This window comes from Barbus barbus, assembly GCF_936440315.1.
Source record: "Barbus barbus genome assembly, chromosome: 49".
Lineage (NCBI taxonomy): Eukaryota > Metazoa > Chordata > Actinopteri > Cypriniformes > Cyprinidae > Barbus > Barbus barbus.
The window spans coordinates 4,228,580-4,289,527 of record NC_136727.1 but is presented as its reverse complement, the minus strand read 5'-3'; the positions used below and the strand labels follow the sequence as shown (position 1 = coordinate 4,289,527).

The 60,948-nt window shown below is 38.3% G+C and overlaps 3 protein-coding genes across 5 annotated transcripts in view; all 3 read right to left on the bottom strand.

The window, feature by feature from the left end:
- Positions 1-568: 568 nt before the first annotated feature.
- Positions 569-8,775, bottom strand: strip1 (striatin interacting protein 1). Of its 2 annotated transcripts, none has more exons than XM_079413752.1 (21): positions 8,637-8,772; positions 7,229-7,298; positions 7,061-7,135; positions 6,788-6,922; positions 6,594-6,714; positions 6,443-6,511; positions 5,688-5,794; positions 5,469-5,596; positions 5,199-5,381; positions 4,904-5,124; positions 4,759-4,824; positions 4,620-4,683; positions 4,444-4,515; positions 4,287-4,361; positions 4,104-4,201; positions 2,480-2,606; positions 2,164-2,264; positions 1,976-2,042; positions 1,792-1,896; positions 1,506-1,710; positions 569-1,394 (listed from the first exon to the last, which is right to left on the bottom strand). In XM_079413752.1, the coding sequence occupies exons 1-21, from the start codon at positions 8,739-8,741 to the stop codon at positions 1,147-1,149; spliced, it is 2,442 nt and encodes an 813-aa protein (XP_079269878.1). In that variant the 5' UTR covers positions 8,742-8,772; the 3' UTR covers positions 569-1,146. The 2 variants fall into 2 exon arrangements, with proteins under 2 accessions (XP_079269878.1, XP_079269879.1); XM_079413753.1 differs by having other exon boundaries at positions 653-1,394; positions 6,443-6,505; positions 8,637-8,775.
- A 2,994-nt stretch (positions 8,776-11,769) lies between these two features.
- cacna2d2b (calcium channel, voltage-dependent, alpha 2/delta subunit 2b) lies at positions 11,770-43,574 on the bottom strand. 2 transcript variants are annotated; one of them, XM_079413750.1, is made up of 38 exons: positions 43,291-43,574; positions 39,055-39,136; positions 34,089-34,205; positions 33,952-34,011; positions 33,346-33,390; positions 32,900-33,023; positions 32,693-32,824; positions 32,508-32,565; positions 32,219-32,269; positions 32,045-32,144; positions 31,150-31,311; positions 27,575-27,685; positions 27,307-27,385; positions 27,105-27,154; positions 26,614-26,703; positions 26,424-26,489; positions 26,272-26,346; positions 25,954-26,028; positions 24,734-24,805; positions 24,446-24,517; positions 21,972-22,033; positions 21,807-21,883; positions 21,652-21,712; positions 21,454-21,551; positions 20,395-20,485; positions 20,251-20,313; positions 20,067-20,170; positions 18,767-18,865; positions 18,551-18,642; positions 18,385-18,432; positions 18,225-18,296; positions 17,919-18,071; positions 17,736-17,788; positions 17,516-17,571; positions 16,423-16,549; positions 16,229-16,338; positions 16,016-16,098; positions 11,770-14,033 (listed from the first exon to the last, which is right to left on the bottom strand). In XM_079413750.1, the coding sequence occupies exons 1-38, from the start codon at positions 43,383-43,385 to the stop codon at positions 13,932-13,934; spliced, it is 3,267 nt and encodes a 1,088-aa protein (XP_079269876.1). In that variant the 5' UTR covers positions 43,386-43,574; the 3' UTR covers positions 11,770-13,931. The 2 variants fall into 2 exon arrangements, with proteins under 2 accessions (XP_079269876.1, XP_079269877.1); XM_079413751.1 differs by having other exon boundaries at positions 13,699-14,033; positions 16,423-16,546.
- Positions 43,575-58,554: 14,980 nt separating this feature from the next.
- LOC306867882 (uncharacterized protein) overlaps positions 58,555-60,948 on the bottom strand; it is a 6,939-nt gene continuing 4,545 nt past the window's right edge. The window contains exons 5-7 of the mRNA XM_079413817.1: positions 59,507-59,842; positions 59,249-59,361; positions 58,555-59,031 (exon numbers count right to left, since the gene is read on the bottom strand). Of these exons, the coding sequence (XP_079269943.1) occupies positions 59,011-59,031; positions 59,249-59,361; positions 59,507-59,842 (470 nt within the window). The 3' untranslated portion in view covers positions 58,555-59,010. The remainder of the gene's footprint in view (positions 59,032-59,248; positions 59,362-59,506; positions 59,843-60,948) is intronic.

Below are 60,948 nucleotides of genomic sequence, written 5' to 3'. Positions count from 1 at the left end.
ATGCCTTAAACGGCATTTGGCGCGCTTTTGAAAATACCGCCGGCTCACGAGTCTTCTGAGGCAAGTCATTTCTATATTGTTTTCATCAATTATAGCTATTTGTGCGTCTGCTGAAATCATTCATAGCTATAGAAGTTGTTTGTCATACAAACTCATACAATAAATGTGTAAAAGGACAGATTTTATTTACCTGTCCTCCCAACAATGTCGAAAGGGTCAAAACCATGTCACCTCCAATGCTAATAAACTATTTAAAATGAGCAAATCATTTTTTTTTGTTTTGTCAAAATGATCGAATTGTTTTTTTTTAGTACTGATGTTAGAAAATTGTGTAGTTGAACTAAAATATGTAATAGTTTTCACTACAAAAACACTGGAGTTGTCCATTAAGCTACATAGGACAGTTGATTTGCAGAATGCATGGAATTTTTTTTTTTTTTTTTTTTTGTCAGGCTGGCTTATTGATGTTTTTGTCGCGGTGAACAATATTTTTGACAGGAATACATTTAGCACAGCAGGTAACAATGTGAGGAACTAATGTTAAATTCAATAAGATGTTAAGACCTGACCAAATAAGTTTTTTAGTGTTAATGCTTATTTGTGATACTTTTACAGTCGATCAGGATGTGGGAATCAATCACAAGCAGTACTGCAGCAATGCTATTCCTGTATTTCAATTTAGACATTTACCTTTGCAAAAAAATTTAGTAATAACCTGGAAAGTTCTAACCTCATTTTGACATTAAAAATAAATGATCAAAATAATCAGGGTCAGTAAAGATGATGATTGTATTGCATTTAGTACTTACATATAAAGCCATACAATGAAAAACACTCCAGGATAATTACAGTCTTTCACAATAACATCAGGTTTAATATTCAGTTGTATGTAATATTCAAAAGCAGCAGAAATAATAAACATAAAAATGACCTTTTAGCACCTCTGACTAACAAAGTTCCCTTTTCTAAGAGTGAAAATTGCAGGTTTACTACAGATGCGCCATTATATTACACAAACAGACACGCAGGAAATGCTCCCTGTTGCTGGACTCTAGCAAGCGTAGTGTTGTTGACAGAGTTTTACTCTGGTAAAAGTTATTTTCACAACCGCTGTGGTGAAGAGGTGCCGAAACATGTGACAAGTGTTCATTGCAGGAGTTCTTCCCAGGAAATGGGTTTGGAAAAGACCTCACGCTCCAGCCAGAGGTCGTAGTTCATTTGGAAGTCTTCTGGAAGGTCGATCCGCTGTCCCAGCACGCTTTGCAGGCAGTTGTCCACCGGGAGGAATTCAGGGTTGCTCTGGTTCTTATCATAGCGGCGGCTGTTGAACCGTTCGATGTTGGCACGTAGGGCACATTCTTCCGCCTGGAAATCCCACGGGCGAGCGTCCAGGTCTGTTGTCAGAGACAGGACTCATTTAGTTCTGACACTACAAAACGTTTGATGCATCAAATCATTTATTGAAGACAGCTTAACATTCAAGGCCAGACTCTTCTCCTACTCACCGTTTCCGTAAGCCCAGTCGTCGTTGAGGCGATGGCGCACTTTCTGGTAAATCGCCGACATGGTTTTCATGTTGCTCTTCCTCCACTGTCGTCCCAGATACTTTGTCTGGACTTTAAGCAGTTTGAGCACATAAAGCTGCATCATGGCCTGCTTGACCTTCAGCGCCCTCTTCAGGATTGGAGCTGATTTGAACACCACCAACATCTAGAAAACAGCACAATTTGAACAGATGAGCACTGAAAACTCTAAAATATAACACGCTTGGATTTGTGTGTGGTGTCTCACCATGGTCCTGGAGTGCTTCCATTTGGTGAGTTTATTAAGGATGCGCAACAAATTAATACAGGAGAACAAGTTCCTCCAGCAGAACTGATTATTATCACCAGCTTCCTGTAATCAAAAGCATCAAACAGCTCAAAGACTCACTCAGATGAGCATTAGAAAACATTTGGATGTATATTTTTCTCACCAGACTCTCAGCGGTGAGCTCTGGAAGCTCATGAATGACACAGTGAGGGAAATCCAGAACTGAGATGCTGCCAAAGAGATATGACAGATGTCATTACCCATAATGCAAAAAGAAGTCCGATCTTGATGTTCCAGGTCATTTTGAGCCATGAAAATGTTTTACTACTAGAGATTGAACTGAAGGTTCACCTGTTTTTAGCAGTGATGTAGGACATGATGTTCTGGTTGAAGAACTTCAGGATCAGCGGGATACAGTTGGCAAACACCAGATGCTGTGCCATGTACTCAAACTGCGGCAGAAAACTTGCATTTTACTATTGTCACTAGTCAAAAAAAAAATATGCTCACTAATTAAAAGACTTTTAAATGCCTCAAATCACATTTTGTATAATATAACGGTAATACAACTGGTTTGTGTGAGAGTTATATGTAGGGTATGGTTAGGGTATATATCTGGACAGGTTCCAAATATCATAAACAGCTTCAAAGATGTGCGTTTATATACCTGATACACGTGGTTGAGTTTGAAGTGTTTCAGCAGCAGAAGCAGTATGGCTGAAATGGCTTTGACAATTATTTCTTTATGGCGATTCACATCTACGCCCAACTTCATACTTTGAAGAACCGTAGTGCTAGAGAGAGATAACAGACAGACTGTCAAACTATGCATACTTAATGTGCAAATTGAAGCAAATTTAAATAAAGAAAAAGTCCATTGTCTACTGTCAATAGCTTAAAGATTTATGAAGAATTGCTCACACAGAAGTCACTTTCAAACCAAGCAGTTTTCTCTCGTTTATAGTGGCAAATTCACCTGACCAACTAAAAAATGAGGACAATTTGTTTGGGGAACTTTTCTTATTGCATGGATTCCTATTGTAATGACTGGATTTCAACTGTGAAATTTTGCAAAGCAACAGCTGGTTCAAAAGTTTTTGAACAGTAAGATTTGTAATGTTTTTTTTTTTAAAGAAGTCTCTTCTGTTCTCCAAGCCTGCATTTATTTGATCCAAAGTACAGCAAAAACCATAACATTTGGAAACATTTTTACTATTTAAAATAAATAGTTTCCTATTTGAACATTTTAAAACGTAATTTATTCCAGTGATTTCAAAGCTAACTTTTCAGCATCATTGCTCCAGTCTTTAGTGTCACATGATCCTTCAGAAATCAGTCTAATGAAATAAATTAATACTTTTATTTAGCAAGGATGGTTTAAATTGATCAAAAGTGATGATAAAGACATTTATAATGTTACAAAAGATCTCGATTTCAGATAAATGCTGTTCTTCTGAACTTTCTATTCAAAGAAACCTGAAAAAAATACTACTGTTTTCAACAAAATAAATGTTTTTTAAGCAGCAAATCAGAAGGATCATGTGACTAGAGCAATGATGCTAAAAATTCAGCTTGGAAATCACAGAAATAAATTACGACATTTTAAAATATTTAAATAGTAAAAATATTTCAAATTTTTTACTATTTTTTTTGCTGTACTTTGGATCAAATAAATGCAGGCTTGGAGAGCAGAAGAGACTTATTAATCTTACTGTTCAAAAACTTTTGACCGGTAGTGTATAAAAAGTGATAATATTCAATTTAAACAGTTTAGTGACATTTTAGTTTCCACTCTGACAAAACTCTCGCACGGATCTATTAAAAGTTTGGCTCTTTAATTTTCGTTGAGCAATGCTAAACGTGACTACACCTTTAGTAAAGATACATATTTATAAAAAAAAAGGTAGAAGAACACAGATAGTTATCTAATAAATACTTAACTAAACATTATGAAAAATAAAAACTAATAAAATGACAAAATTACTAAAAATTATAAGAATATCTCAGTGACACTAAAAAAGCCCTGATTTTAGGTACACATTTGACCAATCACAATCATATATTCTAGAGAGAATGTTTAATATTTATAACCCAGGAGATATTTTTACAGCATCTGATGACATGAGCTCACTGTTGCCATGGTAACCCAGTTGTCTGGTGAGGGGAGTTTATGTTTGGAAATGATTCACCAATTCAGCTTCAAACAAGTTGTTAAGAGAATCACTTTGATTCAGTGACTCCATCAGATCATTAGCTTGCAAGTTCCATTCAAGAATCAATTAGTGTCTTACGGCATTTCCTCGGGCAGCACGTCTGCCAGGATGTTGATGGAGTCTGTTTTGGCTTTGGATGTGGGAGCAGCAGCCAAGAGGATCTTCAGAAGAGCAATCTGAACACACAAACACTCATAAAGCCTGTCTGTATGAGAACGGCTTAAATGCAGTGGGACTAGTGTGCAAGTGACAGTTTCTCACCATGTACTGTGGTAAACTGGGTAAAATACCCTGGTATAAGAGCTCTGTGGCACACAGCTCCAGTTCTTCCTCACCCTAAACACACAAACAGAGAGAGAGTGTGTTAAGCTCATTATCAGATGTCACATTGCAGCTCTATCAGTGTACAGTAACTCACGCCGGACAGCGGGGTCTTCTGATACTCCTCTTCTTTAGCGATCTGGACCTCAGCGATGGACACATACTTGTGCTGAAATGAACACAAACTAAATGATATATATGGATCATGTAGTAAATATGCATGAGCAAGGTGGGGTTATGTTAATGAGCCATGGCTTATGCGGTGCTAATTACCTGTTTGAGAGTTCTGATGCTTTCATGTATGGGTCTGGGCAAACCAACCACTGTATCCGTGTCACTGCAACACAAATGCAAACATGCATCACTGCGGCTCACAGGAAATAAACGATCAAGCTTCATAAAACACGCTCACCTTCCCAGTGTGTAACCGATGAATTTACTCCTGCTGGACTCCAGGAAGTTTTCAATATCCTTTTCCCTTTTAAAACAAAAACAGAACTTGTTTTTGAGAGAGCCATCAAATCAACCATATCAAATGGATGAAATCAAGTTCCTACCTGACTTTCGGAGCCCATGGCAGACCCTTGGGAAAACAGACCCTCTCAGAAGGAGGATGTGGAATGGGAGGCGGCATGACCTCATCGCGCTCCATCGGGAAAGGCTCTGCCTCCAGAGAGTTGTCATTGTCGTCGTTTTCCTCTTCGTCCTCGCGGGCGTCATCAGCTTTATATGGGTCCTTCTCGTTAAACGCATCCAGATTGTCCTGCTTTATAAGAGCCTGAAGAAAAAGACGAATTTAAGGATTGTTTATTTTTTGCTGAAATCCACTTATGTGCGTCAAAGTTCTGTTACTTTATGTTCTCTCCGGGCACGTCTCTGTTGCTGGTCAATGAGGTCGGAGGCGGACGCCGGCGGAGACGCGGCTCTCATGCTCCGCACCACACGGATGCTGTCTTCCGGCAGCGGCGGGAGACACAGTGCCGTCCGTTTACCGACTTTACTGCACTGCAGCTGCTCGAACCCTCCCAGAGTGAACTGGGATGCGTCAGGAAACACATAGACAAAACCGTTAACACAACAGTCACTTGGTGTGATTTAGTCCAAAGCTGTACTTTAACTCACCAGGATGCTCTTCCACAGCAGTAGCAGGACTTTCTTCATGGGGAAATGGGGCGCGTGGCCGCTGCAGAACTTGGTCACCATCCCAAACAGCATGACGGAGACGGGCTCATGGTTATAGAGAGGAGAACCTGCCAGGAAACATTTGAAACAATTCTACTCTTCCATACTCCACATGTATCTTCAGATAAACCATCACATTTTAGATCAATGCATGCAGACCGAGTTCAGACTTGAAGGTTTCTCTGATGGTTCTCCACTCTGGAGTGTCTGTGGGTTCTTCACGCTGGATGGTCACCACCATCAGATACATGATGTTCAGCAGCACCCTGAAAACACACGCATACACAGGGTTCTGAAAGACTGGCAGTGCCTCTTAACTTAAGCATTATTCTTTTCCATGTCTATTTATTAATCAATTTGAAAACTTTTAAATTCTTTAAAAATGTAGTCAAATGTACCAATAAAATAAATGAATCAATCACTTTACAAATATACAGATGGACAGCCATATTTGAAGGTTTTAGGATTAAAAATGTAACAAAACAATACATTTATCAAATTTTAAAATAATAAATGAATGTATCAAATTTCAAACATTTTTAGTTTTTGTTTAAATATATAGGCAAGTATAACAAATTCATTTGTCAATTCTTTAAATGTTTTAATTCAAAAACGTGGTTAAACTGATTTTTTTTTTCAAATTAACAAATAAAGTAGTAAATGTAGTTAAATGTTAGAGCAAACTAAAATTAATAAAGTCTATTAATAAATTATAAATAAACATTTATAATGTTTTATGTAATTCTTGTTTAAAAATGTAGTTAAAAATAATAAAATAAATCTTTCAAATGAACAAATAATGTAATTAAATTTAAAAATTTAAATTAATTGGCTTTAAAATTTACATTTAAAACCAATTAGTCCTTTTACCTATTAGTCAACAACTAGCATACATGTACAGAGTGGTGTTGTACCTGAGGTCAGTGCTGTCAGCCAATGAAATGGCAGGTTTCCTGACCGCACTGCTGCATGCAGCACTGTTACTGAGAGACATTTAACACAGAGTTGAGTTATTTAAGCTTACAGATGTAAAATATGAATGTGTGTGTGTGTAGTTCATCTCACTCGATCTCCATGTTGAGCAGCTCCACCAGTGCAGTGAACGCTCCCACATCCAGCAACAGGAAGACGTTATACCTCATCCAGTGCTGTACCTCCGGTTCTGAAGAACACTCGCTGAACGTTCCTGAAAACACAGGAATCAGAGCTTATTAACACTGAAATTAATGCATGAATAAAGATTACAGATTGCGGTTTACCTTGAGCCATGTACAGGATGGCTCTGGCGACTTTTAAGCGGCGCTCTCGGCCGATCACATCTAGTCCGTCCAGCAGACGCATGGCATGAGCTCTGTGCTGAACCGAATCCAGTTCGGTCCATTTCTGATCAGGCACTGCAGAAACACATCAACATGATCTTTTGTAACACACAGATCATCTTAGATGCACAAAAAAAACATTGCAATGATGAAACCCACAAATTTGTGTAACTATGAAACAGTCAAGTGAAAAATAAAGAGCTTAACACTTACTATGAGTGTGGAAATCTTCTTCGAAGCACTTTCTGTTGAGCAGAAACTCTGGTCCCTCTGTGTAACTGTACAACTCTACAAACAGGGTTTCATATAGGAAAACATGTTATTGTTGTCTGCATATTAATACAGAAGAAAACAGCAGTAACGGAGCCAAATCGCTCTCACCTGACAGTTCAACTGTCCATTTATCGGCATCTGAATATTCAAACTCCAGATCAGGAGCTTCTGAGAAACCCTGAGACATAAAAAGTCTTTTTATCATCCATTTGTATGTTAAATACAGTCTTTCTGAGTCACTGTAACTGTCCATCATCATATGCGCACTTGTAGTGTAATTCGATTTATTAAAAAGCTTATAAGGACATCTTCATAACAGTTTTTTTTTAACACACTTAAGTGGTTTTAAAAAGTACACTTTGTAATAATGTCAAATTAAACTTTTTACTTTTAAGTACCTTGTAAATGATTGCATTACTGTACCAATGTTATTACCAATATGTGAACCTGGACCACAAAACCAGTCATAAGTGTACATTTTTCGAAATTGAGATTTATATAATCTGAAATCTGAATAAATGAGCTAGGATAGGACAATATTTGGCCGAGATACAACTATTTGAATATCTGGAATCTGAGGTTGGAAAAAAAATCTAAATATTGAGAAAATTGCCTTTAAAGTTGTCCAAATTAAGCTCTTAGCAATGCATATTACCAATCAAAAATTAAGTTTTAATATATTTACGGTAGGAAATTTACAAAATATCTTCATGGAACATGATCTTTACTTAATATCCTAATGATTTTTGGCATAAAAGACAAATGGATCCTTTTTGGTTATTGCTACAAATATACCCAAGCGACTTAAGACTGCTTTTGTGCTCCAGGGTCACATATATTTAAATACATGATGTACAGGTTTTGATTGCAATGACATGAATGTATATTTTTAGTTTACCAAAAAAGGCTTCATATTTGGCAGTACGCTTTAACCATATTTCAAAGAAAATAGAATTATGTAAATACATTATGAAGATGTATTAAAGCTGGTCAAAAAGGCTCTGTTCGTATAACTTAAGTGCATTTAATTTCAATTTAATCTATAATAATTGCAAATGTCATGCAATTGAATATATTGTTTTAAACTATGTTAGATCCACAATAAGTAGTCTTTTTACTACAGACACATGCTAGTGTTATGTTAATATTATGACAAATGTTTATGTTTATCATACCGTTATCTAGGGTTAAATAATCAATCAGTATAAAAACACTGAATCATTAATGGACGATGTTAATTACATCAATCAATCATTATGTGTGTTATTCACTAATGATAATATAATAAGAGAGATTTAAAGAACATTTAAAAGGAACTGTTGTTTAATGGGTTTTGAGTTGCTCATGAACAATTAATGATACTGTTTACATATTTTGAGCTACTGCTTATTTAATCAGCGCTGTATAAATAATTGATAAATTTTAATCTTTGAATGTTGCTAATGTTTATGCTAACACTTGTCAAAACTGCATATATACAATCAAACAGGTCTAAACGGCTTCGTGTGACTCTCACCTCCGAGTCTTTCCTCTGGTTTCTGGTGAACTCGCCGCGCATTTTATTCGGCAACATTTGGTTCTGTTTCTGTTTGTTGTTAGCACATAAACCAACACCCTCCATCTTCACTCCACTTCCGGCTCCCGCTCCACACTCTCGCGTTATTTACTCACATCTCGCGATGTTACAGCCTGTGGCGTCAGCGACACCTGACGGGATGTTCCAGACCAGACCCATGTCTAAAAGATTATTTATTTCATGACCTTGATTTAATATAATTGTTGCTATTTTTATTCACAATTACTTTTCATAATACATCACGGTACAGGACGTTCCTTCAAGTAAAAAATAAATAAATAAAAGGCAACTAAATAATGTGACCCTGGACCACAGAACCAGTCATAAGGGTCGATTTTGTTAAATTGAGATTTATACGTCATCTGAAAGCTGAAAGAATAAGCTTTCCATTGATGTATGGTTTGTTCTGACAAAAGGACAATATTTGGCCGAGATACAACTATTTGAAAATCTGGAATCTGAGGGTGCAAAAAAAAAAAAATATATCAAAATATTGAGATAATTGCCTTTAAAGTTGTCCAAATGAAGTTCTAAGCAATGCATATTACTAATCAAAAATATTTTTTTATATATTTACGGTAGGAAATTTACTAAATATCTTCATGGAACACCTTTACTTAATATCCACCTAATGATTTTTGGCATTTAAAGAAAAATCAATAATTTTGACCCATGCAATGTATTGTTGGCTATTGCTACAAATAAACCCGTGCCATTAAGACTGGTTTTGTGCTCCAGGGTCACATATAATAATATAACGTAGGCCTAAATATACAAAAAGTGTTTGTTGCATAAATTTAAGTTTGCATTATATTAATGATAGTATAATTCATTACATGTTAGCCTAATGAAAAATTCAGCATTCAACTTTTAGACCTTAACACATTTTTTAACAAGTTTGTTTGAGAGATGAGTGTTAATTTAAGGGTTAGCCTACTTAAGGGTTTGTATAGCTAGTACATTTTAATATAAAATATAGCCTATTTGTAAAGTTTGTATCATATTAATGATAGATATAAGTCATTACATTTTATTCCACTAACATGAAAAGTTCATTAAATATCCTCATCCAATAAAATGTAATGGTTATTTGTGGATTTTGCAGCTGTACTTCCAGAAAGAGTTCTCAAAGTTCATAAAACAGATTCAAATCCGTAAATTCTCCCAGAGCTCTTCCCCACAGCTGTGTGGCACTTCAGAAAAATCCTTGACAGGTCATATGGCACATAAATAATTAGCTATAAATTACACAAGGCATGTGATGAAGTCTATCTTTTGAAATGGTAAACACTGTATATTTTATACATGCACTATAAGAGTTATCGTTTTAATTGGAATCAGTGAACACTGTGGGAAGACGAATTGCACGCTGACTTACATTTACATTTATTCATTTAGCTGACGCTTTTATCCAAAGCGACTTACAATTGCTATATATGTCAGAGGTCGCACGCCTCTGGAGCAACTAGGGGTTAAGTGTCTTGCTCAGGGACACATTGGTGTCTCACAGTGGATTCGAACCCGGGTCTCTCACACCAAAGGCATGTGTCTTATCCACTGCGCCATCACCACCCCTAGACTTATACATTTGAGATTTTATCACCCTTGTGAGTATGTGACCATTCAGGAATCTGAAAACCACAGACATCTAATAGAATGGAAAAATGTATAGCCTACAGCCTGCAAAAAACAAAACACAACACAACACAGCCAACTCTATTAATATATATTCGTTTGTTTATTTATGAATCATGATAATCACTGGGCTATAGTTTCTGGGGCACTGAAAAAAAGGTAAATAAGGACTAGTCACAGAAAATAACATTTTTCAGTGAAAATCTTGATATTTCTTGTAACAGAAACTCGCTCTCATTGGAGATGGTGAAATGGAGTGTCTTGGTCGTTTATCTCTGGAAGCCAGAAAAGGAGAGGATCTCTCAAAACACCCCGTTTGATCTCAAAACAGCCTACTTTGTGTCAAAACCTGAGGATATGTACTTGAAAGGTACTCTTGTTTGTAAAGAAGGTGGCAAGGCTGCAGTCAAATGATAAAGAAACATTCCAAGAAATAATGAAATAATTTACATGTATGGCCACCAGGGGTCGCTAGACGATCAAATAATTGCTGCCAACCCTCTGCTGGAGGCTTCTGGTAATGCCAAGACTGTGAGGAATGACAACTCATCTCGTTTTGTAAGTCAGTGAGGTCAGAGTAAATACAGTTTTGCATTTAGTTATACATCTGCAGACATTTCTGAATCATTTCTATCTCCTTAGGGTAAACTCATTAGGATTCACTTCGGATCCACTGGAAAACTGGCTTCAGCTGATATTGAAACTTATATCTGGGTTCCTGCAATGAGTCATGCTGTTTTGAGACAAATATATTTTTAGTTGGGATGACATGAACTGGCATATTCAAAGTCTGCTGAGAGGAGCTATATATCTTCTACCAGCTAATGACTGGACACAAGCCAGAGCTCCTTGGTGAGAAATCTACAGTTTTAGGTGTAAAAGCCCAGTGAAATGCCTGATGAGCAGTCTTACTGCCAATAACCTTTAAAGGGTTCGTTCACCCAAAAATTTAAATTCTGTCATTAATTACTCACCCTCATGTTGTTTCAAACCCGCGAGAGCTCTGTTCATCTTCGGAACACAAATTAAGGTATTCTTTTATGAAATCTGAGAGCTCTCAGACCCCCCATAGACACCAAAGGGTCCTTACATGATCAAGGTCCAGAAACGTAGCAAGGAGATCGGAAACTGCGTATGCTCGTCTGTGTCAGCTGCAATTCACACACGCAATTTCCATCCAGCGGATATTCTCCAAAATGGCACTAGGGTGACACGGAGGAGACAAATTTGAATAATTTTTTTTTTTTTTTTTTTTACGCACAAAACGTATTCTCATAGCTTTGTAAAATTATGGTTGAACCCCTGATGTCACATGGATTATTTTACCGATCTCCTTGCTACGTGCAGCATGGCTGTTTTACTGCTATAATAAAAACCTGATGTACTCCATTATCAAATACATATTTTTGGAATAAAAAATTAAAATCCATACCAAGTTGACGTGAAAAATATGAATGTCTTTATCTCACCAATTCTCTTATAAACATTGCCCAGAAGTGAATGACACAATATGATACAAAGTTAGCCTTTCTTGATGGATTTGTGCCATCTGTACAAAATGAAGTGATATGGAAGACCGCAGAAAGGGAGGAAAAACCCTTTCACATAGTTAACATAGTATCTGCAGAACAACATAAAACGAACAAAAAAAGAATTAAAACATTCCTATTCACATCATTAAATTCATTGTAACACAGATAAAGTTTTACATAAAGACAATAGTATAAATACGTTTACTGGCATGAAATAATAATGTTAGAACGCTCACAGCTCACATACAAACATTAAGCCGATATTCAAAGACAAGCCTGAATCAAAGTCATTCAAAGAAAGCGGCTCAATACTGATTTCATGCTCTCTTTACACTAATTCAGTAGCGCTCACTTGCATTTCAGCGTAGTTGACATAATTCAAAGTATTGCTCAAGCCATTACAATACAAAATACATCAAGCGAAACCCTTTCAGTTCAATTCAGAAGAATCTTGACCCATTCATTTGAGTGAAAGTACAATTGTTTTGGAAGTGTGGCCACGTTAAAAGATGAAATACCACCAAGTAATGTTTTTGGCTAAATGGACCTTTAAAATGTTTTACATAATCACTGAAAAGCAACAAAACATCGGCGATAAAATCCAAAACATTTCAATAAAAGCGTCTATGCAAGCAATATACACACTGTATCTTTTAAATTAAATCAAAATAAATACATATCGATCCTTGGATAACATCTACGGACTCATTAAGAAGATAAAGTTGGTCCGTTCAGTGGTTCACTGTCCTTCCAGTAAATGTCCAAAAATCTTAGTTTAATAGCGGTTATCATTATTCCCAGCATGCAGCGGGACATCAGCTTGCATTCCATTTCATTAAAACACACGGAACTAGATCAAGTCAGTGTGGAATAACCATATTTACATCACAAAAAGTTAAAACCATTTGAGTGACTTTCTAAAGACAGAATTAGTAGAATATGTATAATAAACCCATACTGAACGTCAAAAGACATCTCACGAGAAACACCCCAAAATCAAAAGAAAAATACCCCAAAACTCACGAAAAGGGTATTTGTAGGAATATTGCGCTTTGTTTTTTGCATTGCGACATTATTTTAATGTGTTTTTACTAAATTAAGGCAGTACAACAAATTCTACCATATTGTAAAAATATTTTTATCCCTACGTTACAATAATGAGAAAAAAAGTTGTTTTTTTTCACATTACGGTAATGAGATTTGGAGGGAAAATACGCTTTTAAAATCTTAATGATCCTAAACGTGCTTCATTTTCTTTATGTGCCACTTCCTATTCATATCTTTTGATTTTGGGGTGAAATATGAACTTTTGCCAGGTTTCATGACATTAACCCTTATACTGTAAATATTCAATACCGTGTCTTTCTCCAGCATTCATTCAGGGTCAGTCGAATCCACGTCCAGTGCTATTGTTGGTCCATTCGGACAAGTGCGCCAAGGCACTGTTGGGTAACAAACCAGGCAGCAGTTTTTAGACACAATATATGCCCTTAAAACATTTGACAAAAGCTCTAAATGAACACGAAACAAAATCTAAATCTTCTTTTCTAAACGAAGCAGTTTGCGATAATACGGCATTCTCTCTTGGCAAGGAAGCTTCAAAAAACGATATTTCAACGAAAGCTGCGTGTCCCCAGCGTTTGAGCAAGGGTTTGGCACTAAATTGAGAACGAAGCAAGACTCAAATAAACACACAATGCGAGATTGTGATAATAACCATCAAAACGTGAGTCGCGTTTCAGTATTTTGAAACAAACCAGGTCCTTTCCTGTTTTTGGCAAGCAAAAATACTTTACGGCAGCAGAAAGACTTTTTTTTGTTGTTTTGTTTTTTTTGAAGTTTTCTGAATATAAAGGTGAAATTATTTAAGACAGTTTTTTTTTTTTTGGGATCTGCACAATGTTGGGGTTACTAAGACACATTTTCCCATCATGCTCTGCTGTAACGGCACACAGCTGGAATGCACCTCACGATGAAACAGAGAGCCGGAAAACCAGGAGAATTTCAGGAGAGGACCGGAGTGGCGTATGGATGAGGGACAGAAACACCGAAGGCAGTGGGACTCAGATTATGATCGTAGAATGAGGTAAAGCCACAATAACTGAATCCAGAGCAGAACTCGCATCGGACAGTGTAAAGAGTGAGCGCTGCCACACTCCGATGTGTTCTCCTGCCAGAAACACAGACAAACAGAGAACGTTTAGGTTAACGCTGACCACAGACTCACCATCAGCAAAGCTAGTTGTTTGTCACTGGTTGCTAGGGTGTTGCTATGCAGTTTTAAGGTGTTCCAATTGCTATTTGGTCTCCAATTGCTGCGTTGCGCCACATCTTTAAAATTCAAATAAATTGTTTTACATAAGTGTACGCTTCTCGTCCGGTGTGTGACCACCATTAGGGAGTCACTATGTGGTTACTAGGGTGTTCTAGGTGTTTGCCAGGATGTCACTATGTGGTTGTTTGAGTGTTCCTGGTGGTTGTTAGGATGTCTGCATTAAGTTATTAGGGTGTTTTGGTTGGTTACCCAGATGTGCTTCCTTGGGAGTTTTTGGTTGTTGCTTAGGATATCACTATGCTGTTGCTAGGTTGTTTTAGGTGAAGCCTAAAACAACGTGCCAGGACGTGGCTGTTTAAATGTTTTTGGTAGTTGCTAGAATGTTTGCATGAAGTTGCTAGGGTGTTTTGGGCGGTTACACAGATGTGGTTGCTTGAGAGTTCTTGGCTTTTGCTTGGCATCACTATGCAGTTGCTATGGGTCTTTTAGATGGTTGCCTGGATGTTGCTATGTGGTTGTCAAAGTGTTCTTGGTATTTGATAGGATGTCTCCATGCAGTTGCTAGGGTGTTTTTGATGATTAAGTGTTCTTGGTAGTTACTTAGGGAATCACTATGGGGTCACTGCAATGTTCTTGGTGGTTGTTACGTGGTTTCAAGGGTGCTCTGGGTGATTGGCAGGATGTTGCTATGTGGTTGTTTGTGTGTTCTTGGAAGTTGCTAGGATGTCTGCATACAGTTGCTAAGGTGTTTTGGGTGGTTACCCAGATGTGGTTTCTTCAGAGTTCTTGGTAGATACTAAGGGCATCACTATGTAGTTGCTAGGGTGTTCTAGGTGGTTGTCACAATGTTGCTATGTAGTTCTCAAGTGTTCTGGGTGGTTTCCAGGTGATTGCCAGGACATATGTGGTTCCTAGAATGTTCTGGGTGGTTGCCAAGTTGTAGCTATTTGGTTGTCAGAGTTTTCTTGGTAGTTGCCAGGATATTGTTGCATTATGCAGTTGCTAGGGGATTCTGGGTGGTTGTCAGAATGTTGTTATGCAGGTTCTAAATTGTTCTGGGTAGTTAACAGGAGATTCATATGCAAGGATGTTGCTATGCAGTTGCTAGGGTGCTCTGAGTGGTACCAGGATGTTGCTATGTGGTTTCTAGGGCTTTCTGGTTAGTTGACAAGACATTCCTATGCAATTGTTTGAATGTTCTGAATGGTTGACAGGATGTTGCTATGCAGTAGCTCGAGTGTTCAGAGTGGCTGCCAAGAAGCTGCTATGCAGTTGTTAGGTTGTCCTGAGTAGTTGACAGGACATATTTATGTGATTCCTCAAGTGTTCTGATTGCCAGGATGTTGCTATGTGGTTAATAGGTGCTCTTGGTGGTTGCTGGAAATTTGCTATTCAGTTTCTATGGTGTTCTGGGTAGTTGCCAGGACATTACTATGTGATTACCTGAATTATCTAAGTAATCGCCTGGACGTTGCTATATGTTTGAGCATGATATTACTATGTGACTGCTTGAGGGTTTCGGCTATTTGACCATGTGGCTTCTAGGGTGTTCTGGGTGATTGCAAGAGCTGATAAAATGTAAAAATTGTAACTTGAATGCTATGTAAGTCGCTTTGGATAAAAGCGTCTGCTAAATGCATAAATGTAAATGCTCAAGTGTTCTGGATAGTTGTATGAATGTTGTCTGTAAAATATCAATTATAAAAGCAAAATCCCGAGTTCAAATCCTTGAGGACCTTTCCTGATGCCCCTCCCCTTCTCCCACTTTGCTTCCTGTGTACTCTACACTATCCTATCTTAATAAAGGTAAAATTCCAAAAATAAATCTTAAAAAAAACAACAGCTGTGTTTGATTAGAGAAACAGACAGTGCTTCACCTCTAAGTTGTAGTCGAAGCATTTGTCAGGTCCTTTCCGATAGCGGGCGGAGTTTAACACCTCACACGGATTCTCTTCTTGAGCTGAAGAAGAAAATTAAGGAAATGCCACAAGCTCCGTCTGTCATCTATCCATCATTCAAACACAAATGACAGCTGATTAGTATCTGTTAGTGTTGCTCCATGAGCAGAGGATTATGAGACTGAAGGATACACTTTGTTCTGACAGGCAGGAGTTTCTCGATCTCGCAGGAGCTGCAGGGCAGCGTCTCCGCCACCACAAACAACAGGTTTGTGTTTTCAATACGCTTGGCATGGAACAATCTGACAGAAAGAGAGCTTGTGTTGGGAAAAGTGTGTATTAAAATGCACTTATGACTTTTTCCATACACAAACACACACACACACCTGGAGCAGTTCCCACAATCCTGCAGCACGTTGAAGGAGTTGGTAGTGTTAGTGAAGTAGAACTGACTGTGAACCGTCACACAGCTGCTGCTCCCTTTAGCGTCTGAACTCTCAGCCCAGACATCTTCTAGAAGACACAATTGTACATAATGCAATCCCAGAATGCTCAAAGCTCATTTATAAATGTACTTTAGGAAGCATCAACAGAAAATTTAAATCTACGCGCTGTGAATTTATTGAGTTTGGAGTACTGGCTCATTAGTTTAGCAACATATTAAAAGGATAGAATTGAAATTTTTGGGTGAACTGTCATTAATTACTCACCCTCATGTCAAACCTGTAAGACCTTTGCTCATCTTCCGAACACAAATTAAGATATTTTTGATGAATTCTGAGAGCTTTCTGACACTGCATAGACAGCAACGCAACTACCACTTTTAAGGCCCTGAAAGATAGTAAGGACATCATTAAAATAGTCCATGTGACATCAGTGGAACCGTAATTTTATGAAGCTATGAGAATACTTTTTGTACGCAAAGAAAACAAAAATAACGACTTTATTTTACTTCATGACGCAGAAGAGAAGAAATGGTTAAATATAGTCATTATTTGTTTTCTTTGCGCATAAAAAAGTGTTCTTGTAGCGTCATAAAATTACAGTTGAAGCACTGATGTCACATGGACTATTTTAACCTCCTTACTCCTTAATACGTTTCTGTGCCTTCACCGCAGTAGTTGTGTTGCTGTCTATGCAGGGTCAGAAAGCTCTCGGATTTCATCCAAATATCTTAATTTGTGTTCAGTCGATGAACAAAGGTCTTACGGGTTTGAAACAACACGAGGGTGAGTAATTAATGACAGAATTTAATTTTTGGGTGAACTAACCCTTTAATATTATTTGTGTGATTGTGCACTCTTGCATTATGGTTAGAATGCTGTCTTAGAAGGTCCTTCAAAAAAAAAATCTTAAACCATCTTAAGCTAGTCTTAAGCTAGACTCCCAGCCTGAACAGTTGAAGAGTGGCCTATAAAACCAGAAAAAAAACCCTAACTGGTTTGTTTCTCTTTTTTTTTTAAGGAAGATGTGTCAAACCTGTGGTGAACCAGCTGCTGTAGAGGAGTCCATACAGGAACTGCTGCAGAACAGACCTGAAAGAAACCAGAAACATTAAAATATGAGTATCTGAATAAATGTTATTAGGGCATGAACTGATTTATGAAAACAGAGATGTCTCATGTTACAAATTTCTTCTAAATGTTGTTGTAACAGCCAACAGGGGATTTTTTTAGCAACATAGTGTAGATGTACTAACCACGCCGCTGCTGACGTCCACCAGGCCAGACTGAGAAAATCAGCAATAGAGGGCTGAAGAGAATAAAACACACTTTTAATCTCAAAACACTACTACTAATACTAATAATAGGAGATTCAAACTGACTGTAGCTTTATAAATGATTCAATGTGATGGTTCACCGTGAACTAATCGGTTTCTCACCACATAGAATCCTCTGTGCGCAGCTCCTGTGTGGCTGCTGGCTGTCGGCTCACAGGCTGACTGATACTGGAAGGTCTGATGACGGGCGTAGATTGAGTTGTTGTAGAGGGCGAACATCAGGTATGGGTCGACCTCGCCGAAGAACAGACCCACCTGAAATAGATATGGACATAAAGACGAACAAACTCAGGAGAGCAGATTACTATGATTAATCTCACGATATTTTTATCTGTGTATTTAAGACTAATTTAAATTTAATTTGAATGATTTCATGGGACATTATTTTTGGTGTTTCTGAGCATCCACCTTCTTCCAGTGGTCTCTCTGATTAGACATCACCAGGAAACCTCCATCATCGATCAGGTAACACAACAAATCCTGAAACATAATAATATCTACATTCAAGATCAGACCAACTAACACCAAGCTCTGTTATCATGCAGAGTTTGTGTGCAGGTTCTCTCACATCGCTGTTCACTTCACAGTCCATCTCACAGGATCTGGAGGGGCCGCACTGCACAACACAAACAGGAAGTTACGATATCTCACTACACTCTTGCCAGTACAGATGAATATGATGTTAGAAGAGGATGTTTTTATTCCATTATTACAGCTTTTCCAAACAATTGTACCTTATGAGCGGACTGTCTGCTGTCTGATACGTTGCTGGCGAGGATTTTGAACTTGTCAACCCAGGCCTCCAAATCCAGCTTAACTCCAACCACTAATAACAGGAACACAAAATGAAAACAGCCAAAGACAGACCAAAGAATAGCTTCTAAAGGGATTTTAAGCTCCTGCTTATCAGAGAGGAAAGGACATAAACATGCTGTTTCAGAGAAACACACCTGCAGGCTTCATGGTTTTGCCGGAGATCACGACCTCCACGGCGGTGGTGACCAAAATCCCCACAGTGCCGTTCTCTGAGATTAACAGATCATCCATTGCTAAACACAAATATCAGAGGCATTAAAACGGTGAAAAGCTTTCATACAGGGCTGAATATCACACATATTAATGTATAAAGACCAAAATTCTAAATGATACTATTTACTTTCTTAACATATGTTCCTGTCAACGAACTTCATGTTGACGTAATCTTATTAATTTTACACAGTGGTTGACCAATATGTGGTGCCGGGTATATAATATGCAATTTAACGATTGGCTAAAAAATAATTATTTCATTATGGCAATTATATACCAATATAATACTGTTATTTCATTATGGATCCTGTGATAGAAAAATCAGCTCTATAATAATTCAATACAAGGCTGTAATATTTAGTAATCAAAGCTATAATATTTGATTGCTAGCTATAATATTTAGTAATGATGTTAAAACATTAATTCATCCATGGTGTAATATTAAATTCTTAATTTGGAATATTAAGTAATAAACATTTTAATAATTATTAAACAATACGTAAGATAAAATATTTTGTAACCAATACTGTAATATTTAGTAATCAATATTGAAATATTTAATTAAAGCTGTAATATTAAGCAATCATACTGTCATACAATTTATTAAAAATTAAATTAATTACAAATTAGTAATCAGTGTTTTAATATTAAGTAATAAAGAAAAGCTAACATTTAGTAATAAATACTGAAATATTTATCAGTATTTTAATATTTAATTAATGCTCTAAAAATTAGTAATCAATGCTTTAATATTTAGTAATCGATCTTATAATAATTAAAGTAGAGCTGTAATAATTATGAAAGCTGAAAATATTTCTTAATCAATACTGTAATTTTATTAGAGCTGTAATATTTAATAATCAATGCTATCACTTTTAGTAATTTATACTGTATTATTTAATTAGAGCTTGATGATTAGTAATGAATGTAATATTTAATTAGAGCTGTAATATTTAGCAATCATTGCTGTTATATTTAGTTAAATGTACAAAGTTTTGAATTTCTGATTTTTTATGCATTTTATTTATATTTGCAAATCTTAATTTACATAACAATTACTTACAATATTTATTCAAAGTTATTTGTTAAAAATGTATAAATATTTGATAAAAAAATATATAATTCGATATAGCTGTTGGTCAATTTTGCAGTAGACTTCATGCTAATCAGTGATTCATTCAATTATTGTTTGTGATTTGTTTGGTTCAGATGTGGTCTCACAGGCTCGTGTTGGCGCTCTGAAGATGTAGCCTTTGTTGTCCAGAGTGCGGCGGTAGAAGTTTGAGTTCAGAGGTTCAGGATCCTCGTCCCATGATTCAGCAGCTCTGAAACACATGCACACATATGACGATGAAGGTAATTGTAATCGAGTGAACATTAGCCAGTCAGAAAGTCTGTCACTCACATGTTGGGGTAAACGCGCGTGACGCCTCCATTGGTGGATGCGAACAGCGCCAGGAAGCCATACCTGCAGAGATCAGACTGTCCAATCAACACCTGAATCCGGTTAATACAGTAAATCAACAGACTGTGACGGATCTGATCTTACGTGTTGAGATCCTTGTTCTGCCAAACGCGTGTGGCGAGGTTCCAGAGGATCCCAGAATCCAAGATCAGGTTATGAATGAGACCCTGATCGCCTGTGAAACATCGTTTCAAAACATTCAGTCAGAAGCTTCTTATGGTTCACTGAAAAATTCATGATTAGAGACAAACGTTTCGCTAAATTCATCCATGTGAGGCATCTTCACATTACAGATAATGAGAATGTAAAATTATTAAATTATTCAAATTTAATTTTAAACTCATGATGATTTATTCGTTCATTATGACTAGTATAATTAGTTTTTGCCAATATAATACTGTTATTTCATTATGGGTGATATAAAAAATATCTAAAAAAAATCAGCTCTGTAATATGCAATTATAAGAGAATATTTCACAATCAATATTGCATATTATATTTATTTTTAATGAACATTTAATTGTGACTGGATAATCAGATTATAATGTTAAGATAATTATAACAGATATTTTAGATTATAATATTGATTAATATGCATAAATATCACAATCAATGCAGTATTGTCAATTATTAGTATTTAATAATCAAGATTTAAATATTTATTAAATGATTTTTTAATATAATTAGAGCAGTAAAATGTAATAATGAATACTTGAATAATTATGAATAATTTTTGTAATATATAACTAGTGCTGTAATATTTAGTAATGAATTCTGTAATGTTTATGATCAATATTGTAATATAAAATTAGAGGTGCAAAATTTATGAAAGCTGAAATATTTATTACTCTCTATTGTAATATTAAATAGAACTGTAAATTTACTAATTCAAGATGAAATTTATCAACTCTAAAACTTTAGTAATGCATGCTAAAATATTTATTAATCACTATTTTAATATTTAATTAGAGCTGTAATATTTCATAATAGATTCTGTAATATTTCATCAGAGCCACAAAATTGCTGCTATAATATTTGATTATAGGACTGTAATATTTAATAACTATTGCTTAAAATTGAAATATTATTCCTGCGATATGTAATATTCAGCGCTAGTGTGGTCTAGAGGTGAATGTTATTCACAGTCTTCAGATTCAGGTGAGATCTCCACCATCAGAGACAGGAAGTCTGCCAGGAACTGTGTGTTATTCTCAGCCATCTGCAGACGCTTGCAGTATTCTCTATATATATATATATCAGAGAGAAAGAAAGAGATTGACCGACCAAACATTTACACAGAACACACAATATCTCAAACATTTACCAGAGGAAATATCATACCTGGGAGCTAAAAACACGTGACCAGCCGACTCAAACGAGTTCGGCAGCAGGGACTGTAAATCTGAGAGAAACACAGGAGAGATTATTTAGGATGAAACATCAACATCACTAATCTCACACAAAACATCATCATCCATATTAAATCAAAGACTCACACTGCAGCTGTAGCATGACGTCGCTGAGATCAGCCTGGATGTAATATTCACTGTACGGAGGAAGTACCAGTCCCAGACTGTAGGGGGCGGCGCATGAAAACAAACCATGAGTTTAGCCTGTTTAACATCAAACCGGACGATCTGAACTGCTTAATCGACTCGTACCTGTAATCAGTGTCGTTGATGGGCGTCCAGGAGTATATACGAGTGACCTCGTCAATGTAGCGCTGCAGGGCAATATTTCATTAGACATTTTCAAGCAAAAATTTTTACATTTCTTACGATGTAGCAGACAATGCATAGATCCCTGCGCTATTCTTGCTCGATTTCGAAAATGTTCTTTATGGGAACAAATTTGGAGAAAAGTAGCATTACATAGGGCCCTATGATTTCCACAATGCGTAAACCGTGGACGGAATCGCGGAATCTAGTCATAAAAACAGAATTTACTATATAGCGCGGAATGTCACGGAATTTGGCAAATTTTGAATGGATACATCAAACGTAGGTTAGTACAGCAAAATCTAAGGCCCCGTTTACACTAGTGCGTTTTTGTTTTATAACTTTTGCTATGGTTACGCCTATCGTTTACACTACTCCGGCGTTTTCAAGGACTTTTGAAAACGTTGCTGCAGACCCCATTTTAGTTTGAAAACTCCAGGGTTGCGTTTCAGTGTAAACGGACCAAAACAGAGGCTGCGTCCGAAATCGCATACTACTTGTGTAGGTACTACATTTGAATTCAAACGTACTTCTCGACCGTTAAAAAAGTACGTTCTATATAGTATGAATGAGGGTAGTATGAATAGAATTCGGACGTACTACATCCGCCATGTTCATGAAGTCATCTCATCGATTTACAACGGTTAAACTTTAATAAGTCAGCCGTTTACTTTGATTATTTTAAACAAGTGCAATTTAACCACAATGACAACGTTTTCCCTTGAGGTACTTGCACTTGAAAACAGCCGCGTCGCCGCTTTCCACCATTTTTCGAATATGACGCCTACTCTCCCGTGGCCTCATGGGACAGTAAAGTGTCCATCGTATACCTACTACAGAATTCGGGCGGAAGTAGTAGGTCATCCGGGTAATTCTCGCCTACTGTTTTTCGAATACTATGAATTCGGACATACTACTCGCCTCGCATACTGTTTTTCGCATACTATATAGTAGGGAAGTATGCGATTTCGGACGCAGCCAGAGACTTTTGAAAACGATGGCATGGCTGCCCGCATTCGCTCTGCGTATCCTTGACGACCGTGTAAACAATAACATCATGCTCAGTATTGTACCCATAGAAATGTATTGGTAGATCCCCATTCGACCGCTCCAAGCATGCAGACGCATCCGCCATCTAAATAATAGGAAATCTACCTCTACATATCTATGGTAGTACCTGCATGAATGGTCACGTGACATGCGTTTTCGGTTGTGTAGTGTAAACTGAGATCGTTTCTGAAACGCCAGTGTAAACGGGGATCGTTTTCATTCTAAAATGCTGTTTTAAAACGAAAACACACTAGTGTAACGGGGTCTAAATGCGACATGGACTAGTGTCTGTGAATATTAAGCGCAAAAATATGAATCCTGCAGGTTCTGTTTGTCTTTGAGTGAATGAATGGCTCGAACGTGTGGTTTTGTTTTCTAGAACTGCTCTGAAAGTCACCTCATGAGGATTTTACCATTTCTTTTGAGTAAAACTATTGTCATATATACAAACAGAAACTCAAAGGTCTCCACAGTATACCGTCAAAATAAAAGTTTGGTTTAACTTAAGAGAACCGTGACAGAAATATTACTTCATGTAATGATAGTACTACTAATACTAATAAAATGATAGTCCAAACAGCTGATAAAAACATCACAATAATCCTCAAGTAATTCAAAGGGCTATCAATTAATTAATGTCTTGTGAAGTGAAAAGCTGCATGTTTGTAAGAAACAAATCCATCAAGGCGTTTTAACTTTAAACTGTCAAAATACAAGTCCATAATCCATAATAATGATTCCCCCAGTGAAACGGTCCATCTCCTGTTGTCCCTTTGCATCAAAATCCACCAGAATATTTGTTTAGATCTGTTTTCACTTGCAAACGTTTCGATTCTTTCATTGGCGAAAAAAATATTATGGATAAGGGACTTTTATTTTAGCCAGAAGTAATGGTTTGAAGATAAAAACATCTAAATGATGCGTTTTACTTCACAAGATGTTCACTGACGGACTGGAGTCGTATATGCATTACTTGTGGATTATTGTGATGTTTTTATCAGCTGTTTGGACTCTCATTCTGACGGCACCCATTCACTGCAGAGGATCCATTGGTGAGCAAGTGATGTAATGCTACATTTCTCCAAATCTGTTTCATGCCACAATTTTCATGCAGACACGCAAATAAATTAATTTGTGGTATTAAGATGTAGTTTTAGGTCAAAACTGGAGTATACGTGTTACATATTTAGACTGTAAAGCAATTATGCAAATTGGGATACAGCCAATCAGTGTCATCATTTGAGGGGTCGCACACATGTAGATCTGAAGTTTGAAATCAGTAATTTTGAGCCATTTATAGAAAGTCATGTCCCAGATATCAGACATGTCCTAGTTTCATCTGCCACATTAATCGCTCACACACTTGCCTCATCCATTGATTTAATTAGGGTTTTGATCGTCATCTCTCCCGATCGGCCATCAATCATTTGTCGGCGAATCTAGAAAAGACAGAAAGCAGATGCTAAAACTTATCCATGTGTTCCTGCTGATTTAACAGAAACGATCAGACAACTGATTCAGCCGAACATCATATTTAACACATGAAGTGAGTGTGCCGGTGCCGCCCACACCGAAAACAATGATTCATTTGTTATGAACAACAGAGAAAGAGTTCAATGAGGACAATCAGCACTTTAGGTTAGTGAAGATTGTACCTCTTGTTTGCTGATGTCTTCTACTTCTGCATCCAGGAAGTCCAGTGTCACAGGCTCTGGCAAATCCTCCTCCTGCAATCAGCCAAATTATTACTGTTAACAGAAACTGGAAAATAAATAAATAAATAAATAAATAATATAATATATATATATTTATATATATATATATATATATATATATATATATATATATATATATACACACACACACAAAAAATATAATTTAATTAAATTAATTACACAACATTTAATTTAACAAAAAAAATTAGTTTTATTAAATAAATAATAAAAATGACAAAAACACAATATTTAACCATTGACTAAAGCCATTCAATATTGCAGTATAATTGAGAGCTAACAATTTGAACGTTTATTAGACCTTAAAAAATAAATTCATAATTAAGTGACCTTAAAACAATCTTCACATAAACCATTATAATAAATGTCATATTTGGCAACCTGTGCCCTTCAGCAAGTAGGACATATACAGAAACTGAATAAAATTATCAAACACTAAATTCTAAATGAAAAATAGATGAATCCTTAAAGCTACCAAAATGATTGATTTCCTCTTTTTTCTTTGATTAACAGACATCACAGCAGCTGGGTTATTAGGTTATTTGGCTGCTATATCTTTAAGAGCTGCTGCTTCTGAACATAACATGGATACGCTCATAGTTTAATTCGCGCTTTAATAAGATACAGGCTACAGTGCACTCTGCTGTATTTGTGCGTGCAATTGAAGAGTATGTGCTACGACTCGAGCACAGTATAACGGCTAACAGGACAGGAAAATTCATTTTTACAACATCTCATCTGACCATAATTCACTGTTATTCTACTGAAGCGTTAACTGCGTTAAATATTTTTAACGCCATTAAACTGGAAAAATCAATCGCCTGTGTTAACGTGCCAATTTTGACAGCACTACAAAAATTAAACTCAAAGTAAAACATATAAAAATAAAACCTAATTCAAAATACTAATTTAAAAACTATAATTGTACATAAATTATACTAAAATAACACTGGGACAAACAAGCAATCATGAGTACATTGAATCTCACAAAACCTGTCACGAACATGTCTGGGTCATATTGCATCCCCAAAATAATATGAAATACAAAAATGCATTATTTTTATGACAAAGAAATAATAAAAACACATAAGTGTGATTGTTCTGTGATTTCTGATGGAGTAGACACAGAATCAGATTCTCACTCGAGGCTGCAAGTTCGGATGCATCAGCACGTATCCATTTGGGTCGATGGCGAAGATGTATCCGTTCGCTCCCAGCTACACATAGAAAGAAAGAAATAGAGCATTAAAAAATGTGTTTTTCAGTAGCCAATGCCTTATATTTAGACAATAAATAATATAAATCAATGATAGCCAATGAAACACACAAAATTGTTTATAATAAATGCATTAAATATATATTTTTAACAATATTTACTCAAAAACCACAAAATCTGACAACAAAAATGTTAAAGTAGCTCAATGTAACAATCACAGGCTTTTCAGTGTGATAGACTTCACCTTGTATTGTGGCGTGAGTCTCTTCAGCTCATCCAGATGAACGTCGACCCCCATCACCCCTAAAATCAGCTGATTCTGAACACACAAACACTTATGTCAATGATATGAACACAAGAGTTCTTTGCCAGTGCTGATCCATCATTGAGCGTCACCTGAGAGTTTCCGTCCACAGTGAGGTTGAACACCGGCATCGTCCCCGTCACCACCAGCCCCAAACCCTGTAAATGAACCACACCACACAAACTCAATAAACTCACAATGCTTTATGAGGCATCTGAGTATGACGAAACCAGAGTGGCCCGTATGTTTCACACACAGCAGGCGGGGAGAAGCGACTCTCACCAGAGCGTCCTGATAGACGTTGGTCCATTGCACCTGCTTGGCACTTCTTCCTGCCAGAACCATGGGGCGGCCCAACACGTCCAGATATTCCTGCCACACACATTCATTTAAGAAATTTACCTTTCATTCATACGCCATTTGTGTTTGGCAAAAATCTAATATACACATTAAGAATTTCTGATCATTTCTATACTGAATCTTTCAATATTTATATATTTGCTCTGAAATAACGTTTAATTTTTTCATTCAGAGGAACAACAAATTAAAAATAAATCAAATGTATCAACTCAATGAAATTCGAATCACACTTTTAAACCATTTTGTTGCTCTCAAAATTGAGCTGTGAGACAACTAACAAATCATTTACGAATTGATTCACTGAACTCTCCGAACTGACTCGCAGAAATAAATCAGACATTCAAGCTCAAATGTTGTTTTTCATCGAGTGAATGTTGACAGTCTTGCTTAATGTGTATGTGTGTATAACTCACCTGGGTGTTAATCCTTATAGCACAGATGGAGCGGATCTCAAAATAGTATCCTGCCGAGACAGAGAGACGCTCGATGAAATGTCACATGTAATTTCTGTACAGTTCAACATGCATCACCATATAAGTCAACTTATACCATCACATTACAGGCAGATATTTTTGCATTTTAATGCATCTCCTCTAAATGAGCAGCGTGTCTCACCCTTATTAGCACATGCGATCCACTGCAGCGGAGTGACATCATAATTGTGCTGCCCCACCGAGAACGTGAACACACGGACCTGCAGAGACCATCACATATCCCACAATTACCCTGGCAAATTAGACAGGAAACGAGCGGTTTCGCTGGAGGAAAGGGCTAATTATGAGGAACAAACACTTCCAGAGGACAACGGCACACCAGAAAAACAAGACGCTCAACAGAGAATGAAGATATAAATCATATCGTGTGATGTGAAATGGTATCGGACCGTCTTATTGGGCCAGTTGTACTGCTCAAAGATGTCCTGAGCTCGGTCCTCCCCTCCGTCAGTAAATAACATGATGATTTTATTACAGTTGGCTCGAGGAACATTCGTCTTCTGCGTGAGAACGAGAAACAGAGAGAGAGAAGATTAGAATACTGTGTCCAAAGCAAACAAGCAAAGAAATAAATCATGACTTCTCTTTAATCAAATGAGCTGTGATTTTTGTTGTGACCTGGTTTATATTTCTATTGCATCAAGCTTGGTAGCTCCGCCCACAATGAAATCTCATTGGTCCAAATTCCTGCTACATGTAGGTGTATTTTATAGGAATATTTCAGGTTCAATACAAGTGAAGCTCAATATACCTCATGTGTGGCAATGTGGTTATTACCAATCAAATAATTATTTTAGTGGTAATAATTCCTTTTGTCTTCAAAAATTTTTAAAGTTGTACATTATGGGGCAATTTTTGGAGGATTTAAAAGCAAAAAATTGATGATTATAATTTAAGAAAGCATTTACGTTAATTCTTATGTTTCAGCTTGTCTATTATTTGAACTGTACAGCTGTTTAACTCTCGTTTTGCCTTGAGATAATTTTTGATCATGGAGAGGTACATAAAATGCATGCAACCTGAATTCCGGAAATATTGGGACGTTTTTTTAAATTTGAATAAAATGAAAACTAAAAGACTTTCAAATCACATGAGCCAATATTTTATTCACAATAGAACATAGAGAACATAAATGCTTAAACAGAGAAATTTTACACTTTTATCCACTAAATGAGCTCATTTCAAATTTGATGCCTGCTACAGGTCTCAAAAAAGTTGGCACGGGTGCAACAAAGGCCTGAAAATGCAAGAAATTTTGAAAAGATTCAGTTGGGAGAACATCTAGCAACTAATTAAGTTAACTGACATCAGGTCTGTAACATGATTAGCTATAAAAGGGGTCTTAGAGAAGCAGAGTCTCTCAGAAGTAAAGATGGGCAGAGCCTCTGCCCCCATCATGTGCACCTTCTACAGAGGCACCATCGAGAGCATCCTAACCAGCTGCATCACTGTGTGGTATGGCGCTTGCAACGCATCCTGCCGCAAGTCACTTCAGCGCATAGTGAGAGCAGCTGAGAAGATCGTTGGTGTCTCTCTCTCCCCTCCCTCCAGGACATCTACAGCAGCCGTCTCACCCGCAAAGCCCTCCGCATTGCAGGTGATCCCACCCACCCGACACACAGCTTCTTCAGTCTGCTGCCATCAGGGAGGAGACTGCGGAGTCTCCAGGCGAGGACCAGCAGACTGAAGGACAGCTTCATACATCAGGCTGTCAGGAAGCTGAACTCCCTCCCGTCCTTGCCTCCTCTCCCCTCCCCTCTTTTACCCCATGCAACACTGAACTCTGACACTATGAGCCCCCCCCCTCACCAACTTAAAAACTGTGACCAGCACCTGTCACTTGTGCAACATTGGTCTGATCACTACCTCATCCAGCATTGACTGCAAACTACCTCTTCGGATAGTCTGATATAAGGACTGTTCTCCCTACTGACAAGCTCTTCTTGCACTACACATATATCTGCACAGTTTTGTTTTATTTAACTGATTTGCACTCTATCTATTCTGCCATGCGCCTTATGCCACTTTATCTATTTCTTTATTTTTCTACAATGTCCTCATTTGTTTAGCTGTATAGTTGTATGTAAATATGTTTAAACTGTATTATCTGTATTTGAACATGTTTAATGTTAACTGTATGCACCAAGGGTCTGAGAGTAACGCAATTTCAATTCTCTGTATGTATGCGCCGTACATGTGGAAGAATTGACAATAAAGCAGACTTGACTTGACTTGACTTGATGGGCAGAGGCTCTCCAATCTGTGAAAGTGCATAAAAAAAACTGTGGAATACTTTAGAAAAAAACGTTCCTCAGCGTCAAATTGCAAAGGCTTTGCAAATTTCATCATCTCAAATCTCACAATCTCATGCATAACATCATCAAAAGATTCAAAGAAACTGGAGAAATCTCCTTTGTTTGATGCCCGTGGACTTTGGGCCCTCAGATGATAATGCATCACTCATCGGCTAGAATATGTCATTGATATTACTAAATGGGCCCAGGAATACTTCCAGAAACCACTGTCGTTAAACACAATCCGCCGTGCCATCTCCAGATGCCAACTGAAGCTCTATCATGCAAAAAGGAAGCCATGTGAACATGGTCCAGAAGCGCCGTCGTATCCTGTGGGCCAAGGCTCATTTAAAATGGACTGTTTCAAAGTGGGAAAGTGTTCTATTGTCAGACGTGTCCAAATTTGACATTCTTGTTGGAAATCACGGACGCCATGTCCTCCGGGCTAAAGAGGAGGGAGACCTTCCAGCGTGTCATCAGCGTTCAGTTCAAAAGCCAGCATCTCTGATGGTATGGGGGTGCATAAGTGCATACGGTATGAGCAGCTTGCATGTGTTGGTAGGCACTATGAATGCTGAAAGGTATATAAAGGATTTAGAGAAACATATGCTCCCCTCCAGATGATGTCTATTTCAGGGAAGGCCTTGTGTATTTCAGCAGGACAATGCAAAACCACATACTGCTGCTATTATAACATCATGGCTTCGTAGTAGAAGAGTCCGGGTGCTGAATTGGCCTGCCTACAGTCCAGATCTTTCACCTATAGAGAACATTTGGCACATCATTAAATGAAAAATACGTCAAAGACGACCACAAACTCTTCAGCAGCTGGAAACCTATATCAGGCATGAAAGGGACCAAATCCCAACACCAAAACTCCAGAAACACATAACCTCGATGCCCAGACGTCTTCAAACTGTTTTGAGAAGAAGAGGAGATGCTACACCATGGTAAACACGCCCCCGTTCCAACTATTTTGAGAACTGTAGCAGGCATCAAAGTTGAAATGAGCTCATTTTGTGCATAAAATTGTAAAATTTCTCAGTTATCTATGTTCTATTTTGAATAAAATATTGGCTCATGTGATTTGAAATTCTTTTAGTTTTCATTTTATTCAAATTTATATCAAACGTCCCACCATTTCCGGAAATGTATCATGAATAAAAAAAATATTATTTTCCACATTTTTTGAAAGATTTTTCAAGAGACATAAAAAAAATATTACAAATTTACGGGTCAATTTTGACCCAGGTATTTAGGCTTAGGCTTTACATGTGATCTTTATACATATTTGCATGTTACGAATCAGGTACTATATGGTTTTAGTATAAAATTCCTAAGTTATTGGACTAAATTATGCCATGTCAAAACAGACTCAAGAAGTCAAAAGGTGTATGCAGATTTTAAAGGTGTTAAATTATCGAGTTTATGCCATTCTGTTATGGCAATGACGTTTTTAAAAATGGATAGTGATTTGGATGGATGGATGGTTACTGATTTTTGCTGCACTAAAATCATGTTAATACTTATATATTATGGCTATACTATTGTATTTGAACAGTATTTTTTATTTTTACATTCACTTCCATTGTAAGTTCTACACTGTAACCTGTATATTACGTAACAAATTTCGTTGATTGACTTATTGTGTACATTGTGTTCAGACTTACGTTGAGCAGCTGGTTGAAGGCAAAGTGAAAGCCGGATTTGTAATCGGTGGTTCCTTTGGCCTGCATCTGCTGCACAGCCTCTTTAAAGATCTTCTTATTGCGCACGTTCGCCTGAACCAGGTGATTAAAGCAGGGCACCACTGCCTCGGCCTTCTCATTGAACTACGACAGAAAGAGAGGGAAAATGTAAATATGCAGGTTCAAAAATTCTAATAAATTAATAAAGTGATTATACATAATATAACTAATATATTGACCTTACTTATAGCATTTTTATTCCATTATATCTGCAGATTTTTAAAAAATATTTTAGAATATTTTATCAGCCGATTACCAAAAGTGTGCACTATCAGCTTGTGTCAAAACTGGTATTACACTGGGGAGGCTGTGCGAATTCATATCACGTTTTACAACAAAAGATACCTGTTGTGCTTCCACCTACACCTTTGACTTTTTAAGACTAGAATGAATATGTGAAATATGGATTTATTATTATTGTTAATGGAAAGCACAACAACAATAAAACAGTACAATGACAAACTAACTAATATAACATTTATAAACAAAAACGAATAAGATGAGGCATACACCACATGCTGAATAAAATAAAATAAAAGAGCCTCGATAGCATAATGGCAGGTAAACAGCAAAGACAACAGACTATTGTTGAAGAGTAATATTAAATTGACTTTCAGTGACAGTGCTTGCAAGTTTTTTTTTTTGGCCAAGACAACCAACATTCTCTGGTTTAAGAAGTGGTCTTTTAATTTACTTTTACATTTCACTTGAAAACCAAGTCCTCCATCCGCTATCGTTTCCTCGTAATTTTTTGCCAAATTGGGCTAACAAATCAAAATTACTTTCAAAATCCAACAATCAAAAGTAGCGGACTGACCCTAGCGACATTGACGTAATCATCGTCGGAGAGTGTATCGAGCATCTCTGTGACCGAAGCTTTAATCAGTTTGAGTGTAAGTCCACTGACACTGCCGCTCCTGTAAACGAAAAAATGTTAATGTTACAAAACCAGGCAAACGCGCAGCTCGCAACAGCACATGCAAATACTCACACGTCTACGAGGATGACCATATCTTTTGGCGAGGATGCTCCTTGAATGTACCTGAGGAAAACAGCGACACGAGTTAAAGTATTACGATCCGTTAAACCCCGCCCTCAAACCTAAATTGACCAATCAAAGCCTATCAACAGATGTAGACTATAGACTATGGACAAAAAAAGTTGATTTACTGTAGGTTAACTGAACTGTTTGACATCCGATTGGACGTCTCCAAACACAGTTACAGGTTCACTGAAAGAGAAAGGAATCAAACACTCAAAAGATACAGGAAATGTATTACCAGGGTCGTCGTCGTACATCATAAAGGTCAATCTTATCCGGCGCTCTCCAGGGAGCAGCTATAAGAGAAAATATGCTACTTATTTGGGACATATGTGGTCTCAAGCTGCAATCCGATTAGTTGGTTTCCCAATTTACACAAAATGAACTATGAACTGCCTCAGTACATGTTGATCAGATGGTTACCTGGATAATATCTTGTGACACCGGTGGCGCTTCCAAATGCTTGCCAAAGCAATGACGGGTCGTCTCTGCTGTTCTCTATGAAGACTCGCTCTAACGCTTGCGTCCAGTTCAGCTCGTTCAGAATCACTGGAGCTACAGACAGACAGACACGTTATGAACTCTCATTGACTCATACAGAGATCTAATAGCATCAGTATGGTTCCTCACCGCCTTTGTAGATGTCTGTGGGGATCTGGACGGCAGTGTGTGAGTAATTCACATGGTTTTTGAAGTTCGAATCATATACAAACTCCAGTTTCAATGACATCTGGGAATCAATGTCCTCACCGTCCTGATGAGAATCATGATATAATCAAGAGTCCATTGTTTCAGCTTGATTCTGATCTTATCAGATGGTGATAAATGAACATGCAAAATAGTAGTTTAGGAGTTAGAAGTTCGAGCAACCAGCTTCTAAAAAGAAATGGTGTATGAATGTATGAATATTACCTATAAACATACCAAGAAAGCATCATTTTCCTTTACATTACATATGCTTTTCTTAAAATAGTTCACAGGCCCACTTCCAAAGCACGAACATCTACACTGAAAGTCTACAAATACAAGATTTTCCATATGTTTTTCTCATGGGCAATTGATAGACATGTACTCACATAGTCCATCTCTGCTTTAGAGTTATAATATTCAATATTTTCCTCCTGGAATAAACACACACAGAACAGAGATACAAAAATCTGCTGTTTAAGATCAGTTTGAGAACCTGAAGATTCAAATACAGATGTCCTCCACATGACTAACTCTTGATTCAGCACAATTCACTTGTGTGGTCAGTCAAGCTGAACAGCTCTAATGAGTCAAATCAGTCAGAAAAACGAGATGTCACAATCTATTGGGTTTAAACAGACCCTCCAGCTACAGACTCACAGAAATCATGACTCACAACGTGTGTGTGTTTGTCTGTAAAGCTCATATCGAGATCAGAGAAACATAGATGTGAATGTCAGAGGAAAAAGAGCCCCAAGTATCGTAGATGGAAGAAAAAAGCACGCAGCGTTCGATTCAAGAATGAAACGCTTGATCGGTGCGGTTCATTTTAATGAATCAGTTGAAACAATACAGGAGTCATTGGTCAGAATCGACTCGGATGACCCACATGCAAAAGCAATGTAATAAATAAAATTTCAAACTGAGCGAAAAGTATTGAGAAATGCACATAAGTGAACGTAAAAAACAAAGTGGTGCTGTTAAAGTCATCTGACCTTGATTCCATCCTGCCACCGATGATCTTTCTGAAGACGCTCCGCTTCACTCGCAAGTTTCTAGTAGAAAATACGAACCAGAACTGTTAAAAATAGATTCTTAGGAAGAGCATGTGTGATTTAGTGTGTTTTCTCACCTCAAGTGCTTTGCGTTTCTTGGCCAGCAGTCTCTCGATGTCTGTTGCAACTTTCTCTACGATTTCTCGAGGGTTATTTCTGACCAAACTGAACTGTCTTCTCTTCTCACCGTAGATCTGAAACAACATCATGCATTCTCTTGATCATATATATACACTAATACTGTTTTGAACAGTAGATCTTTTCATAATCTTTTCCTGTGATCAAAGCTGAATTTTCAGCATCATTACTCCAGTCTCACATGATCCTTCAGAAATCGTTCCAATATGCTAATTTGCTGCTCAAGAAACATTTCTGATTATTATCATTTTTTTTTTAGCATTTTTTGATCAATAGAAAGTTCAAAAGAACAGCATTGATTTAAAAAAAGGAAATCTTTTGTACCACAGTCACTTTCAATCAGTTTAATGCATCCTAGCTAAATAGAAGTATTACTTAAAAATCTTACCTTAAACTTTTAATGGTACTGTATATCCTCTTGATGGTGCTAAATATATTTATATACCATCAAGAGGATCCATCAGCTGGGGGAAACGGTGAGTGAGCTGCATGTTTGTGTTTTGCATTATTAATGCTCATCGCTGGGAAACCCGTGTAACTTCCTGTCAGATGTGATGCACTAAAAATAAACTCATTTTGCAGTGATTCCACCTTGTGTAAATGAGTGTTTGCGCTCCAGCGTGAGGTGCGAGACAACAGCTGCTGAAATCCAGTGGCGTGACTGAAGACTGAAGCCTCATTACCCCGGTAAATAACCTCTGAGTCCAGAACAAGAGTTGTTTAGAGCTCAGATCAATACAGGAACATCAAACACACGCTCACTTACACACTGACAACTTGAACTTTCAGACACAGCATTTAAAGCAAGACAATGAGTCAAGATGAAGCCCATGAACTTATTACAATGAAAAAAATCAAATAAAAATAAATCAATATTATAGCCTAAAATTACACAATCCAATCTAGTCCTGCTGGATGAAGCGAGACTCAGCATTTATTTAGCAATGTGTCTTTTTTGCGTTGTTTTGGGTCTCAAATTTTAAATGCGCAAATGTGATAAAAGCACAAAATGAGAATTTGCAATTTGCACACTCCAATTTTCCATCTTGCATGTCGGTTCTGAGCCAGAATAAAAACAAATTTAAACTTTTTGTGTTTCCGGTTTTAAGTTCAATTTGCTACTTTCATTTAGTTTTATTCACAGGATTTCTGTGAGTTTTCCACAGTAGTTTAATGTTGGTTTTAGTCAACAATAGTTGCATTTCCATTACCCTTCAAACTGCGCAAATTGAAATTGCGAACTGAAAATACGCCTAATGGAAACATGTCAATTTCGCAAACTCTCCCATATATCGCAAAAAAAGTTTGTACGCTCGCATCAGGTGGTTTTTCAGGCAATTTTAAAAGGGAATATTTTGCAAAACTGCAATGGAAACAGTTTTTTTTTTATTTACAGCTCATTTGGCATACGTAAAATTCACATGATCATTCTTTAATGTACTATAACAACCTCCGAGAAACACCTCATATGTGGCCACTCTCACGTATAAGGGTCTTTCCTTGCCATTAATGCACGAATAACCCCTTATTTACACTGCACACGTCTGCAGTGGGCTGCTGGAGCTGTTCGTGGCCACTCTAGTCCAGGGGTTTTCAACCTGTGGGGCGCCCAGGGGGGCGCCAGCACCTGTCAAGGGGGGCGCGAGCATCAATTAATTCAGAGACATTGCCTTGAAGATTTACGAATACGAGCTTTCAAATCTTCAGCCATCCGCTAGGGGGCAATCAGACTCCCGCTGTTAGGCGTGATGGGTGGTGATGGCGCAGTGGATAAGACACATGCCTTTGGTGTGAGAGACCCGGGTTCGAATCCACTGTGAGACACCAATGTGTCCCTGAGCAAGACACTTAACCCCTAGTTGCTCCAGAGGTGTGCGACCTCTGACATATATAGCAATTGTAAGTCGCTTTGAATAAAAGCGTCAGCTAAATGAATAAATGTAAATGTAGGCGACAGTGAGAATGGTGTAAAATAATTTACGGTTAGTCATGTCAGAAATCCAACCATTGGCATGTTGTCAGAAACGGGCTCAGCCATCACACTGAATCAGGTAAGCTGGTTATATGTGTATGTTTCTTAATGCTAAGCACTGGAAATGCAGCAAACAATATGTGAATGATGTTCACGCACTTTGGGCTCGCGCGGGGTGGGGGTTGGTGTTGGGGGGGGGCGCGAGTGAAATTAGACAAACTTGGGGGGGCACATGTCCTAAAAGGTTGAAAACCCCTGCTCTAGTCAATGCTTGTGTTTATACCAGCCACTCCACGGCACGTTTCAGAAACGCTCCAGAAGTGGCTCTCCGCTCTGCTTTGCTAAAGATACACGTCTACATCTCCTTCAATTAAAAATAATGACTAGTGCTGTGGCTGCGATATGCCTACCAACATCGGTCGCCATGACTAATCACGAGAGGAAAAAATTTCATTTTAGTCGCATAACATCAGTTACTGGAAATGCCGTCATTTCACAATAGTTTTTTATCAACATTTATAAAATATCACGAAAGATTCGCACAAATCTATAATGGAAACGCGTATAGTATTACACAAACATGTTTAACTGTGTTAAATTTAGACATTTTTATGTTAATGAAGGTTGGTATTAAAGGCTGAACCTTTATATGCTATGTGTATTAAAAAGAATCAACTTTTGTTTGTCATAAATTGTATTTAATTTAGTTTTGTATATGTACAGTGCCTTGCGAAAGTATTCATACACCTTAATTTTCTTCACGTTTTGTTTTGTTGCTGCATTATGTTAAACTGCTTTAAATGACTTTTTTCCCACATCAATCTACACCTCCATACACCATAATTGTAAAGCAAAAAACAGGTTTTTAACATCTTTGCAAATTTATTAAAAATAAAAAAACTAAAATGATTCCATTGCACAAGTATTCTGGGACAGTTGAAATTTAGCTCAGGAACATTCATATTGCTTGTAGGTGTTACTACACTTCAAGTGAAGTTAACCTGTGGCAAATTCAATTGAATGGGTATGATTTGGAAAGACACACACATCTTAATAAAATGTCTAACAGCTGATAATGCATATCAGAGCAAAAAACAAGCACTGAGGTCAAAAGAACTGCCTGTAGAGCTCCGAAACACGTCTGTGTCAAGCCACACATCTGGGGAAGAGTTTAGAAAAAATTCTGCTTCATTGAAGGAACCCTTAATGGAAGACGTAACCCTGTTACCCTTAATGGAAGAAGTTTGAAACAACCAGGATTCTTCTTAGAGCTGGCCTCCTGGCCAAAATGAGCAACTGATGGAGAAGGGCTTTGGTTAGAGTGGTGACCAAGAAGATGATGGTCACTCTACTTGAGCTCGATGATCATATATGCAGATGGGAGAAACCTACAGAAGGACAAACATCACTGCAACACTCCACCAATCTGGGCTTTATGGCGGTGTGGCCAAACTCAATCCTCTCTTCAGTTAAGACATATGAAAACACACTTGGAAAAAGCACCTAAAGGACCCTCAAACCGAGATTCTCTGTTCTGATGAACCTCAATTCTAAGCATCATGTTTGATGGAAACCAGCTCTGCTCATCACCTGCAGAGTACCATCCCAAAAGTAAAGTGTGCTGGTAGCAGCCTCATGCTGTGGGGTTGTTTTTCAGTGGCAGGGACTGTGTAATGCACTAAAATATAGAGATAGCCTTAATGAAAATTCAGTCCAGAGCCATCAGAACCTCAGACGGGCAGAAGATTTATCTTCCAACAGGACAGTCACCCTAAGCACACAGCAAGAGTGGCTTTGTGAATGTCCTTGAGTGGCCCAGCCACAGCCTAGGATTAAACCCAGTCAAATATTTCTGGAGAACCCAGAAAATGTGCATCTGCCCCCATCCCACCTGACAGAGCTTGAGACGTGAAGAGGTGAGGTAAAGAATGGCAGATAATTGCCAAATGCTGATGAGCAGAGCTTGTCATATCATACCTAAAAAGACTTAAGGCTGTAAAGGTGCTTCAGGTAAGTACTGAGTTAAGGGTATGAATACTTATGCAATGTACTTATTCCAGTTTTTTATTTTTTATAAATTTACGAAGTTGTGAAAATTCTGTTTTTGCTTTGTCAGTATGGTGTATGGAGTGTAGACTGATGTGGAAAATACGTAATTTAAAGCAGTTTAACATAAGGCAGCAACATAACAAAATGTGAAAAAAGAGTACTTTCGAAAGGAACTGCATTTCATTTATTACTTTCCAATTATGATTCTACCCCTCATAAAACAAATAAATCACAATATAGTAATGTAATGCATTATGACTGATTTCATGCTTAAAATGTGACAAAGTAAAAACAAAAAAAGCCAAATTTCTGACAACTAAGTATAATGAGTCTGTAGGATGGAGAGACAATCAAACACTCCTCTTACAAAGACTGATGAAATTCGACGTCAGAGGTCAAGTGTTAGGGTCAAAAGCATTAGCTCAGGGTCAAATACAGTTTATCCCTGATGAATAAAATCCTGCCGGGTTTAATCTCAGCTCTAGAGGCTCTTCATGAGAAGGTCATTAGAAACCTGTTTATTAATAATATGATGACCTTACAAATAATGCATCTACAAACGTGCTGGTTATATGTCTGTATTGATCATCATCAGCAGTGAAGCGCTCTGTCTACAGCACTGTGGCATTCTGGGTAAATGAATGAGGGGCGAACCATCTGTTCTCTCAGTGATGTGAGCAGACGCACACAGAGATTCATGATGCATTCAGACGCTGTAGCCTCTCGGTGGAGGAATGACAGGATCATTATATTCTCCAGCACAGATTCTGCAGGAGCGCCTGAGTTCTTCATTGTTTGTGGGTGTTTGACATGCAAGCCAGACCCACGGTAATGAGCACACGTTTGACAGAGATACTGGAAAAGCCACACACACACAGTCTTACCCCTTTCAGTTGTTGAGCGCCGCTGATGTGCTGCAAGACTCTGTCAATCTCCTGTTCAATGCGACGAGCCCAGTGCATGATCCTACACAACACACACAACAAAACCATCACACGATGGAAAAACACAGCTTCTGCTGTGAGTTTCATGACAGAAATCAGGGGTTTTTATCAATGTAGCTGTATATATTGTCATGCCTATCATTTACATTTTTATATAGATTTCCAACAAAATAAATAAATGCCATGATATATACAACTACACTGATATAAATCCCTGGTTTCTGACAGCTTAGAGCATAGAGTTAATTAATGGCTCCTTTCTTGTCTTAACTTGTTTGGATAGACAGCCATCGGCACAAGACCACAGGAACCAGATGAGTCCTCTGCACAATCTGACTCTGCTGCAACCTAGATTTAAACTGCTGATTTTGTCTGGCCAGAGGAGAATGAAACTATTTCGACACACTATTGTCCCGTCTAAATACTGTAAAGCTGATGTAAAGCTGCTTTGACACAATTTGCATTGTTAAAGGCACTATACAAATAATAGTGACTTGGATTGCAATTTACACCGATTTCAAATGTTTCACGCATTCTAGCCAACGACTACGTGTGATTGATAGAGGAGTGGAGCAAAAAGGGACAAAAAGGTCAAGAAATACTACATTTTAAGTAACTTGCATCTGAATTGTGAGTGAAATCTACCTCAGATGACTTTGTACAGTGCAGAGCTGAGTAACATGTAATCATGGATTACGTAATCAGATTCCAAAAATATAAATTAATATAATAGAATCAGACTACAGCTACATTTTATTGATTGCATGATTACATATTATTCACACAATAGCAATAAATGATCCATAAGTTATTGATACTCCCTATTATTTCTGTGCAATACTGTAATGTGTGGTTTCTACCTTATAATTTGATGTTTTGTAACAGAAAATGATTGTAAGTAAATATATTTTCAGTGACCTCAACTGAACTGTCCTCATCCGTACTACACACAGTATCAGTGACAGAATATGATATAATACCCTCACAGTGGGCTAAACCGATCAATATAATCAATGTACAGAAGGCGATGTGTTTATACAGTCCACAAACACACAGGCTACAAACAAACCGTGCTGCTCGAAGGAGCGCAGTTCTGCTCTACAGATGCAGATGAATTATTTAGCATCTGTGGAGTCCGTTCGGCTTCATTAAACCGTCAGCTCTGCTACAGAACAGCATGTACGGTTAAATCACAACCCTGCAGTCTGATCATAAATATCGCCTGTTTCCACGACAACAGATTTGTACGTGATTACAGCTCGACTGCAGTTATGTTATATTACATAAGTTCAGGTCGTTTTTTGGCATCCACACTCTGAACCTAATTAAATCACAACTGTCAATTAACAAGAGAAGATCATAACGAGCGAAATCTCTACGGGTCGAGCTTTTAATAATCTGTGTTAATTGAGAGGATAAGACGACTGGACAATTTTGGATGCACTATAAACACACACACATACATTTATAATATCAGCCATCATATCGGTTATTGGCCATAATACACTAGGCCTAGGTTTTCACATTGTCTGATGAAAAACTGAGTGTTTGGGAAGGAGAGTTATCAAGGATTGAAAAAATATTGGCATAAAACAAATACAGTATTGGCATACTGGTGACTTTTTTCTACTTATAGCTGTTGACTTTACTGAAAAGGTGATAAAGATCACTTGGCAAATTAATATCACTGAAGAAATTTCATTATTCTAGAGGAATGCAGCAAGATTTCAGTCTCCACTTTTTATCACAGCTGATATAAACACACACATGTTCTGGTTTACTGCATGTTTAGCAGCATGTGTTACACAATATGTAGAGGTGAGAGTGTATCAGGGTGTGTGTGTCAGTGATTCAGGCGATCTGATGCACTCTCAGCAGATGATCTGAGCATGCCCAGAAACACACACACACACACACACACACACACACACACAGAGCTGAGATCTTCCCTGCTGCCTATTACCTGACACACACTCCCTAGAGACACAGACAGAGATACAGAGAAATGAGGGGCTGCTGTGACCCATATTCACTTTACAGAGAAAGATCAGTTTTAAACCACAGAAGACAGAATGTGAGGATAGATAGATAGATAGATAGATAGATAGATAGATAGATAGATAGATAGATAGATAGATAGATAGATAGATAGATAGATAGATAGACAGGTAGACAGATAGATAGACAGATAGGTAGACAGATAGATAGACAGATAGATAGACAGATAGATAGATAGATAGATAGATAGATAGATAGATAGATAGATAGATAGATAGATAGATAGATAGGTAGACAGAGAGATAGATAGACAGATAGATAGATAGACAGATAGACAGACAGACAGACAGACAGACAGACAGACAGATAGATAGATAGATAGATAGATAGATAGATAGATAGATAGATAGATAGATAGATAGATAGATAGATAGATAGACAGACAGACAGGTAGACAGGTAGACAGGTAGACAGATAGATAGACAGATAGACAGATAGGTAGACAGGTAGACAGGTAGACAGATAGATAGACAGATAGACAGATAGATAGACAGATAGATAGACAGATAGATAGATAGATAGATAGACAGATAGATATAGACAGACAGACAGACAGACAGACAGATAGATGTGACAGTAATTACTTTGTGATTTTCTGAGGGTTACTGAACCATTGAGTAAATCTCAATCACACTTACATTTGTATTTTAGAATTTAAAAAAAATAACAATATTTTATTAATTTCTTCTCCCACAGAGAGGTTTAGCCATATTTACCTAACTTTTGGGCGATAAATTTGTTACCAACATATAACTTGTAACCTCAAATTTACCCTAAACACGTATGAATAACATGTTAACTTCAACAAACAATTAAGTGTGTGGTAATGTGAGTTTTTTTGTATAATGTTATGGAAATTAATTTTTCTGACATGTTGAGAAAATAAGCTTTTCTGTGGAAATCAGTATTTCTTACGTGTAATTTTATGAATAGTAGGCTATAATATCTGTAATGTTGCAGAAATTATAGGCCTTACGTGTAATTTTGTGGAAATGAGTATTTCTTAAGTGGAAACAAGTTTTATGTGTAATGCTGTGGAAATGACTTTTTCTTCCCTTTTCTAGAATCTGTTACATGTAACGCTGAGGAAATGAACATGTCTTACATGTAACGCTGTGGAAATTAACATTTCTTACATGTAACGCTCTGAGGAAATGAACATTTCTTACATGTAACGCTCTGAGGAAATGAACATTTCTTACATGTAACGCTGTGGAAATGAACATTTCTTGAACTGCATTGAGGTGGAAATGAACATTTCTTACATGTAACGCTGAGGAAATGAACATTTCTTACATGTAACGCTGAGGAAATTAACATTTCTTACATGTAACGCTCTGAGGAAATGAACATTTCTTACATGTAACGCTCTGAGGAAATGAACATTTCTTACATGTAACGCTGAGGAAATGAACATTTCTTGAACTGCATTGAGGTGGAAATGAACATTTCTTACATGTAACGCTGAGGAAATGAACATTTCTTACATGTAACGCTGTGGAAATGAAAATTTCTTGAACTGCATTGAGGTGGAAATGAACATTTCTTACATGTAACGCTGAGGAAATGAACATTTCTTACATGTAACGCTGAGGAAATTAACATTTCTTACATGTAACGCTCTGAGGAAATGAACATTTCTTACATGTAACGCTCTGAGGAAATGAACATTTCTTACATGTAACGCTGTGGAAATGAACATTTCTTGAACTGCATTGAGGTGGAAATGAACATTTCTTACATGTAACGCTGAGGAAATGAACATTTCTTACATGTAACGCTGTGGAAATGAAAATTTCTTGAACTGCATTGAGGTGGAAATGAACATTTCTTACATGTAACGCTGTGGAAATGAGCGTTTATCTTCGTGTAATGCTGTGAGAAATTATTATTGCATCTTTTGATTTTCTGTAAATCGGATTTTCTTGTTTGTATTTCTATGGAAATTGACATTTCTGAAACGCAAACGATGTAGAAATGGACATTTCTTATAGGCTCCGTGCATTGCTGTGAATTACATTTCTAACGAAACAGGCATGTTCTTACAGAGCGTGTTCTTGCGTGTAATACTCTAGAATTGAATGCTTCTTCATATAATGGTGTGTAAATGTTTCTTACGTGTAATGCTGTGGGAATGTGAGCGCGTCCACTGCGGTCCACGATCCGCTGAAAATCACCAGCAGCAGCAAACACGCGCGGGCACACCTCGCCATTTTCCATCAAAACACTCAATCCAGCAGCACAGATATCCTCACGGTGATACAGGAGAGATCAATATCCAGATACGACGCGATAGTAATCGCTGTTTTTGTCTGAGAAGTAAAAATGAAGTGAAATGAAGAAATATCAGTGGGCGAAAGATGCTGCGCGTGATGATGCTGTCGTGCACGCGCGCCCGCGACACCTCACAGATCTGCGCGCGACCCATTAATTTCCCAAAAAACACAAACCTTGCGAAAACACATGCACTTAATATTCATTCATTCATACACGCACTCTAACACATTATAGCAAAAAAGAGAATACATTTATATTCATAATGAAAAAATAAATGTGTGAATGAACAACTATACTTTTTATTTTTTGAGTAATTTGTAACTATTTGGAAATATTGCACATCTAGTCATTCAATTTATGCATAATTAGCTTATTTCAATATTACAAATTTACGAATAAATGAAAATAATTAGTAGATTAAGTGTTAATATATCCAATTCATGTGCATAGAATTCGGTGTAATAATATTGATAATAAATTAATTCATATTCATTACATAATCTGTACACTAAAGCAGTGCTGATGATCAGAGAATATAGTGGAGCACAGAGAGGAATAATGGATCACAGAAGGAAAAGCAATCACACACAGAGCTGTTAAATACTTGCTCTGCTGAAGGTTTGGATCATACATACCCTGCGTCCCAATGTGCATATCCACCCTATCTGCCCTAAATAGTATTGGAAATGACTAATATCACATAGAATTTAGGATGGATGTTATGCACATTGGGACAGAGGCATTCAGTCTATGGTGTGGACTATAGACTGTAAAAAACTGTAGTGACTATAGACAGGTATTTATTATGTTGATGGTAGTGTCCTGCTGAAACTGCTGCTTGTTCTTCTCATGGTGTGATGGTGTGTTGACCTCTAGCGGTGAACATGAGGAACTGCTGATGATACTTTTTCAGTTTCAAGTCTACAACTTTAAGCAGGAAAATCTTGACATCTACTGCTGTCTCTCCAATTATACTGATAGCTGGCTATTGAATTAATAAACTCTTCAAACTAAATAAAATGATCAAGTTTTTTATTTGTATAGTTACAATATGCCAACACATTACAATACAAGAGAAGATTAAAATCACTAAACAAAAAGCATTAGAAACAATCTAAACTAGTGACTGAAAGCACATAATATGCTACATAAAGATCAGTCTGGGTTTGAGAGAACATCTCTTATCAACATCTCTTACTTCAGTCAAAGAGTCTTGTGCACAGAGACATGTTTCTCATGAAACAGACACGGAATTTACAAAAACTAATTTAAATAAACATTCTGTATATCAAATGTAAAAAGAAATGCAAAGTAAAACAATGGTATAAAGAGATATAAATACGACAGGACCACTGATCTATGAAATGACTCTATTATCTATTATCTATGTACATGTATAATTTCACAGATAATAGATAATATTATAATAATAATTTCATTTTCATTTTAGACTTTCAGTTTATGTCATAAGTGCTAAATTACATTCACAGTCACGATCAGCAATATTTGAAGTGCTTCATTATGGACGAGTTTAATCTTGACATCATTATGATGAAGGTCTTCTACTATAGACTTGTATCCATCTAATCCAGCTCATCTGAGAGCTCATCAGACTCTTCTTCATCTGTTCCAACTGTAAAAAATGCAAAATAGCTTTCAGATAAATACAAAACCAACAATAAACATTCAACATTACTCATGTGTTCATGTATGCTTCTGTCAATGCTGCATTACTTCATTTGAAGGTCTAACCCTCTTCCACCTGTATGCATTAGTCATCATTTCTAAAAAGTAATATACAACAGTTTGCATAATAACTTTATATTTGTTAAAGCAGTGCTGTCTGAAGCTGTAGTAGCTGTAAGTTTGGTATTGTTTGTAATAATTGCTTGCTGTTTAGCAACATCTCACCAAAATTACCATCACACATATTGATTTATAACAGAACTAAAGAGACATCCTTCTGAGGATTCCTCATCTGATGATGACTTTTCTTGATCTGTTTATTTCACAGGAGCCAAAGCAGCAACATCTGTAATGCCACAGTCATTTAGACTAGAAAGAGAAAGACAAGCAGACAGAGGAAGAAAATTATTTTCCCTTTAACCCAGAGTGTGATATTAACCCAGAGGGCACAGACACTTTGCCTTTTCTCAGCATAATTTTGTAGCAAAAATCACAGAAACTTCAATGAGAAACAATGTGATGAGGAATTTCACCTAATGGCTTTCCAGTGGCAGATAGATTCCCAGTGTTTCCTATTAATTATTTAAACTATGGTGGCCTGCCATACTAATTTGTCCCACCATAGTGTTATAATGAAACAAACATCTTTTAAAGTTCTGATTAACATAAACTTGCACTGTTGCATGTGTTCCTCCCAGACCGTCAGTCAACGGTTTTGTTATACAAAAACAAGTAATCGATGCATTTGTGTTACTATCAGTTTTCACGAAAATCACTGATGTTATAACAATATTAATAGACTATTAATAAAAGCGACCTCTAGTGTTCACTACAAACCACGCGTGTGCACAACTAAACCCCAAAATACACTTAAGATGCATGTCCTCTGTCTTTATTCGTAGTGTAATTTGTAGAGAATAAGATCATAGAGAATAAAAGCAAATACAAATTTTGTGTGTCCGATTTAGTATACATAGTAAATCAAAAGTGTTGAATGAATGAAAACAAAGGTCACCGTCCGCAATTAATAAAACCCAAAAAAGGAAAGAAAGGTTCCTCATAATGTCGCACTTGGCAGCATCCAAACTGAAAGGCAGCTGTGATCAGGTAGTTTTCATGAGCTCTTGTCAAACCCTCCAAGTCACGTGATTTCTGTGAAGGAGGATGTGTTACGTCATACTATTTTAAAGTGTAAAGGGTCATTAGTGTAATTAGTCATCATCTTCAGATAATAACTGTAGACCTGCAAATAGAATCAAGACAAGATCGCACATACTCTATGCAACTCTATCAGTATGATCAGCTAAAGCAGACGACACAACTGCATCTTCCCCTAGTGACTGAACAGATAACATCGCTGACATCAGTGACATTAGATGCCTTTTCTTTAAGACCTGCTACTTTGTGACTTTTACAGTACATTTACTTTACAATAAACTTAAGCTTATACAACTTTGTTTTAATGTCATTTATTGATAAATGACTTGCTTTCCCTTCAACAATATACTTCTAAGTGTCTTTGGTAACACTTTATTTTGATGGTCCCTTTTGAGCATTCTGTTGACAATAAGTAACTCAATTCAACTCAACTGAACTTTATTGTCATTCTTCCACATAACTTGCACCTACATGTCATATAACTCTCATTAGAGTATTAGTAGACTGTTTGATTAATATCTGCTAACTCTTTATTGTGATGGTCTCCCAACAGATATTCTACTGACTAAAAGTAACTTTGCAAGTATATGTCAACTTGCTAACAATAATCATACCAGTGTACTAATACTCTACTCATGGGCACCGCTATGGTTTGTGGGCCCCCTGAACAGCATATTTACTCAGGCCCCCTTTGGTAAAAATTTACTTGCTAAAGTGAAGTTGAGATCAACCAAAAAACAAGTGTTTTAGCGTCGGAGAGCACCAACAGAGTCTGGACAGGCCCTAATCTGGAGAGTACATTTGTCTGAAACAAGGCATCCATGGAGACACCCTGAAGAAATCTCTCTGATAGCAGTTCACTGGTTTGAAAACAGTATGATGACAGCATTAAATTATGACATTGTTCTTATATTATGTAGACTAATTCCATTTTCACACAGTCACACAGTGATGAACACAGTCAAAGACTGTCAGACCATGAAATCTGACCCTGAATACTGGAGCGCCACAGTGGTGTCCTGCGCCCTGTCCTGTATTCACTTTTTCCGCCCACAGCTCAAATTCCCTTATCAAAATTTGCAGATGACACTACAGTGATCAGTGCTGGGACAGCCTAATGTGAAGAGGTCTGAAACATAGGTCCCCGTACCAGCATTAATCCTGGGACGTGTTTGTGTATGGCAGTTTTCCTTTTTCAATGCTCTGTGTGAAAGGGGCTTTTTATAGATCAGTGGTTGGAATAGATCATATGGTATGAAGTCTACCAATTGCATGATAAGCACAAACCTTGCCCTGAGGGTTTTTACATTTACATTTATTCATTTAGCTGACTTGCAATTGCTATATATGTCAGAGGTCGCACGCCTCTGGAGCAACTAGGGGTTAAGTGTCTTGCTCAGGGACACATTGGTGTCTCACAGTGGATTCGAACCCAGGTCTCTCACACCAAAGGCATGTGTCTTATCCACTGCGCCATCACCACCCACCCAATTACACAATTACCTTTCAGGAAATTAAAAAGTCATGGATCCAGTCACAACAAACTGTAATTCTTTCTGGCATGATATGCTACCAACCTATACCATACTATAGAGTAGAGTTTTGGTTAATTGGTAAAAGTTGATGGCGTCTTTTAATTGTGTAATTGTACTTTACACAGTACAACACTTTAAATATATGCATATATTTGATATTTTTTTTATACTGACAGTTGATGCAAATATCACTTTTGTATTGATTTAATATTGGCCTATATAATCACCCCTAATCAGCTTTCTGGGCACAGTTAAAACAGCACGCATGAAATATAGCTATGCTTAAATATGTTTTCATGTTTAGTCACTAGGGAGAGCTCTAGGAGTGTCTTCTGCATTAGAAGACCATTGTCCAGTTTCAGTTTGGGGGTCTGAAGTCAAAAAAGATGCTGATTTATTATCTGATTTATTACTACTATTTTAGTCTGTGAAACAGGGCTATAACTACTAAAAACAGTTTTGAACAGTTTTGTTATAGTATTATGGTGTTTTATCTCAGACCATAGAAAACGTTGTTCTAATTCGTCTTTGCTCTGTTTGTGGTTGCTGTTGTGAGGTCAACATCTGTCCATTATAATGAATCCGATGTTTTTTAACAAGCCAGCCAAGTTCTGCTGGTCTTGGTTTTGAAAGCTGGGAGACCAGAAATAGACTGTCAAATTTCTCTACAGGATGTTGCTTTTTGTGTGAAATGAGAAGTAAGAAGAAAAATAGAGAGAGATAAAATGTCAAACATTCAATAAGCTATACTGCAGAACATACTGTACCATGCATAGGCTATATATCAATGCCCCATTACCATTGATTCCATCACTGTAATTTAAAAATTTCTTTACAAAAAAAAAATAATTTTGACGTGGTGGTGTCTGCTGGAAATGACAGTCATATATATTTCTGTAGAAAGTTGTTGCACATTGGCCCTTAAACGGGGGCAGTCGTGGCCTAATGGATAGAGTGTTGTACCTGAAGGTTGTGGGTTCGAGTCTCAGGTCCGGCAGGGATTGTAGGAGGGGGAGTGAATAACCAACACTCTCTCCACCCTCAATACTATGACTGAGGTGAGACCCTTGAGCAAGGCACCGAACCCCCAACTGCTCCCCGGGCGCCCAGCATTGGCTGCCCACTGCTCCGGGTGTATGTTCACTACTGTGTGTACACTTGGATGGGTTAAATGCAGAGCACAAATTCTGAGTATGGGTCACCATACTTGGCCACACACCACATCCCTTTCCCCTTTCCCCTTTAAAGTGACAAATGTTTAGGCAGTGTGAAATGGCAAGCCTCAGAAATTAATCAAGAATTATTGAAATCACATCAACAAATGTACAAACTTTGGTCAGGTGCCATACAAACATCAGTAAAGGGAACATATTTTTATGCCATAGTTATTAGATATTGTTTAAAATATAACTGGTAAAACTTCAGGATATTGGCATTAGCAACAACTGGAGAAATCTCAAAACATATTGAAAGACATATTGATCCCATATGTATATTAACTATTTTGGTGTAAGCTATAGTTGTCATGATAATCATTACATATATTTCATTTAATGTTAGGTTTCATATACTGTATCATGTGACTAGTTAGAGTGTGAAGCATATTGACGTTCAACGAACTGTGGCACGCACGACATTATTCTCTCAGACTGAAGAGTTTCTTTGCCTCCAATTATTTACAGGAATGTAATGTAATTCCAAGTTACAAGATTTATTTTATTGAATTTTTTAACTGAAGTAAAATAAATATTAAATATAAAAATAAGCATAATTTACATATAAATACTTTTAGAGGTAAAAACAACATAAAATCACAAAAAAATACATAAAATGGTTTTGAATTTTATTTTTGCGAAGATAGATATGACAATAGATATGACATTTACAGTTTTTCTCGATTGCTAACACACAATTCATGAAACAATTCACCATTTTCTCACAACTATAAACACAATCTCAAAACTACACACAAACTTGTGCAAACTTTAAACTTCCAGGTCAAAATCAAATAGTTTAGTCAAAAACATGTTCTCTTTTGTCAGACTCAAACTTTGGCCTCAGATGATACACAAACCGGTCAAATGTGTGTCCCATCGTATAATGAAAAGTTCTACACACACACTTGTGGTCTTCGCGCCTACTTGAATACTTGGCCCAAATACAGGAAATACATCATGCAAGTTAGACAAGTGGTCAAGTGCAAGGACCGCAAGTGCACACACACACACACACACACACACACACACACACAAATCTCATACAAGAAACATCTTGTTTCCACTATATGCTTTTGAGACTCTAGTAGCTCCGTTTCTGAGTCAAAGTGAAAACTTCTGTGGTCTAAGTTTAATTCAGGCCAGTTTAGTGGCAGACTGACCCAAATGAATGTGGTTACTGGGTGGACAAACATCTCTTGCTGCTAACAATGTGTTTACTATTGCATGTGTGTGGTTGAGTGATGGGTAAATGGGCACATTATTTTCCTTTAAGACAATGACTGAAAATGGATTGAAACAAACAACTGCTGCAACATTCTGGGGCCTGTTTCATAAAACAAGTTTACCAAATAAGCCAGGCTTATTCAGTTAGTCTGACTTATTTTGAACCAAATCAACTGACAAAAAGTCAGACTAACTGAAATAAACCTGGCTAAACTGGTAAACTTATTTTATGAAACAGCCCCCTGGACAGAAACAATAGCCTAACACAGTACCACAAAAATGAAGCCTAAAAAAGTAAGATCGTTAGGTAAAGACACTGAGAGATACAGAATGATTTAGCACAATATTATTATAAGAAATAGCATTAACCAGGATGTGAAACTGAACAACAGTATGAAACCAGCTGAGCTGTTGTTAAACTGAGCACGTTCTCATACACAATCGCGTACACGTTGACGGAAGCGCGCTGTCTGGAGCCCAGACAGCAAGCAGTGTCGGCCCAGATCCGGCCCACATCTGGCCTGCATGGATTTCACACGGGCCAGATGTGGGCCGAATCTGGGCCAACACTATGTTGCTGTCTGGAGGTCTTATGTGTTTTAGTCTAAACCTTATTTACAGATCGTATTAATTATAGCCTATAGGAATATATATATTATATAGCCTATTATATAGCCTTATATAGCCTATAGGAATTATATATTCCTGTCGAAAACGGATACAGACTAAGCGATTTATCTCAAATGGATAAAGAAAATGACCCACGCGTTTATTTAGTTCTGTTTGTGTTTTTCTCATCTGTTTGGTAAGTAGCCTAGGCTATTTTAATGATGTCACTGAAATCAAAGCGTAATAACTATTAAGTCAAATGATTTATAATATTGCTAACGCTACAATAAGGTTACTGCAGTAGGTATCATGAACGTAAAAAGTTGTATAAATTAGCATTTATATGAAGAAAACAAAAACGCGATATAACAATGAACTATAGCATTTATTGGCCTAACATTAACCTAGATGTTTTGTTGTTTATTGGTTCATGACACGGCAACAAACTGAATGTTATTGTGAAGTGTTACAACATGTTTTTTTTTACATGTTCTCCAGGTGTGTTTGTTGCGGAGACAACTGAAGTCAGTATCAGTGATGGAGGGAGATTCTGTCACTTTAAAGACCGATAAACAGGGACATGACAAGATAGAGTGGAGGTTTGGAGAGGAGCGAATCACCAGAATCAAGGGAGTGAATGGTACATATTATGATGAGGTTTGGAGATTCAGAGGCCGACTGCAGCTGGACCACACCGGCTCTCTCACCATTAGAAACACCACAACTGAACACACTGGAGTTTATCATCTAAGTATGAAGGTTGGAAATGCAGAGATACCCAAGAGTTACAGAGTTACTGTGTATGGTGAGTAGATTATTATGTAACATATTACATGGAGAATAGGCTCATAATTGTCAAAATTATGTCTCAGGATGCACCTTTATAAAGCATGTTGTGTTTTCCAGCTCCTCTACCCATTCCAGTAATCTTCATTGACACTTTACAATCTTCTTCATCATCTGAAAGATCATCGAGGATCTTCCTATGTTCAGTGGTGAATGTGGGTCATGTGACTCTCTCCTGGTACAAAGGAAACAGTTTATTGTCCAGCATCAGTGTGTCTGATCTCAGCATCAGTCTCTATCTACCTCTGGAGGTGGAATATCAGGATAAAAACACCTACAGCTGTGTGCTCAACAATCCCATCAGCAACCAGACTCAACACCTCACCAACGCTGAACTCTACTGGTTAGATTCAGGTATGTGATTTTAGAGTTTTTTTCAGTATAGCTGTTTATACTGACCTGATCTGATCTGGATTTCTTTCCTCAGACTCTGCCCACTATTGTGGCACTGCTGAAGCTGTGATCCGATTGGTCGTCACTGCTCTGATGGGCGTGGCTGCTGTGGCTGCCATTGCCGTTCTGGTTTATGACATCAAATCTAGAACAGGAGAGAAGAGAACAGACATCAACTTAAGACAACGATCAATCAGATATTAAAAATGCGAGAGTACTTATGTTTAGATGAAATTGTGCTGTGACAGAATTCTTCATCTGTATTCCTAATGATAATGAAGCATGATGCAAATTTGATGTCCATAAAGCTAAGAACATGAAATATTGCAGCAGTCTAAGTTCTGTCAACGCTCTAATTTCTATACTTTTTTGTTGCCAACATAAGACTGAGTTATAAGGTTACAACAATAGGTCTGCATTTAGGTTGCAGTTAGGAAAGGTAGGTAATGTAATCAGCCACTCCTAATAATAAGCCAATTAACAAATTAAACGTACAGAATCCCGAACAACATCCTGTCTCCATGTGTTCATAAGTTCAATGACTCCCAATCAGACGTGTAAAATGTAAAAATATATAAACACTTTGTGTTTAAATGTAGCTCTGATAGCTGCTAATAAATGAGGTTGAATGGTGAAAACAACAATTAATATAAAAAGCTCAGATATACAGAAAAACCTTCAGTCAGTCAGAAGTTCAGTCAAGGAAAAGCAAACAAAGGTTTCACAATAATATTATTATTCAGGCTTGGGATTTGGGCCATCAGGCCCTCCTGGTTTATTAGGGTCAAGACTTATATTTTGTCTATTTACTTTAGGTAACTATATACATAGATATGTTCACATTATAAATAGTAACTTTATAAAGGATGATATTCAATAAAATTTCAGTTGAAGAAAAGATGGATTCCCTGTACCACAAAAATACAAAATTCCAAAAGTCAATTAGAATATTAAAGCAATTTTATTACATGCATTCAATTGTATGCATATTCAAACAGACTGGCTGGAACAATGACTACATTTTCCTAACAAAAAAAAAGAAACCTTCCCGTAGTCAACATTTGTCCACTAGAGGGCAGACATCAAGATGAGATAAAGTTGCAGTAGTATATATGAGTGAGTGAGTGAGTGAGTGAAGTGACATTCAGCCAAGTATGGTGACCCATACTCGGAATTCGTGCTCTGCATTTAACCCATCCAACGTGCACACACACAGCAGTGAACACACACACACAGCAGTGAACACACACACCGTGAACACACACCCGGAGCAGTGGGCAGCCATTTATGCTGCGGCGCCCGGGGAGCAGTTGGGGGTTCGGTGCCTTGCTCAAGGGGACCTCAGTCGTGGTATTGAGGGTGGAGAGAGTGCTGGACATTCACTCCCCCCACCTACAATCCCTGCCGGCCCGAGACTCGAACCCGCAACCTTTGGATCACGAGTCCAATTCTCTAACCATTAGGCCACGACTTCCTACACACTATATCAAAACACACTATATCAGTGTGTTTTCAAACATAGTTTGTTTAAGGGGTCTGAAAGCAGTTTGCGTTCATTTTCATATTATTGTGAATGCTCCAAACAGACTTTTAAAATATCTGATCAGCTCTACTGCAAAGATACTGAGACCATGTTGACAGGTAGCCTGAATGTGCCTTGCATTCGCTTGCACTTCATTTATAGCATGCATGCCTGAATGTTTCACCTGAATTTCACATTTTGAGCCTTTTAAATTCAGATTAAGAATACACCGATCATGTAATCAATGCAAACTGAACCAACAGAATAAAGAACAACTTTATTCAAATTTTTGGCTCCTTCGCGTCACCATAGCGCCATTTTGGAGAATATCCCATAAAATTCAGATTGAAGTGTTGTTTGATAATGAGTTAGTGTTCAGTGATGCATCGAGTTTGACTGTGTTGAAAATGTGTTCATTTGCTTGGGTCTGGAGAACGAGAGGCTAATTAAAAAAAATGTACAATAAGTTGATGCTACTCCCTGTGTCGGAGTAATCCTTATCAAATGTAACATCCATCCCCCTTTGTTGCAGTTTGATGATTTTTGTAAAATAACTTCTGTTTTCACTCTTCAAACTCAGAGTGGTTTATTGCAGGCTCATTTATTGATAATAAACAGTTGATAATAAATAATATTGGTGATAAAACAAATATATATAGGCCTAATAAAATTAGGCTTGTTTTTGAAGCTGTGGTTGATTTCTCTTGCAAGAGTTTCCAGCACTGCTACGAATTCTGTTGTGCCACATTCAAATGAGGACTTGAGGTGTAGCCTACATTTAAGCCAACAACATTTCACCTTAAATGCTTCACTAAAATGCCGTCATGTCTCTATAACATTGGTTCTGTTTAGTTTGGTTTATTCTAAATTTAAGTGTTCATTTGAGCATCTAAACTGAGCGTTCACGAGACTCAACAAAATCTTAGTCTGATTCACTCACCACTAAAGGCAATACGGAATATCCTGTGTAAAACCATTCTGCTGGAGATGACCTCCACTTCATATTTTCCGTACTGATTGCTTCGGATGTTTTGTGAGTATTGGAAATGTGGCAGAGGCTCTGTTTATGCTGTTTATGTTGTTCAGACAGGGTCTGTAACACAAGTGAACAGAAGATGCTGAAAATAAACCACAAGAACTGAGAACAAAGAACTTATCCTTATAGATGACTTGCATCCCATGAGCACAGAATCTTTATGTTAAAACAAGTGATCCACATTGTCTCATTGAAATTCAAAGTGAATGGAATGAAAAGTAAAATAAAGAAACAAAAAACCCCTGACAACATAAAAAACACACACTCCATCATGTGTGATTTTTTTTCCAGATTTATAAGATTATAGGTTTAGAGTGTATGAATCTCACAGTGTTTCTCACAGAATGTCACAGATTTACAGCGAAATAAAAGCTGTCAAATATTTCCCCCTTCTTGCAAGAGAAGGCATTTTAAACTCTAGCTAGCAGCTCTGTTTCTGAGTCAAAGTTAAATTTGTTGTGGTTTGAGGTTAATTTGATCAGTTTATTGACAGACTGACTCAAACGAATGTGGTTTCTGTTGAGTGGACAAACATCTTGCTCCTAAAATATTTTTACTATTGATTTGCGTGGCTAATTGTGTAACGGTCAGTGGTTGTAGTCACAGAGGCACAAGACGAAGGTCTAAACAAAAAAAGGAATCTTTAATAAACAGCTTCAACACACTTAAGACACTATATTTACTCAAGATCGGACAAACACAGAGGGAGAACTGAGGACTTATAAAGGGAGAGGAACAAATGAGGAAACAAGATGATTAATCAAACACAGGTGAAGAATATAACTAATTAACAAAACTAGGTCATGAACTAAAACAGGAAAAACCAAATAAGGGCAGAAAGGAAACTAAACAGAAACAGATATGTTACAGTATCTCCCCCTCCCGGAAGGTGCGTCCCGCACCGTAACAGTAACATCGGGGAGGGGGGGCGGGCGTCCTGGAGGCTGGAGCAGGACCAGGATATGACAGGGAAGCCTCCAGGACGGATCAGGAGCCTTAGGAGGCCATGGCAGGACTGGAGATTCGGGAGACCATGGCGGATCCGGGGCCTTGGGAGGCCATGGCAGGACTGGAGATTCGGGAGGCCATGGCGGATCTGGAGCCTTGGGAGACCATGGCGGATCAGGAGCCTCGGGCGACCATGGCGGATCTGGATCCTCGGGCGGCCTTGGCGGATCGGGGTCCTCGGGCGGCCTTGGCGGATCGGGGTCCTTGGGCGGCCTTGGCGGATCGGGGTCCTTGGGCGGCCTTGGCGGATCAGGAGCCTCGGGCGACCATGGCGGATCTGGATCCTCGGGCGGCCTTGGCGGATCGGGGTCCTCGGGCGACCTTGGCGGATCGGGGTCCTCGGGCGGCCTTGGCGGATCGGGGTCCTTGGGCGGCCTTGGCGGATCGGGGTCCTTGGGCGGCCTTGGCGGATCGGGGTCCTTGGGCGGCCTTGGCGGATCAGGAGCCTCGGGCGACCATGGCGGATCTGGATCCTCGGGCGGCCTTGGCGGATCGGGGTCCTCGGGCGACCTTGGCGGATCGGGGTCCTCGGGCGGCCTTGGCGGATCGGGGTCCTCGGGCGGCCTTGGCGGATCGGGGTCCTCGGGCGGCCTTGGCGGATCGGGGTCCTCGGGCGGCCTTGGCGGATCGGGGTCCTTGGGCGGCCTTGGCGGATCAGGAGCCTCGGGCGACCATGGCGGATCTGGATCCTCGGGCGGCCTTGGCGGATCGGGGTCCTCGGGCGACCTTGGCGGATCGGGGTCCTCGGGCGGCCTTGGCGGATCGGGGTCCTCGGGCGGCCTTGGCGGATCGGGGTCCTCGGGCGGCCTTGGCGGATCGGGGTCCTTGGGCGGCCTTGGCGGATCGGGGTGCTCCGTGGCCTTGGCCCTTGGCCTGGCCACACAGACTGAGACTATATGGCCCCCCCCCAAAATTTCTTTGGGAAAGTTCCCCTCTGGGGGCCACATTGGAGGAGCGGACTCCTGGGGGCGCTCTGGAGGAGCGGACGCTTGGGGGCGCTCTGGAGGAGCGGACGCTTGGGGGCGCTCTGGAGGAGCGGACTCTTGGGGGCGCTCTGGAGGAGCGGGCACTTGAGGGCGCTCTGGAGGCGCGGAGCTGGACGGAACCAGCGGAGACGAAGGAGAGCTGGACGGGACCAGCGTAGATGCAGGAGGGCGCTCTTGCAGCGTGGACACTTGAGGGCGCTCTTGCAGCGCGGACACTTGAGGGCGCACGGGAGGCGCGAAGCTGGATAGAACCAGCGGAGACGAAGGAGGGCTGGATGGGACCAGCGGAGACGCAGGAGGGCGCTCTTGCAGCGCAGACATTTGAGGGCGCTCTTGCAGCGCGGACACTTGAGGGTGCACGGGAGGCACGAAGCTGGATAGTACCAGCGGAGACGAAGGAGGGCTGGACGGGACCAGCGGAGAAGCAGGAGGGCGCTCTTGCAGCGCGGACACTTGAGGGCGCACGGGAGGCGCGAAGCTGGATAGAACCAGCGGAGACGAAGGAGGGCTGGATGGGACCAGCGGAGATGCAGGAGGGCGCTCTTGCAGCGCAGACATTTGAGGGCGCTCTTGCAGCGTGGATACTTGAGGGCGCTCTTGCAGCGCGGATTCAAAGGGGCGCTCTTGTAGCGCGGACATTAGAGGGCGCTCTTGCAGCGCGGACATTAGAGGGCGCTCTTGCAGCGCGGACGTCAGAGGGCGCTCTTGCAGCGCGGACGTCAGAGGGCGCTCTTGCAGCGCGGACGTCAGAGGGCGCTCTTGCAGCGCGGACGTCAGAGGGCGCTCTTGCAGCGCGGACGTCAGAGGGCGCTCTTGCAGCGCGGACATTAGAGGGCGCACGGGAGGTGCGGGGCTGGACGGGACCAGCGGGAAATCAGGTGGGCTGGACGGAACCAGCGGGAACTCAGGTGGGCTGGACGGGACCAGCGGGAACTCAGGTGGGCTGGACGGAACCAGCGGGAACTCAGGTGGGCTGGACGGAACCAGCGGGAACTCAGGTGGGCTGGACGGAACCATCTTCGCCGCGGACGGCGTAACGTTCATCGCCATTTGCGGCGGTATCCTCTTCGCCGCGGGCGGAACATTCATCGCCGTCGAAGGCGGTGGCTGCACTGTATAAACCTCCTCCACGATGTAAGAGGACCCCGCGAGGGATAGCACCAACTCCAGGTATTGCTTCAGGGAGCCCGGGGTAGAGGCAGGTGGTGCCTGGAGGAACAGGTTGTCATCAAGGCCGCTCCAGACGACAACCTTCAGCATGCCATCGTTCCATGGCACGCGGTGGGCGAGCTGGAGGAAATCTTCCAAATACTCTTCTATGGAGCGGCCCTCTTGTGCGATCTGGAGGAGTCTTTCTTCGGGAGGCAGGTAGGCGCAGTCCATATTCTGTGTTGGTCCGATCTTCTGTAACGGTCAGTGGTTGTAGTCACAGAGGCACAAGACGAAGGTCTAAACAAAAAAAGGAATCTTTAATAAACAGCTTCAACACACTTAAGACACTATATTTACTCAAGATCGGACAAACACAGAGGGAGAACTGAGGACTTATAAAGGGAGAGGAACAAATGAGGAAACAAGATGATTAATCAAACACAGGTGAAGAATATAACTAATTAACAAAACTAGGTCATGAACTAAAACAGGAAAAACCAAATAAGGGCAGAAAGGAAACTAAACAGAAACAGATATGTTACAAATTGATAGGTAAATGGGCAAAGACATTATTTTCCTTTAAGTCAGATTTCCACAAAACAGCTTCACTGTAGTGAGTCCATCATCAACAGCAATATTTGGCTTCTGTCAAGCAGGATTCTTACCCGGTGTGCATCTGTGATAACCAACCAACCATCGACAGTTCACTCTGACACCATAAAATATCATTTTTATCAAGTTTGATCAGCTTTATTGTGTATTTGTACATAGATCTATATGTATGAGCACAGCATAAGCATTAACTTTCATTTGAATGGTACAGAAATTATACTTTGCACCTATCACAAATCCCCATGCAAATAACCTTAAGATTACACAACAAAGAAAAAATATTTTCAAGCAACCAAACCCTGCTGGTTTACAAGGAAAAGATAAATGTATGTTGATTTATTTTATATTGGAAAAAAATAATGAATAGTTTTGTAACTTGAACATTTCAGACTACAATCTTCCCTTTTGTTCTAGTAGTCAAGCATGAAGCAAAAAAAAAAAAAGTCAAAATATATATATAAAAAATTAGTATGCTGATACTGATTATTACTATGTAATGCAAAGCCCAAGTTTATATTGTTACAGTGATCATGAACTGTTGTTTCTCCTCATTTGTCATGTTGATCCTGAGAGCGATTCACTTTATATTCACTGAAACCTGTTATAAAAACACAGGAAGAATCACAGTAAAAAGTTAAAAAATGAAAATAGTAATGAATAAATAATAGCTGTAATAATAATAATGATAATATTAACATTAACGTCCCCTTAGCTGTGTAGAATTTTAGAAACAAACAAAAAATATAAACTTTTTCTTTAATGACTAAATAAATTAATTGTTAGCTCTTGATTTATGATTTGAATGTAATACTTACACATTTGCCTTGGCTGTCTACAAGTCTTGCAGCAAAAAAAACTGTTACAGCCCAAACCACCAGACCAACACCAGCACCACATATCCCTGACGCAGCACCTGAATGAGGCGGATCTGTAATGATAAAGACAGTAATTCATGTGAATGTGGGTCTGGTAACAAACAATATAAACATCTGAATTATATATTTGTTTTAACACAGGCAGAGCTTCCTTTTATTATCTCAGTAATATATATATAAGACACTGAAGCAACTCACCCCTGACAGTAACCCTGAATCTCTTCTGTATGGTATATGTGTTGGTGATGATCTTTAGCTGATAAAGTCCAGCGTTTTCACTGTTGGAGTTCTTGATGGTGAGATCTCCAGTTCGAATATCTAGATACAATTCATTATCGAATCGCACAGCATTGAAGTTATACGATATACTGTTGCTCTTTCCATCAGTTTTTGCTATGGAGATGTTTTGAGGTCCAAATGTCCATTCTATTGGATTCTCTTTTTGTATTTCAGTGATATGAGTGTGTAGAAGAACAGGATATCCCTTTATCTCTGACACGGTCTTCACTCCATCTTCCTCTTTGCTAAACACATCTGGAAAACAAACAGTTTCCCAGAGATTAAACTGAGAGGTTTAACACCAAGTAATATAGTACACAAAACTTATTTGTGCACCAGACATGAATGATTCCTCAAATAATTTTTATGAGGAAAGTGTGCTGTTAATGATCAAATTTCCAAATGACTCGTCTTGATAGTAGACTAGAGTAGACAACTGCAGTGCAGTCAATACGGACAGATCAGACACCTACGAGATCAAAGGCAGATATTATGTGCTTCACGCTCATGCGCTTAATCGTTGCTAATGGATGCAATTTAAATTCTGTTGTTTTTAAATGAAAATAAATAAGATAAACAAGATACCCAAACTACCATTAATTGTATTTCCTCAAAGATGTGTTTTACATTCATGTTTAGTACAATAAAGTAAAAATAAAAAATAGGGGAAAAAAAGACTGCCATAGTATATTCATATGTATTGTATATACATAAAACAAGATATTAACATTTTAGATGATAACAAAACATTCTGTAGTTTTTACAAAATAATTTTCGCAGCTGTGGTTGCCAGAATCATTTTGTAAAAAAATACAGAAAAACGGTAAACACATTTACAGAACAAAACTGTACAATTTACAGTATAAAACTGTAATTTTCAAACAAGAAAATTTGAATGTAAACCAGTAAATTCAACAACGCACGCTGCTATTAAAATCTGTTTTGTACCTTTAACATACTGACGACCACCATAATAATGCAGGTGGTAAAAGAGAAAGCCACATGAAGAATCAAAGCTCATCACAAGTAGCTTCACCACAAGCAGAAGTATATACTAATATATAGAAGGTGCACAGAGTCATTCATGCAAAGACAAAACACCATTGTGGTAACGCACATGATATTTAAATAATGCAATAAACTTTCATTAAACAACAGAAGATGTAACATAAAGCCCAAATGTACATAACTGATAACAAAAACTACTTTCAAATGTGGAGTGTCATGCAGGGAATTCTGGGAATATCAGTTTACAGTTTTTGACTGTAAATTATACATTGATTTGTTATTTTTACTTCGAAAAACTGTACAATTAACAGCATTTTACTGTAAAATTACATGAAATGTCTGGTTAGATCTTT

What these genes read in the sequence shown, in the direction of transcription:
- strip1 (XM_079413752.1), bottom strand. Translation starts at nt 8,741, where the DNA reads ATGGAGGGTGTTGGTTTATGTGCTAACAACAAACAGAAACAGAACCAA. An exon ending in CCATGGGCTCCGAAAGTCAG is followed by an intron (nt 4,825 to 4,903) that starts GTAGGAACTTGA and finishes TTGTTTTAAAAG; the next exon opens with GGAAAAGGATATTGAAAACT. An exon ending in AGAAGACCCCGCTGTCCGGC is followed by an intron (nt 4,362 to 4,443) that starts GTGAGTTACTGT and finishes TTGTGTGTTTAG; the next exon opens with GGTGAGGAAGAACTGGAGCT.
- cacna2d2b (XM_079413750.1), bottom strand. Translation starts at nt 43,385, where the DNA reads ATGGCGAGGTGTGCCCGCGCGTGTTTGCTGCTGCTGGTGATTTTCAGC. An exon ending in CTAAAGCAGAGATGGACTAT is followed by an intron (nt 33,024 to 33,345) that starts GTGAGTACATGT and finishes GATTCTCATCAG; the next exon opens with GACGGTGAGGACATTGATTC. An exon ending in ATTACGTCAATGTCGCTAGG is followed by an intron (nt 31,312 to 32,044) that starts GTCAGTCCGCTA and finishes TTTCTGTCGTAG; the next exon opens with TTCAATGAGAAGGCCGAGGC.